General features: G+C 42.6%; 1 protein-coding gene and 1 long non-coding RNA gene across 3 annotated transcripts; one reads left to right on the top strand and one right to left on the bottom strand.

Annotated features, from left to right (window-relative positions):
• Window positions 1-2,178: 2,178 nt before the first annotated feature.
• On the top strand, window positions 2,179-41,623 carry AQP9 (aquaporin 9). Of its 2 annotated transcripts, XM_036903012.2 has the most exons (6): window positions 2,211-2,622; window positions 26,393-26,519; window positions 30,400-30,537; window positions 31,891-32,009; window positions 36,576-36,793; window positions 40,676-41,623. In XM_036903012.2, the coding sequence occupies exons 1-6, from the start codon at window positions 2,512-2,514 to the stop codon at window positions 40,848-40,850; spliced, it is 888 nt and encodes a 295-aa protein (XP_036758907.2). In that variant the 5' UTR covers window positions 2,211-2,511; the 3' UTR covers window positions 40,851-41,623. The 2 variants fall into 2 exon arrangements, with proteins under 2 accessions (XP_036758908.2, XP_036758907.2); XM_036903013.2 differs by lacking the exon at window positions 36,576-36,793 and having other exon boundaries at window positions 2,179-2,622.
• Window positions 21,766-26,506, bottom strand: LOC130679593 (uncharacterized). The gene is made up of 3 exons (XR_008992610.1): window positions 26,369-26,506; window positions 23,663-23,834; window positions 21,766-23,477 (listed from the first exon to the last, which is right to left on the bottom strand). It is a non-coding gene; the product is annotated as an uncharacterized LOC130679593 (long non-coding RNA).
• Window positions 41,624-72,089: the final 30,466 nt, after the last annotated feature.

A 72,089-nucleotide genomic window follows, 5' to 3' on the forward strand; every position in this document is an offset into this window, starting at 1 on the left:
GAGCCCCTGAGGCTCAACCTGCAATAGCAGAATTTATGGTCTTCACTGGTATCCTGTCCTGGGTCAGTGTTTCCTCTCCCAGTGCTTAGCACCTTCTTCCCCAGAAAGCCAGGAACCCAGCAATCAACCTTGATGAGTCCCCTTTCCTCATCTTCTATATCCGATCTGCCAAGTACTTACAATTTTAAGATATGGAGAACTCTTGAATCCTTCCATTTTTCTCCATTGTCAAAGCCACCACGCAGTCCTGAAAGTCTGTAATATCTCCCAGTGGGTCTACATATGCTTACTGCAGGCACCCTCCAATTCCCCCTCCACATCACAGCCAGGATGATCTTTTAAAAACTTGAATCTGATAGTGTTGTGTTCCTGCTTAAACCACCTCAGTGACTTGCTATTGCTTTTAGCCTTAAACATGATTTACAAGGCTCAGTATGGTCTGATCTTTGTGCATGGCTCCAGGTTCATTTTGCTTTGTGTTCCTGGGAGCCCTCCATAGTGGGTTTCTTTCATTTTTGGATAGGCGTCATACTGGTCCCTGCCTCCACCCCCAAGACCATTGTACATGCACTTCCTTCCCTACTTCATGTGGTCAATCTCTACCCTGACTTCTGAGCTCAGCTCAGCCATGATTTTCTTGGGAAGCCATCAGAGATCTCTCTGACAAGATGAAATCCTCCTCTTATATTCACTCATAGAAATATGTCCCCCATCTTTAGAACATACACCTCAGTTGTGATTCTGTATTTGTGTGTATATGATTATTGCACTTACGTCTGTTTCCTTCACTAAACTCTAAGCTCCGTAAAGGGCACAAGCCCTGTGTGCTTTACTAAGTGCTTGGCAAAGAATGAGTATGCCATAAATATTTGTGAGATGAGTGAGTGCAGAGACCAGAGAACACCCTTGTGTGGCATTGGTTGTAGCCACGGCAATCAAGTCCTGTTTCTCTGGTCCATCCACTGGAACAAGGGAATAGTATGGTCATAAGTAATTCTTTTAGACAGTAGCATCAATAACTTCACCAGGAGTTTAACCCAAATGCTGTATACTTGTCCTGGCTCTACAATGGTATATCCTTAGGCAGGATAATTTCTTTAGGACTGAACTCTGTATTTCACCCACAGATTAGGTGTCGCCTTCTGTTCTTAGACTCTTAACAGCTGTTTTCTCCAGACCTCTGTTCCCTCCCTTTCTGCCTGCCTCCTGAGCTGGAAATGACTGTGGGCCTCCTGCAAAGATAAGGGAGGGCCTGAAACATAGCCGGCTTCCCTGTGGGAGGGATGGGAGGAAGCACAAAGCGTGGGTACTAATTCCATGGGACCGCCTTAGTGTTCAGAAACAACTGCTGGATTCTATTTCTTCAGACAAACTGGTTTTGAAAAACAGTTTTGAAAAAACAGGGCTGGAGTATTTGACATGACAAGAAGCTAGTCCTAAACTTTGTTGCCTACAAGAGTGTTTACTCATCAAACTTAAATGATATAACCTAGGAGCCTTGTTTAGGTATATTTACATTTTTCCCGTTTCATTGGGATGGCATCTACTCAGACTCATCTCTTTCTGGCTCAGTGATCTCCAAGCAATATGGAGTTTCAAACTGCTATTATTTATTTTCTCTGTATTTTGCTTAAATATTTCATGGTAAATAAAGGCATGTAACTTGGTTTTCAAATTGGTTCCTTCTTCAGAAAAACTCAGTTTGTCTTCTCCATCTTTCTGGTTCTTGGATCCCAAGCTGTCCTCAGCAGATGAAGCCCAGCTATGGTAACTGGGGAGGAGATCCCATCCTGTCCTACAGACTTGCCGAAGGAAACATGCAGTGATCTGTTTGTTAACTTCTGCATCTCTGGAGTGGACTGGGGATTCTAACCACCCTCAAGGACATGTCATTAATCACTGAAATTATACTGCAAGAAAACAAGAGTGATTAATCTTGCAGAACAACACATGTCTAATTTCTTACATGAAAAGCTCCTTCAGAAAAGAATGTTTATACTGGATGTATGTATATACACCTGACTTGACAATCCCAAACTACGCCCCAACCACCCACTTATGAATAGGGAAAAAAAAATAAGAAGCCTGCAATTGTGTAATATGTAAATCTCTCCTGGACTGGAGCCCATCACTGTGGTTTAGCAACACAGTCTGCACAACATCTCTTTTCTCATCTTTTGGAGAAAAAAAAACCTAAGCCAACAGAAAAAAAAATACCTTGAGAATAAAAGGTAATGATTAATCTATCAGGCACAAGAAGGATCGTTTGTGGATTTCAAGTTCTAGCTCGCTAATTCAAATAAACAGCACTGAACAGGAGATGACAATTTCACCAGAAGTGGATTAAGTCACAGTCTCTAATTGGTACAGCATTTGTACCGTCAGAGAGTCTCACCAGACATCACCAGGAATCTGTGAGCATTTGTCAAAACTTCCATTTTCATTTGGGACTGAAGCAGGGACCAGAAGAAGCAGATATTGGTGGAGAGTGGTCCTTGGAGAAGCCCCAAGATGCATCCTGAGAAGGGACAAAAGAGGAGAAGCTTCAAGCAGAGACTGGTCTTGAAGAGCAGCTTAGCTAAAGAAACGCTCTCTGAGTTCTTGGGCACATTTATAATGCTTGTAAGTATTTCCTGATTTCCTGAATTCTGATCCAGTAATGCCTCCCTTTCTGCCTAGCTGCTGGTGAAGAGATTGCTTTTCGTTTGTTTTCTTTTAAGTTCGTCATTAGATCCATCTCCTCCAGGAAACAGCAAGTTACTTCCAGGCTGTTTGGCTACTTAGTGGCCACAATATTAGGTTTCCACTTATTCACTTCATTTACCCACATGAGTTGATGGGGGTGAAAGAGGAGGAGTGAACTACTTTCTTCATTTCAGAGATTTACTCAGACTCTGAGAACAGCTTTGGGATTAAAATTGGCCATTAAAAATTTTTCTCATTGATTAATTGATTTACAACCTGCTTGCTGAAGTGACTCAGTCATTTGAAATAAGGATTGATACAATCAATAAATGTAGATGGCAAGAAACAGCTTTATTACAAGTGCTTGGCAAAGATTGTGTTGTCAGATCACTTGACTTTTAATAAATTATAAAGTGCACTAGGTAGAAATAGTGTGCTGTGCAATCATCTGGCTTTGGTTTTGTATAATTTTTGCCTTATGTTTACCTAAACTAATCTCTAAATATCTTTAATGAGATAGTTACAAGACCTTCTATATATAAAGGAAGGACTGATTCTAAGAACCTCTCAAAGATTTTCCTTTCAAAGAACCTCTCAAAATCTTGGAGATTTGGACAGCTGTTAATAAAGGACTGGAAAATTTAGTTAAATGGGATGGACTCCAGGCTTTTATCTTGTTTCATGTTCCAGTACTGTCTAGATCCTGAGTTTTTAACTGGAGGCAGATCATTTGCGAATAGAAAATTAAATGCTTGACTATTCTCATGTGTAACAACTACTGATTTTAACTTCTCAATGATTCCCTACTTCAGGTATAAACAATTTGATATTTCTTAAGGTTATAGAGAATTATCCATAAACTCTGTACATTAAAAGGGCTTTTATAATGCACTGCATGGTAACTGCATTAATAATACTGTATTGCATATCTGAATGTTGCTAAGAGAATAGATCCTAAAAGTTTTCATCGGAAGAAAAATGTTTTCTAACTATATATGGTGATGGATGTTAACTAGACTTATTGTGGTGATCATTTTGCAACATATATAAATATCAAATAATTATGTTGTACAACTGAAACTAATGTTTTATGTCCAGTTATATATTTTTTAAAGTTCTTTGCTTCGCATAAATACATAATAATTTAGAAGAATAAGCCAAGATTGAGATATGACTGTGAACTCAAAAAACACACCTAATGTAAAGTGAGAAAGAGCCGTAAGTTTTCCCGTATCTGAAAACCTCTTTTTAACTGCTTCACTCAAGTATTTCCAAGGTATTGTGAACAAGTGTTTGCACTCCTTCTTGATCGTCCTCACCCACGGGGCCAGGCGGATGGCTGGGAGGGGCAGTTCAGAAAAAAGAGAAATAAAAGCCCATGATTCCTCCGATTACATTCACCGCTTACTGGAAAATTGCCCTCAGCAATATGAAAAACCCTTGGGTCATGTTACTTGACAGTTTGGTCCCAAAGAGGACAGTGGTTTTCACCACATACTGACTTCAGCTCTACAGTGACGTGTGGTACAGAGAAGTGAATAAAATTGAGTTGCAACTCTTAGTTCTCTGCAGAAAACACAAAGGAGGAAGTGAGCTAAACATCCCTTTTGCAACTGAAAAAGTTAAAACCCTCTTTATTTCTTAACAAGAAACTGTTTCATAATTCCATTCCTTCCGAGTTAAGTGAAAGTTGTTTTCATCCATTCATTATTCCACTCATGCAAGTAGTAGCATGTCTTCCCCTACTATTCAAAGTGGGAGCTAAAGAAATGTCTTAATAATGTATGTTGAAATGTTAAACTTTGTATCTTCTGGCTAACTCCAATCACTTCCTGAAAGGTTTCATTTCTATCTGCACTGTATATTTATTTTCTAAAGCAAATTCTGATGGAATCTATAATTGTAATTATAATCTTCAATTTTGCTGAGGCTTGTGGGGATGTTTAGGCAAGAAGTTTCTGCATAAACATAATTTTTAACCAGTAAATCCACATGGTTTTGCTCAAAGGTTATCCAAAGTAATTTTTTCTGCTTTACTAGAAAATGTACATTTCACCTTGCTTTCTCTAGTAAAAATTTTGCATGCTGATAAGGCATTGGGAGAAGGGACCACTTAAAAAGACGGCAGAAAACACGCAGGACTTCAGATTTGTGAAGTTGGTTTTCCCCCCAGACCCAACTGGGAGTCTGGTGCCATTATTTTCCCTCCTCTCAAAACCTGCTCTTAGGGAAAGCATCTCAAACTCATTCACACTGTAGTATAAATGACTTACAAGGCCTGCTAGTAGCATGAAAGGAAGAGAGGGTCCAGGAAAATTATTTGTGAACTACAACTAACAAAGTATAATTAGTTGATAAGCCAAAGAACTAGCTCAAATTTGGCCTGCACATGGGGATAGGCAGGCCTTTGCACATCAGCTAGTCTAAGGGGGGTTTGCAGTGCACCTCCCTGTCACAGAGAACTGGTTTAGAAGCCTTGAGCTGCAAAGGCAGGTGCATGTATTAAGTACTTATATATGTTAGCTTCTTTACGTACACTCTGTAGCCCTTACCATAGCTGCATTAGGAAGGCTTCATTATCACCCATGAGCAGTTGGAAAAATGAGGTCTGAAAAAGATGAAATAACTGGCCAAAACAGGAACTGGGATTCTCCCTAATTCTAGAGACTGCGCTTTCCACACGTGTCCCAAACATTGCTGGAATCCCTTCTGCAGTGTCCTTGACGGATAGTAAATCAGACTCCCTCTGCTTTAACATTTCCATAGATTGGAGCCATGAGTTAGCTCTCATTTACTTGCAGGCATGTGAGTTTAACTAGTGGGCATCTGATGAGACCAGACCATTAGTTGTGCCCCAAAACCAATGTCCTTACTTTTCTGAAGCAAAAAAAGACTGCTCAATGAGGGTGGACAGGTGTGAAGAGGCAGCAGAGGACGGCCGACTGCTCAGGCCCTTGGACGCGGGCTCGCGGCCTGGTGCTTTCAAACTGCACATTCAGTACACACTACACGGAAAGTTCCTGACATACAGAATGCTCCTTCAATGCCAGCTCCCTCCCCCCTCTCTGGGGGCTCCCCCTCTTCTACCTTAGAGCGCTTGGAACATTTACGTGATAGCAGCTACTTTGTCTCCTGGTCATCTTGCGGGCTCCTTTCCCCAACATGTGCCACAGAATTCTGCACATACTTAAATAGGCCCCCATAAATGTGCGTTGAATTAAAATCTATTTTGGGGGTTGAGCCTCCCAAGATTTCTAGTCATTTCTCATAATAGTTAGGTTCAGTCTTCACTACTCTGAATACCCTCTTCTTTCTTCAAGTGTTTCAAGATTTTTTGATACAGAGCTCATCCTATTGAAGGTGCTGGGGGAACGGCCCATCCAGCAGCCGTATTTCCTCCTGTGGTGGAAGGACCTTCTTTCAGGCCTGGACTCTGCTGAGTGGCTAGCATCTACTTGTGCACGGGGGAAGACCCTAAATTCTTGTCCCACCCTGTCAAGCTTTCACTGTAGAGATTTACCTTTTGGGATCTCCTAAGAATGGAAAAAGTAAATACTTCTGATAAAAATAATACCCTTGCTCTGTGCCCTAAAGGGGAACTAGAAAGGGTAGAGGCCTGGGACACAGGATATGGAGGGCTTAGGGAGTGGGCAGTGCAGGAGGGAGGGAGGGAGGAAGGGTGGATGGCACATGAGCTATTCTCTCCCCACAGTGTTTCTCACGTCTGCTCCGGCCTTCCTCCATGACTTTATGATCGAACATCGCTCCTTGCCAGAGTCACCAAGTTTGACATTCCATTCTGGAAGGATTTGCAGATATGCTGGCTGTAAACTTATTATTACAAAGTGTGCTCAGATTTTGCAGTAGGACTACTTCATATTAGAGAGGTTTTGGAACAAAAGAATATATGGTTAGCATTTAGTGTGAAATAGGACAGTTCTTAAGTCATTTCTGAAAGTAAGTCTGTTTTGCAGGACATAATTCAGGGCCGTTTTGGTCTATTACATTATTCAGAATTCCCAAGTACTGGCAGGACAACTCAGAGATAAGGGTGAAACAGGTATCGTTGGCTCTTCTTCTTGATGGGGAGGCTGAGGCACAGGCTGGTGGAATCCTGCACCCTCTGAATCAGCAGAGCCCAGGTGCCCTGCCTCATGCAGGCATGTGCCCTGGGTCTCCACTGTGCTTTTCCTCCAAGAGGCACAGAGTGCTTTCTCATCTTGATTCTTGTTTAGTTTTATATTTACATATTTCTTGGCAGGAGAAAGGGAGTGAGGGGGTATGAATATGAGGGGGGATGGGGGTGAGCGAGATGGCCAATTCCATCTTGCCAGATGAAGAAATGGGTATAATGTAATTAAGAGGTTCATCCAAGATCACCCAGCCCATGAAGGTGAGAGCTGGGCCTGATCTTGACTCCAGTCATTCCTAATGCACCATCATTTGATGAGAATTAACTCCTTTTATGTGAAAGTCCAAGAGCATTTTATTAATTTGAAAGCCTAAAATATATTAGGTAGTAGAGGTGTCAAAAGATGATTATATAGAACAGACATAATCCTGGCAGGGACATTTTATAAATCTATTAGCTTAGAGTTTATGTACCTCTTTACCACCTACAAACACATTCCAACCTTTTGTAAAACCAGGGAACCAGGGTGGGTCAGCCATGTCTTCCTGTCTCCACTGAGCATGTTGACCACGCGCTGCACTGTGCTTTCCCCTGTACGTCTATTTTCTGGATTCTCCTTGAGACCACCCTATGGCTCAGAGCAAAGAACCTGGGAAGTGAGTCTCAAGAGACCACATAACTCCCATCTCTGGCTTTCCAGCTCTTTTGCCTGCCCTTTCTCTGTTTCCTCTCTGCTTGGTTCTAGCTTACTGCTTTGCAGAGCCATGCCCCTCACCAAGCATGAGATGTCCAGGATGAGGGTCGCATAGAGCTAGAGCTGTCATTTTGCCAACAGATGATAGGCAAGAAGCCTCTGCTGGCCGCAGTGTCTGGCTGATTCTGGCCACAGATGGCTTGCCTGCCAGAGCCATGAAGGGATCCTCCATCCTCGGGCTGCTGCACACTGGCTTCAGAATGAGGTGGTATCTGGTGTTCAGCCCTTGCATCTTTCAAATGAGGGGACAGAGCCCTGCGTGATCACAGAGCTGTCAGATGTTGCTCCCACCATAGGAGGACATCAGACAGAACGTCCATGGTCAATACCACCTGCTTCTTCTTATTTACTTAGAATTTATGTCCAGTATTCAGCTTTTCATCAATTTGTACTTATGTGCTTAGGTGTTCTGTCACTTTAAGAAAGCCCAGGTCTCAAAATCAGAATTTAATTCTGTAAATTGCTTGTTCATTCCTTAATTCCTTGGCACATTTTTGTTTTTTGTTTTGTTTTGTTTTGTTGTTTTTTGTTTTTACTTTTTCTAACTTGTTATAGGATATTGGTATTTATTTAAAATCCAGACATTAAAGATATTTTCTGTTTTCTTATTATAGGTTGTGCTTTGCTTTTCACATTTGCTTTGGACTCCAGTCATTCCTGATGCACCTTCATTTGATGAGAATTAACTCCTTTTATGTGAAAGTCCAAGAGTTTAAGTCATAGTTGGTGTATGGCATAGAGTGAGTGCCTCTCACCTGGAGGGACAGGCCACTGTTTCAGCACCATTTCTGAGCAGCCCGTCCTCTCTGTGCTGATTGTGATGACATCTCTACCATATTCTAGTCCACATAGACATGTGGTTGTATGTCTAGACTGTATTTAGTTCCATTGATATTTCAGTCCAGACCCGCATCAGTGCCTTTTATTATTGTTATAATCACTTTCTAAATAATTTTTGTTATCTGGCATTTTTATTCCTTATTATTTTTTTCAATATAATCTTGGCTATTTTTTAGCTTTTTATTCTTCCACATGAATTTTAGAATCAGGTTATCATGTTCCATAAATACCTTGTAGAGATTTTGACTGGAATTGCATTGAATGTATATATTATTCTAGATAGAAGTGACATCTTTAAAATATTAAATCTTCTCATCTATGAACATGAACTAGCTCTTCATTCATAGATCTGCCTTTCATATTTCTTTCTGATGTTTTATAATTTACTTAGTCATATATATATATATCTTTTGTTTGATATATTTCTAGATATCTTAGAATTATTATTACTATTGTGAATGGTACATTTTAAAAATTATATTTTCTAATTGGTTCTTACTAGCGTTTGGGAACAATTTTGATTTTTTTGTATTGACCTTGTATTCAGCAAACTTGGTAATTCTCTTAGTTCAAGCAATGTAGATTATCTTATATATTCCATGCAGATCAGGGCTGTCAAATATGATAGCCACTGGTCACATGTGGCCACTTAAATTAAAATTAAACTTTAATAAATTAGTTTCTTAGTTTTACTAGTCTATTTCAAGTGCTCAAGAGCTATACATGTCTACTGGCTACACTGAGCAGCACATAAGTACAACTTTTCCCTCACTGCAAAATGCTCTATTGGACCATGCTGATACAGACAAGACATTTTTTTGAAAATATGAGAATGATTTCTTTCTTTCTAGATCTTAAATATTTAATTTCTTCTTGTCTTATTGTCATGACTAAAACCTCTTCTACAGTGTCATTAGAAGCTGTAATTATGGCATTTTGTTTTATTCCCAACTTTAAAGAACCTACTCATGTTTTTACTATTAAGTGTGATAGTTCCTGTAGACTTTTGGTAGACACACCTAAATTGAGTAAGGAAGTTCCTGTCTATTCCTCATTTCCTGAAACTTTCATTAAGAAAGAGTATTGAATCTTACAAAAATACCTTTTTCTATATCCTTTGAAAAGCATATGCATTTCTTTTTTATCTGTTAATGAAGAAAATCACCCTGATAAATATTTTTAACATTGACTCATCCTTACGTTACTGAGATTAATCCCCACATTATCATGCAGCATTTACTTTGTAATGCTTTGTTAAGGATTTGGATTATAATTTCTTTTTATTATGTTGTCCTTGTCTAGTTTTGTTACCAAGGTTACATTAGCCTCATAAAATGAATTGGAGTCCTTTTACTCTTATATTTTCTGGAACACTTTGTATAAAATGAGGATTATCTGTTCTTTAAAGATTTCTTAGCATGTACGCTGAAAGAGAGAGAGAGGTGTGTGAGAGAAGATATCTCTCAAATTTATGTCTAATTTGAATTTTCTATTCTTAATAACATTTTGAGGGTCTGTTTTCTAGGAAACTATACTTCATTTGTATTTTCAAGTGTAGTTTTTAAAATTATTAATACTCCGAAAATTCATACAGAGGAAGCAATGATTTGAAATGACTTTCCATAGTATTTGTTGATGGCTTTTAGCATCTCTCCTTTTACCTGTGGTGGTATCCTCTTTTGAATTTTTAATATGGTTTCTTTGTTTTCCACTCAGTAGTTTCTGCTTTGACTTTTTTATTTTATCCTCCCATTGAGTTGATCAGCTTTCTTTATTTCTGTTTTCTCCTCTGCTTATTCTTTCCATCCTTTAAGTCTTTACCCTTAACACTTTGGAAAAATTATATTCTTGAGTTATATTTCTCCCCACGTGGGATGTGCAACCATAAATGACTAAGAAATCCCATGCTTTCTCCAACTGAGGCTGACTCTCTCCAAGTCCTTAGACCCTGAGTCAGTATCAGCTAAAGGACTTCCTGCAGGCTTCCTTTTACCAGCAGTGAACATGAAGGGCCAGACTAGCCAGGGAAATTTCAGAGTTACAAAGGACCTGGGGAGAAAGGTTGTTTTGGGTCACTGATCTAAGGGTTGCAAACTCCTAAACCAAACTTTATTCTGCCAAATAGAGCTCTGATTTTGATCCCTAAGTTTTCATTTTGACCCAGAAAACTCCTATCCTCATTGATTTCAAAGAAGAACTATTTTTATTTTCTACTTCCCAGAGTGGATTTGGCTAGTTTTTCTTTAGTAACAAAGTCCATTGCAACATATTCTCACTACTTAACAAGAAAGGAGAACATCGGAATGAGAGCAGAAGTCGGCTCCTCTTTACTCATCAGTCTTGTGATGTAGATACCCCATAAAGTGAGGAAGCAAAGCCTCATGAAAGTGAGATAAGGAGTGGAACCGACCAATGCCAGACAGCCCAGCAGTGAAGGCTACTCCATACAGCTAGTGAGCAGCTTACTTCACGGCTGACACAGGACTGTTGAGTTCACAGAACCCACAAAGCAAAGCAAAGGCTTTAACAGAAAACATGCCAGCAAAATGTGTCTCCAGGCCACATCTCCATAAATTGGCTGATGATGCTAAGACACGGGCCTGGGATAGTCAGTCAACACCAACAAGGGGCCTAAGGGCTTAACTTAGTCCCTCTCAGCTTAGAATTAGCCTACATGCCTTAGTCTCTGCCTGAAAATTTAGACTTTCTTTGGAGGGAACCTTACCAAAAACCTATGCCTCTATCAACAGGTAAGTGGTTAAAGAAATTGGGGTGCATTCCTGCAATGCTTTTACATAGCCATTAAAGATAATGAGGCTGGTCTTCATATGCTGACATGGAAAGACTCTCTAAGCTACTAAATTGAAAAAGCAGGCAGATAGTGGTATGTTTAAAATATTCCCATTTGTATAAACACACATGCACACACACACATTTTTGACAGATTGTACCACAAAGTATTACTTTTAGTTACCTGTGAAGAATAAAATACAAAATCTGGAGTGGGAAAGAGATGAATTTCTTATACTTTATTGTATACTCTTTGTAATTTTGTACATGTTTACATACATTTTCTTCAAATCCCTGTTCCCTACAAAAGAGTTCATTCAGAAGAGTTTGTGTTTAAGGGAATTGTTCAAAATAATTTCTGAAGAATATTAGTTTGACAAAATGCAAGTAAGAATTAAGTGAAAGCAAATATCCTGTCCTTCCTAAATATGTATGGTAAATACTGGGTTAAACCAAGTTAAGAGCAGTTTTTGCAACTGCAGGAATTATCAGAGCCTATAATGTTCACTGTGAACTCAAGGAAGGTAATAGAATAGATAGCTGCCCCCTAATTACTTGACCACAAGTCCCTTTTCTTGACGAGCATCTCATGGAACTGATGAGCTGTGGAACATACTTTGGGAATTGCAGGGTCTAGACTGAATCTAAGAAACAAATCTACCCCCAGAATATCTCTGCTTTTGTAGATTTTCCAGATTAAGTGACCCAAGGTATACCGAACATTGTTGGGCCACTCTGAATAAAGGGAGAACTATCTTCAGTAACCCCCATCCACACCCAGCATAATCAGACCCATGGTCATCCTAATATGAACGTTCATGTCTTAATAAGCACACGCTTGATTAGTTACTTATTCCAGCGCTCGGTCATGATCCATTTCTTGTCCAAGCCAGCATTATTTGGGATGAGTTGAGGGATGTGGGTGCCTGGTGTAGGTCAGAAAAGGAGAGCTTTGTTCTTTTCGGCGTAGGAGAAAGAATGGAGTTCTTTAATTTCTCAGGCCCAGGTTTTTTCTTGGTACTCTTTTCTGCTCAGAGAGCCCTGAGGTTGGCCATCTGCCTGTTCACCTGGTTCTCCGAATCTCAGATTCCAGTCTTTTTATGAGCCTGCCCTACTATCACCTCTTTTCAAGTACAGCTGGTTCTTGAGGGATGATTGATCTCATCCTGATATTCTCTCAGGCTGCATGCCACCAAATACTTTATTTTTAACCAAAATATTTAGGTTTCAGTCTTGTTTTTTTGTGACTATTTTTGATATGGTCGAGAAAGTTTTATTTTCCAATTGGAAAACTAACTGACTGGAAAGCCATGCATAAGTATGCATTCTGTGCTAATAAAGGGAACATGTGGACCCACTGGGACAGTTTTCTTGAGGAGGAACAAAGAACTGGGAATCAGAAAACCTGGCTCTAGATTCATACTCTGCCACTTAGTAGCTATATGAACTTTTTCAGGTTGTTCAGTCTTCCACTTTTTAAATGAGGATTAAGTATTGGGAGGAATAATGGAAGTGATACATGTGAGAGTGCCTGACCCACGGTATGCATGCTGTAAATGTTCGCTCATTCACCCACCGAGTGCCCAGGATTATGTGCAACCAAACCTGGGTCCCATCGCTTACTACCTGTGAATGTGAGAAATTCTCTTGACCTCTGAACCCCTCTCAGCTTCATTTCCTTATTTGTAAAATGGAGGCATAAGAGGACCTGACTCACTGGGTCACTGCGAGAACTAATGGGTAAGGTATGGACGTTCTTAGCTCATGAAAAGCACTCAACAATTAGCTGCTGTTGTACCTATTGTCACTACATGTGGATATAATCACATAAACTGAATATGCATATCTAACAAGTGGAGTGGGATGTGGGACTTCCGGTCACATGTACAGTGCAGGCTGTGGATCCAAGGGTTCAGAGCATGTACTGACAGATCGGTGTTTGTTCTCCTTCCTCTCCAGTTACAAACACCCAAATGTTTACAGGAGGGGGCAAACCGCTGGCAAACCCCGAAGTGACTCCGTTCTTAAGAACGAGGACCATGGATTTTTTTGGTCTCCCTATCACCACCACTTTACTTAAAGTTTTGCCTGTACTCAGTCCTTCATTTGAAGGTAGCCACAGCTCAGTCCTCTAGGAAGCAGGAGGCTGTGCTGCATCTCAGCCCTGGTCTGTTATCATCACGGCAGCTATGAGGCCAGGAAATCACTGGCACCAAAAACTAAATGGGTTTCTCCTTCCAGGAGTTAAGACAAGTCAATAGATCCAAAGCTTATTGAGAACAGGCAGATGACCGATGTGAGTGAAGTGGGTATGGAGGGGTTAGGGAGGAAGTGGAGACTGTATGCCCTGTTTTAGGGGGCATCTGCCATCCACACCCTCTCACTGTGGCCAAGCAGTAATGGGTTAGGGTTTTATCAGATTTTCCAGCTTTTTAAGAATGGTCAGAAATCAAGACTTCTATGTGTCATTTTTCTATTTTTAAATACCGGCAACAATTTCTAAAATTAAAAAAAAAATCACCATGTGGGCCAAACAAAACACATCTTAGGAGTCAATCCTACTCATGTCTGCCTTTAGCCATGGACCACCAGTGTGGAACTCTGCTCTAAAGGTGTCCTTAATGACATTCTCCGGAAAGACAATGTTCTCACCAGAAAGGGCAAATGGAAAGATTGCGAGGGTCTCAGTCTTCTGTTCAATATCATCTGTTTACAAGAGACCTGACTATTGGAAATCGTATTCCTACTTACAGGATTTGGGGTTTTTTCTTTTCTTATACTACCACCTGGCAAAATTGATCGAGGCAATAATGTGAAAACAATTTTTATTTCAGGCAATATCAGAAGAGAAATCTTGATTTCATACAAACTTAGTCAAGTTTCTCATTAGGCCAATCTGTTATACACTCATGTGGTTATATCAGTGTATCTCAGTTTTAATGGTATGTCTGGTGATTTGATGATTTGGGATATTAATAAAATGATTCAAGGATTTAGGGGAACTTGAATGTCAAAATAGCCACTATCTAGTTAGGAAGGCTGAATTGCAAAACTGCAACTCCCCGCTTACCTTCCCTAGGCATAAATGCTTAAGCCACTCATTATTAACAAGCGTATAGCCCTGACTAACAGTGCCACACTTCATCCACACTTTTCTTAAGATTCTTATCAGTTCTCAGCTATATTACCTCTCTTTCTGGTCTGTGAGCTCTTAGAGGATGTGTGCCTGATTTTTTTTTGCATCCATGCTACCAGCAGGCACCAGGCATAGCACTGAGAATTTTCAAGTGTACATATATATATCCATGGAGGATGAATGAAGAAAGGAAGAAATGGCTGAGTGAATGCCAAATCTTAATTAGGGGCACTTGTAGATTTGGGGATCCTAATTTCCTACAATGTGATTTTTTGAAAGATGGACTTCTAAAGCACAAATATGAACAAACTACTTCTTTGACTCAGGTACAGCTGAGGGCAGTTTAGTGTAAGTGAAGGAAGATAAACTTTGGACACAAATGTTAATTTTGTGTTCAAAGCGATCTTTTCACTAGCTGTATGTCCCCAGGCAAATTACTTAATTTCTTTAACCCAAGATTTCTTTAGATGAAAACAGCAGTTTTCCTCCCCTTCAAGTTATTATGGGATGAAATAAAGTATTTATAACTTATGTGTGCGTGTGTGTGTGTATTCCTATCTGATACTCACACATAAATCAGTTTATTTAAAATACATGTATTGCCACAGACATGTTCTTTTAATACTGACTTCTGTTTTATGAAAGTTTGCATAATTTAATGACAAATTACTGAAGGGTATCTTTGTTCAAAATATAAAAGTTTATTTTATTTAAAATATATTCCTTACCTATTTCCAAGAGTGCCTGCAGGTAAACAGTCATATATGACTCACATTCTTGGGGCCCATTGTGCTGCCCACACGGCACAGAGCAAACAGGCACTCCTGGATTAGAGGATATTAACTCCCTATAAGAACAATAACGAATAAATAAATACCAGCCAGGTGAGCTTTGGAGATATCAGGGCATGTTAGAATAGCCCCTGGGTGGCCGTCTTTGACGCTGGCTCAGTAAAAGGTTCTAAAGGGGCAAGCAGGGGTGGGGGAATGGTTTGACTTCTTGCACCTCGGTGTTGAGAATAAATATGAATGCTAAGAAGTCTCCCAAATGCCGGTCAGTGCCACAAAAACCTATGTGGCTCGTACGTGGCGTTCCTCGCGGTGGACAAGACCTGCCCCATGGTTTCGCAGCCCACGCACTCCCAGTGTTAGGCAGATTTCGTCAGCATTAGCAGGACGCCGTGTGCTTTCTGCCGACGACCGCACACTTAGACCCTCTGAGGAAAGGAGGCAGTGAAAAGAACGAGAGAGGAAAGGGTTTAACTCTGCCTTCGGGTGTCAGTTCCCCTAGTGAGCCCTTGGTCATCTTGTAGAAGTTTTCTATATGAGGGGAGCCAGAAATCCAGCAAACAGAAATTTTAAAAAATAGGTTTTCTATAAACTGAAAAGCTGCACTTAATCGCCCATGTATCTCTTTAATTTCTGAAAAAAGAAGGGAAATGGGGCTGAAAACAATTTTTCTTTAGGTCATGGGACGCTTTGGTGAAAAAGCACAAATATTGGGATTTTTCTGAGCCAAGAGACCACCAGATTTGTTGTCAGCAGAAAAGTTAAGTGTCCTGGCACAAGGATCAAGAGGCACAAGGAGGCTGCCAGACTAGCTGCAGCCCCAGTCCTTTCTCCCTGGACTGACGCACCTGGTTATAGGGAGGCCTTCCACCCTGGGTAGGTGGGTAGCAGGTGGCTGCTGCCTGGGGTCTCCTAGTCCTTTGACATCCCAGGACAGCCCTTCACTTTCAGTATGCAGATAGGAAAACTGGACCCCTCTCCTATATCCTATGACCCCCAGTGTTCTCCCTGAATATTTCCATGAATTCTTGGGGAAATTGGTTGCTTCTGATGACCTCTTGCTCCATCTAATGTGTACCGGTTAAGAGCACAGGCCTCTGACTAACAGAGATCTGGGATCAAATCTTAGTTCTGTCTCATTTATTTATTTATTTATTTATTCATTCATTTATTTTTTTTTTTTTTTGAGAGGGCATCTCTCATATTTACTGATCAAATGGTTGTGAACAACAATAAAATTCTGTATAGGGGACTCAATGCACAATCATTAATCAACCCCAAGCCTAATTCTCAACAGTCTCCAATCTTCTGAAGCATAACGAACAAGTTCTTACAAGGTGAACAGTGCAAGGGCAGTCATATAACAGAAACTTTCGGTTTTGATCACACATCACGAACTATAAACAATCAAGTCAGATATGATTATTCGTTTGATTTTTATACTTGATTTATATGTGACTCCCTCATTTCTCCCTTATTATTATTATTATTAATAAAATGCTGAAGTGGTAGGTAGATGCAAGATAAAGGTAGAAAATATAATTTAGTGCTGTAAGAGGGCAAATGTAGATGATCAGGTCTGTGCCTATAGACTAAGTATTAATCCAAGCTAGACAAGGGCAACAAAACATCCATGGATGCAGAAGATTTCTCTCAAAACAGGGGGGGTGAGGTTCTAAGCCTCACCTCTGTTGATTCCCAATTTCTCACCTGATGGCCCCCCTGAGACAGTGCCTGTCATAGGTTGTTCCTCCCTTGAGGAATCTTACCCGTCTCTGGCTAACCAGTCATCTTCCGGGGCCATACAGGGAAATGTAAAGTTGGTAAGTGAGAGAGAAGCAATATTCTTTGAAAAGGTTAGCTTCTTAGTTCTTTGCAGATTTATGCCCTGTGGCTTCTATGCCCAGCATTTGCCTTGAGGTATCTTTACCACTTGGAAGAATTATGATACTCGGTAATTTTCTATATGAGGCACGAATTCTACTAAAGGGTTGTTATTAGGAAGGAAGAAGAAAAGCTATAGAAGTAGCAGACAGAAGAAAACATGGGAAGATTGATTATTTCTTTGACATATCTTCTTGTAGAGTAACATAAGCATGGATAGGTTTTAACAAACTACTAATTAAATTGCATACACACATTAACATAATAGGAATACAGCTACATAACAAAAGCAGACCTACAATTACCAGCCATATCAAGTGATACCAAGAAAACCAGTTAGGTACTCTAGGCATTTGTGAAAACTTATCAATGATATGATGGATATTGTCTAACTGAATTTTAATAGTTTGAGAAAAATCAGACAAATTAAAACAACACATTCCTGGGAACTATTCACATCCCATATGTTCTTTTAACAGTAGATAGTCTATAGTCGCACGATTTTGAAGCACTGCAACTTGCACTTCTCCTAATTCTTGGTTGAGTTCCAACAGTATAGATCCAGTCAAAGTTGTTTTACTGTATGCACAGGCCAGCTTAGATTTCTCCTTCTTCATTCCAATGGCAAGTCCAGGAACCGGTGGGATGAATGCAGCTACAACTGCAACAGCGCCAGGATATTTGTTGAAGTTTTTTGATGATCATCTTCTGGAATGACTCTTCCAGAGGATGTTGATGTTGGAAGTTCTTCTTCATATCATATCTTAATTCGTTTTCTGGGTAGCCAAATTAGGCTTTGATCCTCTGTATAAACACAAACAAACCCTTTGCCCACACTTTGATATGACCTTTATACCACTGTGAAGAACCTATTGGAGATCACCACACAGGAACTTCTTTATTTTTAAGAGAAAGGAATATTATCAGAAAAATGTACTTCCATAGCTGATCATCTGACACCCTTTAAAAGATCAAAATTAAGGATATGTAAAGCATGCATTAATCGTTGATTTGCAGTTAGTTTTATCCTATCAGTGAGTAATCCCCCTTTTATTTCTCTTTTTTTTTGTTATCATTAATCTACAATTACATGAAGAATATTATGTTTACGAGGCTCTCCCCTACACCAAGTCGCCCCCACAAACCCCATTACAGTCACTGTCCATCAGCATAGCAAAATGTTGTAGAATCACTACTTGTCTTCTCTGTGTTGCACAGCCCTCCCCTTTCTCCCACCCCCCACATTATGCATGCTAAGCATAGAACCCCCTTTCTTCTTCCCCCACTTATCCCTCCCTACCCACCCATCCTCCCCAGTCCCTTTCCCTTTGGTACCTGTTAGTCCATTCTTGGGTTCTGTGATTCTGCTGCTGTTTTGTTCCTTCAGTTTTTCCTTTGTTCTTGTACTCTACAGATGAGTGAAATCATTTGGTATTTGTCTTTCTCTGCTTGGCTTATTTCACTGAGCATAATACCCTCTAGCTCCATCCATGTTGTTGCAAATGGTAGGATTTCTTTTCTTCTTATGGCTGAATAATATTCCATTGTGTATATGTACCACATCTTCTTTATCCATTCATCTACTGATGAACACTTAGGTTGCTTCCAATTCTTGGCTATTGTAAATAGTGCTGCGATAAACAAAGGGGTGCATCTGTCTTTTTCAAACTGAAGTGCTTCATTCTTAGGGTAAATGCCTAGGAGTGGAATTCCTGGGTCAAATGGTAAGTCTATTTTGAGCATTTTGAGGAACCTCCATACTGCTTTCCACAATGGTTGAACTAATTTACATTCCCACCAGCAGTGTAGGAGGGTTCCCCTTTCTCCACAACCTCACCAACATTTGTTGTTGTTTGTCTTTTGGATGGTAGCCATCCTTACTGGTGTGAGGTGATATCTCATTGTGGTTTTAATTTGCATTTCTCTGATAATTAGCGATGTGGAGCATCTTTTCATGTGTCTGTTGGCCAACTGAATTTCTTTTTTGGAGAACTGTCTATTCAGTTCCTCTGCCCAGTTTTTAATTGGATTATTTGTTTTTTGTTTGTTGAGGTGGGTAAGCTCTTTATATATTTTGGATGTCAAGCCTTTATCGGATCTGTCATTTACGAATATATTCTCCCATTTACAAATGTATACTTCCATCACAATACCTTTTTGTTCTACTGATGGTGTCCTTTGCTGTACAGAAGCTTTTCAGCTTGATATAGTCCCACTTGTTCATTTTTGCTTTTGTTTTCCTTGCCTGGGGAGATATGTTCAAGAAGAGGTCACTCATGTTTATGTCTAAGAGATTTTTGCCTATGTTTTTTTCTAAAAGTTTTATGGTTTCATGACTTACATTCAGGTCTTTGATCCATTTCGAATTTACTTTTGTGTATGGGGTTAGACATGGTCCAGTTTCATTCTCTTACATGTAGCTGTCCAGTATTGCCAGCACCATCTGTTGAAGAGACTGTCATTTCCCCTTTGTATGCCTATGGCTCCTTTATCAAATATTAATTGGCCATATATGTTTGGGTTAATGTCTGGAGTCTCTATTCTGTTCCACTGGTCTGTGGCTCTGCTCTTGTGCCAGTACCAAATTGTCTTGATTACTATGGCTTTGTAGTAGAGCTTGAAGTTGGGGAGTGAGATTCCCCCCACTTTATTCTTCCTTCTCAGGATTGCTTTGGCTATTCGGGGTCTTTGGTGTTTCCATATGAATTTTTGAACTATTTGTTCCAGTTCATTGAAGAATGTTGCTGGTAATTTGATAGGGATTGCATCAAATCTGTATATTGCTTTGGGCAGGATGGCTATTTTGATGATATTAATTCTTCCTTGCCAAGAGCATGGGATGAGTTTCCATTTGTTAGTGTCCCCTTTAATTTCTCTTAAGAGTGTCTTGTAGTTTTCAGGGTATAGGTCTTTCACTATGTCTCCTTTATTTTTATTATGTAACAGTGGTTGAATTGCTTGGCCTCTCTCAGCCTCAGTTTCCTCATCCATAAAGTGGAGATAATGACACTTCCCTCCCAGGATGGTCATAAGTTAATAATGGGATACTGATGAAGTAATACAAGTAAGGCATTTAGCATGGAACCTGGCGTGAAGAACACACCAAATAGATGGTAGCTGGTATTTGTATTCTTTTATCCACACTACTCTAAATAGATGAATACAGGTAGCAAACATTTCATACAGCCTTTATTCCCAAGTCCATGACAGTGTTTTTCCATGATGGTGTTCTCCTAAGGTGCCCCTTTTAGCTGCAAAAATGTTTAAGAGCTCCAAGATAGAAACTGTTCTTTTAGTATCCATTAATGCTGAAAATACTGGACCACAAAAGGTAGATACAAAACATGTTATTTTTCCCTTCTTTGGACAGTGTTTGATGCACAGGAAGAATCATAGACCCCTTGAAATAATTGCAAGGCTCCCCAGTGATCCCTGGCCCCAGGTTGCACACATTAGCAAACATTTTACTAAGGAATTCCTAACCTTTATTAACTACTGCTGTTCTGAAAAGGCTCAGTTTTTACATATCCACTGAAAATATTTATTGGGTGTCCATTATGTACTGCTAGAAACATCTCATTTACATTTTAAAGGAGGTGATAAATACACAAGAGATTTGAGAAGGGTCAAATGAAATAAAATCTGTGAGTTTATTATTCTCTATCCCCATTCTCAGCATTTCAGTTTGTGGTAATCACGTCATTGTGTTGTGCTTTACACTGTGTCCAGTAACCAGGTAGGGGTCCTGGCTCATCTGGGAACTTTCCAGTAGTTCCAATGTATATTTCTTAGATATCACATTTCCCACTTTTCACATATACCCCCAAACTAACTTTTTCTTTTGAAAAGACATTTACACAGTGTTTTTTCTGCTTATAGACATGTTAATATCTTCCATCAAACATTATATAAGCATGGAACATAAAGAAACATGAGCTGCCATGTTGGACCTTATATTATAGTTTTGGTGGGGAAACACCGACAAGGTGAATACAGTGAAATGACATTGCAAGGACGTGGCAGGTGAAGCAGCAGAGGCCTCTCAGGGCTTCAGTTGTCAGGTCCCCGCAGGAAAAGGAGAATTTTGGCTCAGTGTTAAGAATAGGTTGGATTTGGTTGGGGAAGGTGCAGGGAAAGGATGTTCTTTTGGGAGGCATAGCATCAGCAGGTGTGCACAGGTGGAAACGAGTGTCATGAGCTCAAAGGACTCAAGGTGGCTAGGATACCAGCCAGACTGATACAAAAGATCTATGCCGAAGATCCTGGGCAGAAAGTGTCTGGGGATCACGAGGAAAGGCACAGGAGAGCCCTGAGTAATTCGTGGGAGGGTTCGTGTTGGCATTTCCTGAGCAATGAGGGACAGTGTATTTGTGGCGCTTCACCTGGCATGGTCACTGAGTGGGGAGACGCTGGAGCTGGGGGTGCCGGTTGGAGGCTGCAGAAGAAGGCTTAGAAGGTTTTGGAATGACTGGTGCTGGGTGGCCAATAGAGAGAAGAGGAAGGATTACCAGATGTTTCCAGAATGTTTGCTCTAGGTGATTGGGGATGACTAGGGGTACCTCCTGGAAGCACAGATAAGGGAGGAATGTGTCCATTTCTGGGCTCTGTGTTTCATTAGGGATGCTGACAACCTAGAGCTTATCCAGGTGAGACTCACTGGGAATCCAAGGAGATCCAGATATCAAAGATGAAGTGACAGGCATCCAGGAGAGGAGAACTAGGGAGGACCATATGCTCTCTCCACTGCTGGCATGGTCCCAGGAGTAGGCCTGGAGCTAACAGAAATGGTAGGAAAGAGGACTTTAACTTCATATAAGAAAGGACTCCCCAGCAACTGGAACAACAAGCATTATACAGAAGAAGCTGCCTGATGTAATAAACTCCCTACGCCTAACGGTAGTCCAGCAAGGACCAGGTGAACATCGGTTCAGGATGCTGTAGAGAGAGTGCTTATATATCAGATCCAGTTTCTGTGCCATTGAGTCAGAACGAGCATAGTGCCTAGGCTGAGAGAGAGGGTGGTGCAGGGTGTAAGAACACAGGCTATGGAGCCTACATGGTGCTCATCCTTGGTGCCTAACCACCATGTTGTGAAGAAGCCAAGCCACATGGCGAGGCCATTTGCAGGCGTTTGGGCCGACACCCCAGCTAAGGCATCAGCTGGCCACCAACGTCAACCACTAGACACATGATTGTGTGAGACCTCAGGTAATTCCAATTCTCCAACTTTGAGCCATCACATTTGACACCAGATGGAGTGGAGATGAGACGCCCTGGCAAACATCACCCAGATTGCAGATTCATAAGCGAAATAAATCATAGCATTTAGGGCACTAGGTTTGGAGGTAGTTAGTTACTCAGCACTGAGAAACTGGCACACAATGTGCATGTGATATTCCAAATTGCCATTGATCTTTAAGGCCTCTTATAGGTGCTGAGTCAAGTAGTAGGTAATGGTATTTGCAGAAAGGGACTTGGGTGGATTAAGCAGCTGACAGAAGGGAAGGCTTGGTGAAGCTATTGGGAGACTACAAATGAGAAGTGAATGAGATTTGAGTGGACAGTGAAGGACACAATGAAAACCAAATATATGGCTTTATAATATCCCCCCTGCATGGTTTTGTGATTTTTCCAGTTCTTCTGGAGAAAGCAGCTAGATGGAGCAGATGCTAAATCCTGACAAGAAGGTGGGAGACCTTGAGGGCCTATAGATGTCCTGCACCAGAGTGAGGATGGACTTGGGAAACATGATACCCAAGGAAGCAAAACAAAACAGAACAAACTGGCCTATTAAGGGCTGTTGGCATGGGGAAAGAATCTTATAGATGGTTCCTAGATAAGGAAATCAAGATCAGGCCCTTGGAAAACAACCAAGTAGTAATTACATAGTATGGGTAGCATGCGGGAATTTCAGAGAAGAAAGGTTAGGTTTGATGAGAATAGGGATGGATGACTGGTGTGTCCAAAAAATCTTTCCAAATAGGGGGCCCAGCAAATTGAGACAGGATGGATAGGGTCTCTTTATGTCTAGGAATGGGAGTGGTGTGGCAGTACTCGATGGTTAGGGCAGAGAATCATGTTGTAATATATCTCAGTTATACCACAAAAGACAGTTCTCTCATTTTTGAAGGGAAAAAGGTACACTGGGCACACAGATGAGGGAAACCGGAGTGGGTGGCCAAGTCCCCAGCCATCAACCATGATTCATTAGAATATCCAAGATCTGCTTCCCTGGTGCTGTGAATGCAGGTGGGGAAGGCAGACAAGGGAAGACACCAATAGGCAGTTACCTGATTTCCTCATTGCTTTTTCACCCTCTAATACATTTATTTTAAAATTAAGAAGCAATGATGTGAATCTGGGCTGCAGTCTTCTGAGTGGCAATTTCTGAGGAGGGTAATTAAAGTCCCTACATTGCTAATTTCTCTTGCTTGCCCTCCCTGCAGTTCATAGCCTCGATTATCCTCCCTAGGAAAGAAAAAAAAAAAAAAGCAATTTCAGCATCTGGGGTGTAAGAGGAGAGTCTTAATCATAATGAAATTTCACAGGGCAGAGGCCTCCCTGGGTCCACTTGGCCATTTAAAGCTTCTTTGCCCCCTCCAGACTCGCACAAGCGCATGCGCATCAGGCCATAAAAGAGAGAAGACGCTTACCCAGAAAGCAGTAATATCTGAGGATGAGTCGGGGGTCTGGATGTGTTTCTTCTTGTCTCAGTGGTCTAAGTTGGGTCCTCCCAGTTGTCAGTAATATTTTGTTCCTCTTTTCAGAAGATGCTACCAAAATGCCAGCTAGCTTGGAAGTTGCACCCAGGGCATTTAATTAGCTCTAAATTAAAAAGAAAGACACCAATGTGGTCTAACTCTGACAGTTATTATAGTAGATGGGAATTCTAGAAAAAAATCATGTCAAGTGAGGGTAAAATTGGTAGGCTATGAAATGGACTCGGGATTTTTTTTGGAAGGGGTAAAGGGCACATATTCTTGCTGTAACTTTATTCAGCATTCAGTGGAGGGTCTGGAGCCAGGCCTGTGATTAAATCTGAGATTGCCATGTGCGTGCGTGTAGCATGATCCCTCGAGATGTCAAGCCTGCCTGCTTCTCCCTACTACCCAGCAGTTAACTAAGGCAAAGCAATATATCTTAGAACTGGGGACTGGAGGGGATGTTAAAGGATCATCTAGGTAATTTCTCTGCCTGCAGGGAAGAGTAAACCAGAATCATGGTGTATGTATTAAATGTCCTTTGTTTGTAAATTGTATTTCTCTAAAGGAACTCACAAATGCACCCCAGAGGGGCTATTTAGAATTAATTCATCACGATGAGGAAATCGTTTATGCGCAGCCTCTCACATTTCAGCTCCCGACTTCCCTTCTCATCTCTTTGAGAAGAGACACAATAGCTGATCCTCTTTCCCTGATAAGAAGCCTTCACCCTCTTAATGTCTTTTTCTTTTAATATATTTGTTTCTGAAACCTTCCCTCACATGCCCTTAAATAATATTCATTACTTGATGCTGAGCCCTCTCTGAGGTTTGTTGTTCTTTAGTAATGAAATCCAAACTGGGCTCTGTATTCTAGAAAGCTTGACCAGTTGGACGTGCAAAGCGCACTGATGTAATGATCCTCCAGTCCCCGATGTATTTTTCCAGGACCACACTAGTTCTTGAAATCACAGCATGAGGATGACTGAGGGTCACTTGTCTTGTTGTTTTCCTACCAAAATTATGTGCGGCTGTTCAGCCTTGCCTCATAACCCTCCCCCACCAAGTGGTTCTTCAATGGACCAGGATTAAATGGTTTCAACTGGTTGTCCAATGAATATATAGGACCCATTTTTTTAAAATTAGGAATTATGTGGTTGCTACAGCCTGAATGTTTGTGTCCTCTACCCAAAATTCATTTGTTGAAGACCTAACTCCCACGGTGATACTATTAGGAGGTGATTAGGTCACGAGGGCAGAGCACTCATAAAGGAGATCAGTGCCCCTATACAAGCCGTGACCGGGAGTTCCCTCTCACCCCTTCCGCCCTGTGGGGACAGAGAAGTTTGCACCCCAGAAGAGAGCTTCACCAGACCATGCTGGCACCCTGATCTTGGACTTCCAGAGCCCAAAACTGTAAGAAATACATTTCTGTTATTGACAAGCCACCCAGCCTGTGGAATTTGTTATAGCAGCATGGTCAGACTAAGACACATGGTTTTTTAAAAAACAGATACACAATGAAAAGTTTTCTTCTAACACCTGTCCCAGCCATCTAGTTCCCTACCTCCTACCCCATTTTCTTCTCTTTGTGTTCTCATGTTGACAGCTCATACATATAGAAAGAAATACATATAATGTGTTTTAATACAATTGGCAATGTGCTTTCATACTGCTCTGCATATTTAAAAAAATTTAATAATAAACCTCGGGCTCTTTCCACTGTGGTACACATAGATCTCCCTCATTCTATTTTATAGCTTCATAGTACTCTGCTGAGTGGCTGTATCACAATATGTTTATTCCAAACCTTTCTGAATACTGATCCCCATCTCCAAAATATCCTCTACCAGCTGTAGACTGTGGGAGACTCACTGTCATACTTCACTTTTGCTGCACAGCTGCTTGCAGAGTGTGCTTGGTGTCGCAGGGACTACCGGGAACAGTAAGTTTGGCAGCCTCTGCTCTCTAGGGAACTGCAGTCTCTTCAGGGAGAAGACATACAGGGATTAGAAAGGCCTGATTGCCAATTCTATCCCCCCACCATTTTCCTTTGTTTTCATGCACATCGGACATGTGCATGAAACATGGTGCAAATGACCTTTCCATTTGTCAGATGTGCATATTATTGTGAGCCTGATCTGGCTTATAGGGGGAGCTTCTAGAGCAGAGATCGCCAACTATAACACCTACAGGGGTCGGGAAGGAGGCCTACATGAGTGAAGTGAGCCAATTGGGAGAGCGCTAACTGTTTAAAGGGAGTGGCCAACTGCCACTCTGCTTCATCTGATTGATGAAAAGGAGCCAATGAGTAAAAGGTACATGAGATCTTTCTGTGTAATTTCTTACAACCTCTTGTGAATCTACATTTATCTCAAAATAAAAAGGTTAATTTAAAATAAAAGCCAGAAATCTGGAACGTTGAATGAACTTACCCAATGTGTAGACGTAGGCAAAATTTTAACACTGTGCAGACCCAAAAAAACCTCACCTGTAAGCCATATTTGGCCTTGGGACCAGCATTTTGTTGTCTGTGCATAGCTAACTCATTGTAATTTGATTTGCATGAACCCTGAGGCAGCCCTTTCTACAAGTTTGCTTAAAGAATACTTGTTGCTGTGACTTTCTGTTATCTTTGACAGTGTCCATATCCACTTACCTGTTGAGTTTCCTTTCTTTCCAGGTCCTTGGATGTGGCTCTGTTGCCCAAGCTATCCTTAGTCGAGGAAAGTTTGGAGGAATTGTCACTATCAATGTTGGCTTTGCGATGGCTGTCACGGTGGCCATTTACGTGACTGGAGGTGTCTCTGGTGAGTGATGAAATGATAATAATCAAGTCTGCCATTCCAGTGTGCCGACACAATGCCAGGTGCTGTATATACCTCAGTTTATTTAGATCTCAACAATCCTGCAATAATGTGTATTTGATATCTACAGATGATAAAATTAAAATAACCAGAAAATGGTGACTTGTGTGCAAAGGCAGCATTTAGCAAGAGACAGAGATGTGGTTTGACCTCAGAAGTGGGTGATTCATAAATCTGGCCACTACATTACATTCTTCATCTGTAAAAATGATCTTTTACTTGCTCTATCCCATACTTGGAAGCCATTTCCCACATACCCCATGCTTAGTCCAGTAAAGACCACTCCAACAGAGGCAAGTTCCCAGACCTCTATCTATAGCAATCAGGGAGTATCTCAGCCACTTGCAACCTGGCTATTACTTTCAGGAAAGTGCAGGTCTGATTCAGAAGGTCTTGGTCTAATTCTGCCTGGAGAGATGCGCTGATTAAGAAGTCATTCTCAAGCTTCTGAAAAGCAAAATAAAACTATATTTAATGCAGCCTGGGAACTTATGAAGGGACTGTGGAAATGATCGAGTTCTCAAAGGCACTCAGAGTCCATTCAGAACGCTCAGGCAAGACCGCTGGTGTAAGGAAAGAAAGGGAGCCACTGCGGGCTGGGCACTGTCCCAGGCACTGTACATACTTCTCTCCTTCTGCTCCATAGCAGCCCTCGGAGGCAGGTATTATTGTCTCCAATAACATTCTGCGAGATAGCTGGAGCTCCAAGGGATTAAGTAAATTGCTGGAAATCCGCAGCTGATAAAAAGGCAGGGCAAAGATGGACCCAGGACTCCATGATAACAAAGTTCATGTCCTCATTATTACACAGTACTTCCAATGGTCTCCTATGGGAAAGGCATTACCAGCAGGGCCTATAAGCCGAAGAGCCCTACTAGAGGCTCTTGCAGTCAAGCCTTCTGGCCTGGTGACAAATGTTACTAAAGAAAAATTGCTTAGACTCCTTGGGAGTTTCCTCGGGCTGGGCTCCTGCAACAGTCATTTGCTGGCTGGCACCCTTTCCACATTACAATCAGACTCAGGTCCTGGGGAAGTCCAGCTTACAGATTCCTATATATGTGATTTATGTGGCATGAGCAATGTTTATGTTCAAACTCTTGTTGAGCCTTTTGGTGATCACAGCACTGTATCGCCCCCTAAAGGCACAGGAATAACCAGGGGACCCCCCCTGACTGTGCCAAGGCTTTAGCACAGTGCAGGCCTTGACAGCAGACACAGAACACACTCCTGGCTTAAAACAAGCATGCAGGATGTTCCACTACAGGCCCCCACTATGTTCACACAAATGTGGTTTCCATAAATTGTGCAATGTAAGTGTGGGCATATTCTCAGGTGTTTTTTAGGTAGGAATGTGGTTTTGGAGTATTTTGCTTGCATAACACCCTGAGTTGAGCATCATCAAATATTTGCTTAGGACAAATTGATCCCAGACCCTACCAGTGGAGCTAACAGGCTTCCCCACAACCACTGTCCATGTATGTTTGCATCCACTGATATACTTGCGGATTTCAGCAGTCACCATAGGAGGGAAAAAGGTAGGAAGGAGACCAGTAGGAAGGAGAGAAGGTAGCGAAGGACAGTATGAAGCCTTCCCTTCTGGCCCTGACACTGGGGTTAAGTCCCTGGTCTCAGCGGGTTGAGGGCCAGAACTAATGAGACTATTTTCATTAGGTGTTGGTTCTAGGTGAGGGTCAGGATCTGACCAAATTATTTGTGAGAGACTTTGAGACCCCAAAATACAAGTAGAGCCGTTTCTGAGCCTGTCTGATAAAAGATAGCATTGAGTTGCAAAAGGGAGCTTGTCTCCCCATCTCTGGAACCCAGCGCTGTCCAGGCCCCTTGAGGACCAGTGGCTTCGGGAACATGCAGAGACAATACACCGGCCCACACGTGACTTCCACGCCAGTATCAGCATTGCCTATAGTAGCTACAGAAACAGGAGGGAGGAAAACTGAGTGTAGGAGGTGACCTTCTCATGGTGGCTGCAGCTGCCGCTCCTGCAGGCACATGTGAGGCTTTCTTTGAAAATAACCAGTGTAAATGGAGCATAAAAAGAACCAGCATACACCAGGTAGGAACATAAATGAGACCCATTTTGTGGTCACAGACTGATAAGGTCAGTTGACATCTGCTTTTGAAATATAAAACATCATTTTACTGTAAAAAAGTCACCACACCTTGCTCCCTTGTGAACATGCCAGTGGTCCGCCCATCAGAGCTCCCAGCGTCCTAATTAGGCAGCAGCCCCCAAAAAGTGTTGATGCTGCCTGCTTGTACGTAGACTGTGGTGGTTGTTTTTCATGCAGCATTTTATTTTATAAGTAATATAAATTCATTGAAGAGGGAAAATTGCTTTGCTCAACAGCAAATAAAATATTAGGCTTATCTCTATCACAGAAGAGTCTGTGGGTGGTGGGGAGGAGGGGACTTGTCTAGACCAGAACCTTGAAAGGGTTCAGCCTGCTCACTTAAGACTTTCATCTCTGGCCTTGTGGGCCCCTGCTGCACCCCTGGGCTCTTTATATGAGTAATCTGATCACCACAACACCCTAGGCAGAGCCAAGGTTTGAGTGCAGCACTCTCTAACTCTGGAGCTCATGTTCTTTCCACTACACTGCTCTGCCTTATCCTCGGGGGGAGCCAGGGGTACCACTCATCTCTGCAGGGAGAAAATTTCCTCTTTGCTTTGCAAGCACCATCCCAGACACTCCCAAGCAACTCCCGAGCAACTTTCCCTCTCTGTAAATCTTTGTAGTCTGAGCTACCTGAATAAAGACCTCTACTATATATTTTTGAAGTTCTTTTCCTTTTCTGTACACAAAGGCAGGGAAGGTTTTATAAACATAGGGAAGAAGTTCAGATAAACCTGGATTTGAATCCTAATTCTACCACTTACTAACCATGGGGCCTAAGAAAGTTACTTTACTTTCATGCCCCCGGTTTCCTCACCAGTTAATTGGAGTAGTATCCATCCTGCTGGGTTCTTGCAGGGATCAAATGCAGGCAATACCCCGATAGTAGTGGTTCTGGCAAGTGTCCGATAAATATTGTTACTAGCAAATCCAGCTGGGGGTATCAATGACTGACTACAGAGCAAACCCTCTCTCTGATCTTGTGGATAGATGAGAATCAAGGAAGATGATTTCTTTTGCCATAGTTCAGGTTGCAGTGACGGAAGTGTTACTACATTTCTGTGTGTCAAGAAATACATTGTTTATACAGAAGAACTGAGAAGGATACACTCTAAGATTGCAATGACCTCAAAATAAACTGTGCCCCTTATTACCTCAGTGAGAGGCACAGCCCACCAGCCAAGGGTCATTTCCCCTCAAAGAGACATGTCTTTTCAGTCCTAAGTTTGTTTTTATATACTCTGGACATGACCTGAAGAATTGCTAGATATAGATTTAAACCTTGTAACTATATTGTATAAGTACATAGGCTTAAAAATATTGAAATGAAGAGTTTACATTAATCTCTTTGTGGTTATTGTTTTATAGATAGGTAAAACCTGTAGACAGATGATAGATGATAGGAAAAAGGTAAATAGAAAATGAGCCATTTGAAGACAAGTTTCTTTCAATCTGATCCCCTTTTCAGGAAGCTAAACTTCTTAAATGGTGTCTAATGATGCCATGATAATTATCAGCCCTTCCTTCCTCCCTATAAACACACACACACATACACACAAGCCTCTGTCTCCTCTCACAAATATTCTCTACCTAGAAGACTAAGTTTTTACCAATTTCTCTAAAGGTTTTCCTTGTAATAATTGTCTCTGGCCTGCCCTCTGATATCCATAATCATCTCATCTTCCTTGCAGGCGGTCACATCAACCCAGCTGTGTCTTTCGCGATGTGTCTCTTTGGACGGATGAAATGGTTCAAATTTCCATTTTACGTCGGAGCCCAGTTCTTGGGAGCTTTTGTAGGGGCTGCAACCCTCTTTGGCATTTACTATGGTGAGTAGGGCCCCTGAGTCCAAAGGTTAGGGAGAGCTGGGCATGATATGAAAGTCAGAATTATTTGGTGGGAAGAGGTGAGGTACGGCAAGAACAGGAAGCATTCTACAATTGACAGATAGTTCTAAGAGTTCTCAGTTCTAAATAACGAGGCGAACATTATCAATAGGGCAAATTCATGAAGTCTCTTAGTGAAAGTGGGGGAGACAGAACTTAAAGGAAGTCTATTTATCCGGTGTTCCAACTAGCACTACAGTACAAACATGCACAAAATTAGCAGTAGGCCAGTGGCTTCCCCATAGCTTTGTCTGATTTGGCTGGAATAGGAGGTGTTGACTGGCAGCAAAGGATATGATGAGTAAGTATTTAGAAAAGTAATTTGGAACAAAGTCTTTGAAGGAAGGAGCACAGCAGAGAAATGGGCTGGGTGGGGAACCTCTTCCCCCTTCTATCCAACAGCCAGAGCTTCTGTTTTGCAACAATACTGGTGGAAAAATACAGTACTGATGATATAAGACGTAGGCTTTAGTTTTGTGCTGTATTAGTAAGTAGCTGTGTGACTTAGAATAAGTCATCTGACCTTGTTGGTTCCAGCTTCCTCCTCTGGAAAAGGAGGGACTTAAACTAGATGACTTCCAAGGCCCTTCAAACTAAGACATCTTTAGCTTCCATGAAATCAACTACTAAAGTAGTTTCTTCTGTCTAACCCAAGGCAAATATTAAAACATTATGACCTCTTCTCAAGGTAGAGCCCTTAAGAACTAGAATTTATGAGCCATACCTTACAGAAATACATTGTGGAAAGTGCCCTCTTCCCAAAGAGGGTCTTTCTGAGAATTAGAGTCTAAGAGGACTAAAGGAGAATTCAAGACCGGATCAGAAACTCACAGAGCTGCTGCCATATTGGCTCTGGCTGTCTTGGGACTGCTCCATATCTTGCTTTAAGGATATCTTCACCGTACCATGATAATTTCAAATTCTGGACTGGTATTAGCAGTTACTGAAATCCCTCCAGGAATTATGAATTCTGCCTAGAGTAGGTCTAACCTCTACTTTGGCTTTTAATCAATCTCGAAAATTCCGAGAATTTACCAGAAGAAGATTTGTTCCCAGGATCTACTAGCTAAGGATTGACTCAAGTTTGGAATGAACCATTGAAGGTTTCTAACTTTGACCTGGAATTTCTCTGAGCATCTCTAAAACTACCCTATTATGAAATGAAGAGAGGCAAATGACATGTATCTGCCAAGCTAAGCCTGAGTGTTTAACTGCAGTGTTTGGCACGAGACCTGGTGCAGACTCCCTCACCCTTGCCCAGAGAACACCAGTGTAACAGAGTTCTGTCTTCCGTAGATGGACTTATGACCTTCGCTGATGGAAAATTGCTCATCGTGGGAGAAAATGCTACAGCATTAATTTTTGCAACATACCCAGCTCCGTATCTGTCTTTGGTGAACGCATTTGCAGACCAGGTAAGTGTGCTTTCAACAAAGACCTAACTTTGGTGACAAGATCTAATAAGGCGAATGCATAGGAGCATGATAGGTAAGGAATGGCTGTATTTCCTAAGGCAGAGGTCACTGGGCATACCCAAGCTTTCTTGACAGATTTTTGCCTTTGCCAAAGTTGATACCATTAAAAGAGTTTTCTGCTTCCTTTTTAATACATACACTTGTTTTTACATCAGTTGAGATCTAGACAAAAAAATAGATGACTGGATATTTCAACACTCAGTAGGGGCAAATGGGGCTTGCTTCATTATTACTGTCTCATTTATGCTCAGAATCTAAATGTGGAGTCCATAAGAAGAAACATTTGATCTCAATTCAAGGACTGTGAAGTATGGCAGTTGAGCCTAGAGTATCACAGATCCCTATCTCCCCATGCGCATAGGTTTATCAAAACTCTCAAGGTAGCTGAAAGTGTCTCTATCCTATTGACACTTAATGAGCTGCATCCAGGCATCTGTGGTGTAGCCAATAAGCATAACTATTCTGGTCAGTTTGTAATAGGAACAACATTATCAACCTAATAGATTTTCCCTTCTTTAATGCATCTCAGGAAGGCTGCTGTACCGCATGGTCAGGGCAGCGGAAGGAAGGAAGGAAGGGAACAAGGACGGAAGGATATTTCTCCAGCAGCTCTAAATTCTTCTCTTGTGATCAGGACTTATACAAGGGGACAGGTTAGAGTGGGCATGTGTATAAAATGGCTCTTCCAGTTTGCCAACTCTGCCCACCTGCATTCAGTGGGTGGATGAAAAAACTATGTCCTCATGTCCTCACTTTTTTCCTCTCTACTTTGATCAGTAAACCAGACAGAGAACAAGTTTTTATTGGGCGTTCACTAAGTGCTCAGCCCTGTGTCTGGTTGTGAGGGACTGACAAGTAAACACGAGCTGTAAACATCTAGGTACCTGAATTAAAGTAACAGTTCTGCCAGTCACAGGATCTGTGAGCACAGTAAATATTACAATTTTAAAACATTAAATTTGGGGATGGTAGTTATTATTAATAAGACAGCAAGCCCCAAATCAAGTCACTTATGCTAAGCTAGACATTGCCCAAAAAATAAATAAATAAATACCAATTCTGCTCTGCTACAGTTTGATCCAACTCCCTGTGTAACCTCAGCATATTACTGAACTTTTTGGTATCAGGGTTTTCATTTGTAAGATGGGGATAATATTAGCACCTACCAGCTCATTTATAAGATAGAGTGAATAATATGAGGAAAATACATTGTAAACAGTCTCTGCCCAGGAATTCAGAATCCAGATGAAAGACAAAATAATCACATAAGAACAAAAGGAACAATGCAAAAATGGTTATAATTCGATAGGAAATTAGTCACATTAGTCATTTGGCACAGAAAGTCTAGATGAGTTAGAATGATAGGATAAATTTAGTGGAAAAGATACAGAGGTATGTTAATGTCAGCAAAAGGAATATTGTCATAAGCTGCTTTAATAGAAGCACAGTATTCAAATGAAGTAGTTGAGGGTCTTACTCTATACCAGGAGTGTTAGACTCATTTCCAAATTCCGCACTTCAAGGAGGCATGCTTCTGAAGCAGAAGAAGCAAAAAGGGGAGGATATCACATAGCAATGAGTGGAGAATGGGGACGTTTGGTCTAGAGAAGGTGTGTGCGTAGGTAGGTGGTGGGGATTGATGATAGCTTTCAACAATTTGAAGGACTGTCAAGAGCAAAACAGATTAGAGTTAGGGTTTATAATCCCCCCCACGGTGAAGATTTGGTGGAAGTACAATGCCTGGTATAAAATAGGTGCTCAATAAACATTTACTAATAAATTAAATATATTAATTATATAATATTATATACTAATTATAAAATATTTAGCCCATAAAAGAATGAAATTATGAGAAGAAAGTTACATTCAATAAAAGACTTTTTTCTAGCAATTAATGCTGGACTAGACTGTGTTGCCCCAGGACAACAGTGACTAGAGGTGTTGGAGGCTTGCCTGGGTAACCTCCGGGGCTGCAAAGTGGAGATGGGGATATTCTCCAGCAGATTCAAACACCAGAGGGTGGAGAGTGTCGGGTATGTCATCTTTAAAATCCTTCCTAGCTTGGAGGCTAGATTAACCAGTTGGGAACTAGGGGAAACTGGTGCCATGTGAAGGAAGGGGACAGAAGGGTTGTTGTTTCATAAACTTGGGACAGAAACACAGAAAAAGATATGAAGAAGGAAGGAGAGATGGAGGGGGAAGAAATTGCTGAAGGCAGGGTGGTAGGGATTCCTTACCTTTCTGGGCACTAGTCTCTGTTTAGAAAGAGAGCTTGACCAGGTGATCGTTTCCAGGTTCAAAGTGCCAGGAGCCTGTTCTCCTAGGCAGGTCAGGAAGGACAGGGAGGGTGGGGACTGGTAGGCCTAAATGCACAGGTTGACTGGAGCAATTAGCTGCGTATTTACTGAGGAAGGAGGGCCCCAGGGGATGGCTCAGCTTGGACTAAAGGAATGAGTAAGACATAAAGGGCTTCTCAGAGATCCTATTTTCCATTCAATTCAAGCCTAATTTATCTTATGATGAAGATGAGACCAGAGTCAAGAGCTGTCAAGGGCCTCTAGAAATTTCTCATGTGAATACAGGTCCTTTGCATTGAACATAAGAGAGAAAGAACACTCATTTTCTTTCTCACACCTTGGCTTTTCTTTGTTTCTTGTGATTTGGACCCACAGCCACCTCCCTGTACTCTCAGCTGCTCTGAGAATGTGAGGTACAGAGGGAAGCCCCAGGCTGAATACTAACCCCCCTACCCTGAGGCAGCCCCTCTCCACCGAGTCCTGCAACGATGCTCGCCTCCTCCCTTCTCCTCCCGAGAGTTAGCTGGGCCCAGGACACCCCTGACACAGGGCCACTCCAAGGCAGGAGAATGACACAAGCCTCCCTCGAGAATCCGCAGTGCCCCAGGAGACATGTGCCAGCCCTGCCCCTTCCTATGCATTTGCCCTTGCATGAGTTACTCAGGACCTTCGGAAGCCTCAGTTTAGACTTCTGATAAACTCCATCAGTGATACCTGACTAATAGACCATGACAATGAAATTCCTGACACATTGAGGGCAATCAACAAAGCAGCCCTTTTTCTACCCTCGGCCAGCCTTCTCCTTCCCTCTCTTCCCCCCTCTCTCTTCCACTCAACTTTGTTCTTCTAATGGAATCTTGTAGAATTTTACGTGTTCTTCCAATTCCTCTCTCCAAGACATTTCACCAAGTGTCTTGGTGACAAAGAAATTGCACGGCTACTGGGGAGTGGAGTCCACTGAGGGTTAGCCAGACCTTGCCTGAGGTTTATCCACGTATCATCTCAGAGTGAGTCGCCAGGTTCTCTAAGGACCACGGTTTTAGCAGACATACAGCTAAGTCAAGGGAATGGATATTAGAAAACCCTTGCGCTCCAACCATTAGCAATCCCTGAAGGTCCGGCATTCCTTATCCTTTGAGGGGGGTTCTAGAAAATGAAGAACCTGGCATGCGGTAAGTGTTCAGTAAATAGTAGCTATTGTTTAGCTGTGAAAGTAAAATAATAGTTTAAAAAGTTTAGAAAATCAACAGTGGGGAAAATACCAGCCATGACCCACCATTTCAGAATTCCTATTATCACTGTTTGTATATTCTCTTACAATTTTTCTTTCATGTGTGTTTTTAAGTGTGAAATATAATGCACTTACAATTTTTTTACTTAATATCATAAACATTTTCAAATGTTACCATGTAGCCTTTATATTTATTGTTTTTAATGGCACTGCAGTGGACTATACCATGAACTATAGCCCTTCCCTATTGATGTGTGCCTAGGTGACTTCCAGCTTTTCAATAGTATAAATAACTCTTAAGTGAGCACATTTGTTTTGTGATTTTTTTTCCATATTTTATTTTTTTTCAATGGTGTGGTTCTAAAATATCCAATCAGGTCAAATGGAAAAAATAATTTTATGGGTTTTTTAAATGCCTATTACTAAATCACTGCTGAATTTCCTTTTGACAGTGATATGTGTTTAGTCCTACTAGAAAAGCCTGAGAGAACTGGAATCGCTTCCCTAACATTTGGCATTGTTTGCATTTTTTTCATTACAAAGCAGCTTTTCCCACTTACGTGTTTCATGATTCTGTTTTTCCCTTATGAAATTCCTGCTCATCTCCTTCACCTGAGTATGTATCAGTGCCTCACCTTGCCTCTTGCCAGCTCGAATGACCCCTTCTTCCATCTTCCCTGTCTGCACCTTGCCCTTCTGTTGGGCTGGGTAGTGGCCAGTGGGCGAGGGTGGTAAAGGCAGCAGTCTCTACAGCCAGGTTCCCTGGGCCCGCACCTGCCCGCCACTGAGCCCGCCTGCGGCTGGGGGTGATGTTAGTGTCCCCATCTAGGCTGGCTTCAGTCAGAAGAGCCTGGCACGGCGTGCTCACCCAGTGCGTGTTAGTTATTACTGGCTTGTTTTGAACGAGACGGGGTGAATTTTGAGGTGGGCAAGTGGGCAGAACACCAGCTAATGCCCGCACCTTCTCTCCCTGCCCAGGTAGTGGCCTCCATGTTCCTCATCATGGTAGTCTTTGCCATTTTTGACTCCAGAAACTTGGGGGTCCCCAGAGGCCTAGAGCCAGTCGTCGTCGGCCTCCTGATCATCGCCATCGCGTCCTCCCTGGGGTTGAATAGTGGCTGTGCCATGAACCCAGCACGAGACCTGAGTCCCAGAGTTTTCACTGCTTTGGCAGGATGGGGCTTTGAGGTCTTCACGTAAGTAGCGTGGTGGAGGGCGGCGAGGCAGAGAGGCCACTCTGCGGCTTACCGGGGAGCACTGTGCTTCCACTTGGGTCAGGAGAGTCCCAGTGGGGGCTGGGGGGCTCGTGCATGCTCTGGTCACAAGTGTGAAGCATTTCAGTGGTGATTTGTGATACAAGGTGTGTGTGTGAGAGAGAGAGAGAGAGAATGAGAGGGTGGAAGAAACACAGAGAGACAAAAAACAGAGGCTCCAGGTAAATTGAAAAGAGATAGGCCTGTCCTATCTAGTGATGATAATTCCTCAATTGGGATGTGGTTTTATATGAATATTTTGGTTGTATGACTGTCTACAGGTTCACTTTGCTACAAAGATGGGACTAGAATGAATACCTCTAGTACTACTGCGGGGCTCTTTCTAGTGAACCATATGCTATGCTTCATTCATTCCTTCATACAACAGACCTTCACCGAACACTGTCTATGTTGTGTTCACCGTGTTAGGTAAGGACATTACAAAATCAGCTAAGACAGTAGCCTTGAGCAATGAGTGTGCTCAAGCCCTAAAACCAAGTGCTGAGGTAACCCAGGTGGGGGTGGGAGTGACTAACTCTGCCTGAGGAGGTTGGCAGAGGCGTGGCCGAAGAAACGAGAGCTGAGTGGCATCTTGACGTATGAGTAAGAAATTCCTGGCAGAGCAGACATTAAGAGCCTGTACACAGGAAACGGCAAGACCCATGCTCTCTGCCTCAGAATATGCTAAGGAAATATGCCAACTGTTGGTACCAATCTCCAGGACAAACTTTGCCCATTTACTCCTTCCCACTTTCTCCTCATGCAGCCTCAGTGGTCTGTCCCATCCACTTACTTCTTTGTTGGACAGGAACCCACTTTGGTTCATCAGGAAACAGGGCTCTAACATGGAAACAGAGAAGTAGAAAAAAAACACATGTGAGCACATTTTAGCTGAATGTGTGCTGTGAGAACAAAATCCTTGAGTGTCCCCGGATGCTGACCTGCAATGTAGTCATATGCATGTGATGACTGTTTAAGCAAGAGTTTGGGTTGCCTTGACCAGTGTGAAAAATAAGCAGTTAAAATAACTGGCATCATTCAGATCACCACAGGCAGGGCTGAGAGCCACTGGAGTGTAACCATCACGACAGGGGACCTTGACAGCTTTTCACTGCTGTGTCCAAGGTGACTAGAATAGGGCCTGGTGCACAGAATGTCTGAACTAAAGTTACTGAATAAAAGAACGGATAAATGCTAGGTGCCAGTATGCCTAGGAGATGAGGGCTTCAGAGAGAATCATGCAACATTCTCTATGTTTAAGAAACTAACGATACAATTTTCTAGAGCAGTGGTTCTCAACTAGGGGTGATTTTGCCCCCAGGGACATTTAGCAATGCCTGGAGCCATTCTGGGTTGTCACAGCTGGGGAGGATGGGGACGGAAGTTGGTACTGGCATCTAGTGGGTCAAGGCCAAGGGTACTGGTAAGCACTCTACAATACCCAGGATGGATCTCAACAAGGCATTATTCAGCCAAAAACTGTTAAGAGCGCCACGGTTGAGGAGCTCTGTTCCAGAATGATCACCACTAGAAGATGAAAAGGTGGAACCAAGTGTCCCCAGCTGGGGAGGACCCTTTATGCTCTTCCAATGGAGAGTCAAAAACAGGACTGAAACATTTCCTTATCCCCAGATTCCAGAATCAGCCTGTGAGTTTCCTTTAATCCCACCTTCCTGAGCCTCACTCTAGGAGACCACGATCCCCACCCACACGTCACCTCTGTTAGCGTCACACCGATGCGTGGAACAAAGATGCCATGAGGTGACCTGGCCTCCCTTTGAGGCTGCTTGGTGACTCGCCAGAAGCTCTAACAGTCATGATGGCTCTAAACCAGGTAGAATTAGGCTGTCCAGTAATCCTCAACCAAAAAGTCCCGAAGAAAACCTTGAAGGGATACGTAAGGGCATTCCTTAAACCAAACGATCCCTGGAGTGTCCCATCCCTTCAGGGTTCTTTGTCTAAAGTAAGCATCTCAAGTGGATATCCTGGCTTGACTCCACACCCAAGATCTCAGGTAAAATCAAGACTGATTCATTCTTAGATCCTCACTTGCCCCTGAAGGGTAAGCAGATGACCAGGCGAGTGGGACACCAGAGGGTCTGACAAGGACAAGAGTCATCAGACCCTGGATTACTCTTGCTTTTCCCTTAAATATGAGAATGTTTCCCATCCAGATTCTCTAGCCTAATTCACAGTAAGGTATTAATGACTTAATGGATGAAGGATCTCAGGGATATTGTTAATTTTTTTAATTTTTTACCCAAAGTAATGAATCTCTGATAATGGTACCTTAATCAATTAACTCATTTTCCTGACATTCCGAAAATCATAGCATGCAAATGACACTGTGTACGTGTAAGGTTGGGCCAGGCAGGAAACCACATCTGAGCCATCCATCTATGACCTGTGACCCTGGCACAACACGCTCAGCCACCATAAAAGGCAGAGTCCAGTCAGAAGAAGGAGGGCATGTGTCCGGGCAGATCTCTTGTACCCTAAACCTGTTGAAAGACAGAGATTTGCCACAAAATAGTGAAGAAGGAAGGAAATGATGGCCCAAATAAGGTGGCTTCTACTTTGTTCATGTGCTTTCCCGAAGAGAAGGCTCCTCCTTCTTTAAAGCCCAGGAGTAGTAACATCCACCTGGAGTTGGGCTTGGGAAAGGGTGCTGAACAGCAGTGCGGCCTCCTCTCTCCTGTGCAATGAGAGTGACATCTGGTGGCTGCTGAGCTCAGTCTCCGTGCTCTTCCCCTGATCTAAGACTTTTGAGCACTCCAGGATGACCCAGGCACAAACTCAAGGGTAGGGCTCTTGTCTCCTTAATTTCTTTATTATCTTTTCGAATCAAAATTTGAGTCAAACAAAGGCCACGTGGAACAATGAATAGTTATTAAGCATAATGATAAAAAAAGCAGCCATGGATTCTTCCCCCGACTAGAACACTGTGACTTCCTTTTACGTATCTCTGTGCCCCTCCAGTTTCCTCTGCCTCCTCTGCATTATCCCAACTTTTTGCATTTATCATTCCCCTGCTTTTAAAAAGTCTTATCTGAAAAGAATATTTCCTTAAACAATATATTTAATAGTTTTGCTTTCTTCCGAGCATACTGTTCCTCTCTACAGAGTCATTTAAATCTATTTCCTGTCTCCAGAAAAGATGGTGTCAATTCACAAAGACACCTGCTTCCTCCCAGAACTATACATTCAGTGTAACGTACTAACATTGAGGATTTCTGGAAGGGACAGTGAATCATGGCACAAAAGCCTTATCAGAGAGTAAACTTTAAGCTGTGACCTGAAAAAATAAGCATGGAATTAAATTATACTTAATAGGCAATTCATATATCCACCTTTGTTGTTTTAAAAATTCATCCATTCATTGACAATTTCCTGATGGTTTATGTTGTGATTGCCCTCACAAACCCATGATATTCAGGAATCTCCCACAACTCCTTTCCAGTGATAATACCCAGGAATCATTATTTGAGGGTGAAGGAAAAATAATTCCTAAATAATCTATCTGAACTTTCCTTAGATGTCCTCAATTTAACAATGGGTTCAGGGTCTATATTTTCTGAAAGGAAAATAAATGGGACAAATTCTCCTACATGTACTAATACAACAATGGAATAGATGATCTGAAATCCAGAATTCTGGAAAATCTAGGGGGATAGCCGCCAAGCCACACTGAGTGCCCTTATACTTAGCTCTTGCTGAGTTAAAAGGGAGCCACGAGATGAGACAGACTAGCTGGTTAGTGAATAACTAGACATACTACCAGGAGGAGGCCTAGCGGTGTAGCACTAATCTCTTGTTTGGTTTCAGAGCTGGAAATCACTTCTGGTGGATTCCTGTAGTTGGGCCTATGGTTGGTGCCTTCGTGGGAGGCCTCATCTATGTTTTTGTCATCGAAATCCACCACCCAAGCCCTGACCCTGACTTCGAGGCCGAAGAATCTGAGGACAAACCAGAGAAATATGAACTTAAAGTGATAATGTAGTCGTGTGCTCAGTTCCGGGTTTGCTATTGGTTGAGCCGGTGTTCTCAGCAAAGACAGAAACCAGATGTCTGTGTTTTCACAACTATGGTGGAATCCACCCAGTTTTCTCTGCTAGCCATGTGGGACACCTAATTGTAAAAGCATCTGAGTGACGGTTTGCAAACACTCTTTTCTACCAATTTCCCCCAGACAGCACCGACTGTCCCCTGAAATAGCCTTCTCTGCCTGTTTATTTCATCCTTAGATGGGAATCCTTATTACAGGGTGAGCATTCATCACCTGGAACCTTGACCATGGACTTATTTGGATAGTCTCAGTTTACCTGTATAAAATAGTATCCCCAAAGCCTTGTTTTTGATATCTACAAAGGTTACATTCTGAGTATCAACCACAACTAAATTGAAAGACAAAACAGAGATTTCAGTTAATGTGTCCATAAATTAGGGAGCCAATGGGTTCACTCTCTAGTTATGCGGTGCCACTGTATTTGTAATAAATACTGACACTCTCTCAACCTAGGGATGTAGGAAGCAGTAGAACACAGCTGGACCGCACAGGGAAAGGATGCTGTGGCATTCAGGAGCCTCAGGAGACAAGATAACTTTGGGAAACCAAATGGATTTTTTTAAATGGAAAGCATGTATCAGATTAATCCCTTGCTCTTTGCATTATAGAAGGCACAAAAGAACTCGCTGGCTTTTAGTATATAATAACCTGAAATACATTTTTAACCTTGGTCATGAAAAATACATCACTCTGTATTTTTAACTCAAGTGTATTTTCCTAACTGCCTGCCTGAGGACAGACATTTGATGAGTTAAGTCAATGTTTATACTTATCCATTTTTCTGCATATTTCCTAGAAGCCAAAATTGAAAGCTGTTGGGTCCTGGTCTAGTAGAGTCTTCAGGATAGAAGGTCCCTGTAAAGATAGTGTCACCTTATTAGGCTCAACAATTCACAAAACACCTTTGCACAGGTTAGCTAATTTAATCCTGATACTGACTGACATAAATGCCATGCTGCCCGTTTTTCAGATAAGGAATCAAATTTTAGGGAAGTTAAGCCAGTTGCCAAAGGCCCCGTGGCAAGCTGAACCTAATGTAGCTGACACCTTTCAGAAGATCAGGAGAATCCTAACCAGCCCTTCCTGGCTGGCCAGATTACATGGGATTAGCAGCTACCAGAACACATGCACCTTCTGGACCTATTTCTCTAGGATCCTAAGATATAAAGTCCTTCATTGTCTGGTTTTATTCCCATGGTTACTGAAACACTAACAAAGAAAAAATGTGGCAATTCAGTTATTTTTCATGCACTGAGAAACATGAGCAGGAAGCCTCCCTTCCTAGCCCACCCTTGGTCTCTCTAAGTCTTGATCTTCCTTCCCTGCCAATTACAAATGTTATTCTGGGAATTTCCACGTGGGAAGGCTCATCCCTGTGAAGTTCTGTAACGGATGTCACTGTGGTCAAAAGTCTCTGTGAGTTACAAGCATCACATACATTGTTCTATATGTCAAGCAGGGAACCTTCAGTCAGCCTGTTACAAAACCCAGCATCCTCAGATGTGTCCAGTGTTGCACCTGCTTTGCGAGGTGACAGAACAAAACGCAAATGTGAAATGTCTCCCACTAACATGGAAATGTTTTCTTGCCCTGAAACTACCTGTATATTTCCTACTTAAAATAAAATAGGTGGATTTTTTTGAGTTTTTATAAGTAGTAAGACTGCTAAATATATGTATTTCAGAGGTTGTCTATCTTGTCTATAAATTGAGATCTCCTGGGGAGCTTTTAAAAACTACCAGTGCCCAGTTGGTCGTCTGTAAATATCTCAGTAATTCTAATGGGCAGCCAGGGTGGAGAACATCGACTTGGTTAAATTACACGGGTCTAAGGTTTATTTGAGAACCATGTCTAGTGGTAGCCAGGTAATGCCTGGTATAATTCTCAGTCTTCAGATCCTATAGATTCACAAGCACTGGTTCTCCATAGGGGGCTCTCTGCTCCCTTCCCACTTCTACGCACCACTCCTGCAAGGGGGACATTTGGCACTGTTTAGAGACATTTTTAGTCATCACCACTGGGGGAGGGGAGGACAGGAGAGTGTTACTGACATCTTCTGGGGAGGAGTCAGGGATGCTGTTAAACATCCTACTATGGGCAGCTGCCTCCCCACAATAAAGAATTACTCAGCTGAAAATGTCAGTAATGTAGAGCTTGAAAGACCGTGGATTCGAGAAAAGGTGAGGAGAGGTATAGAAGATGTAGCAACCCTGTGCCCTATTTCAAGTTCTGCAAAAAGAGGGACACCAAACAAGTCAGGAATAGCCCCTGAGGGTGGATTATAATTATTAGAGGAAGAGGCAACCCAAAATTTGAGTTTTAAGGTTGGACTGTGGAATCTACGATCCATGCAGGTGCTCATTCAACTGCGTGGTGACTAATGACTAGTATTATGAAAAGGAAATGTATGTATGTGGAAATCAACTCCAGGAAGGTTTTTTAAAATGGAAAAAAAGTCCTCTGGTTCCAAGTGCTCACACACAAATCAAATCCTCCTCCTCCCTCAGTTTGCAAGTGGGTTTGCCAGTGGCCAGTATTTATCCAAGAGAGTATCTGTGAGGTTAAATGGTCTGTATCAGAAGTCAATTCGATAAACCAAATAACCTACTTTTAAAATAGATGCTTTAGGAGCTAGAATTGCAACATCCCCCCTCCTCTCTTCCTTGTCATTCACAAAACTTAATACAAGCACTTATTTTCATGTCAAAAAATGGGAGTTTCTCTATGATTTTCTAAGCAGTTGAGATCTCAGAGCATGTCAAAGGTTGTAGCAGCCAGAGTTAATATTTAGCTGTTGAACAGGATAAGCAGAGTAAAAACGTCGCACTTAAAAATCCAGTCCTTAAGATGTAAATCATTCTTTCCCTTAAATTGCTTTCACACACACGGACATACTTGTTTTTTTTAAAAGGTATGTGCTCACAAATATCCTGAAAAAAGAATTACAGTTTTCAGTTGTAGAGAATGGTTTACAAGTTTTATTTAGCCTCAAGACCTATTGTTAAAATAAAATCTCATTTGGTGAAAGGAAGGGAGCGACACACAGCAGCAATTCACCAGAGAATTCTGCTTTATTAGGGAAAGGTGCTGGGTTATATAGGAAGGGGCATGGGGTGATTGTGGTGTCACTTCTACGGGGCTGGTGGCTATTGGCTAGGTGCTGGGATTAGGGGGGCAAGGGGTGATTGGGCTTCAGGTGGCGCCGGCGGGAACCGAGGACCCGGAAGAGAAGCAGGAGGTTCGCCATCTTATGGGTGGGGGCCCTTCATTCCCCCCCTTCTCCTCTATGGGGTTGTGGACGTTGCTTTCTCTCTGACTGCTTCCTGCTGAACGGGGGCAGAGAAGGGAGTGAGGGCTTGAGGACTGGGAGGAAAGGGTTGATAGGACTCCCCACAGTAAGGACGAGTAGATGTGGACTTCTTCAGGTTGGAAATCAATGAAGGTTCCCTGTAACCATAGGTCGAGGACTTGTTGATTCTAATGGTGCCAAGAGGGTACGGGTGCCAGAAGCCAGGCGTCTGCGGCCATTGTTCCCAGGAACAGTTTCCAGCGGAGAGAGGGGTCCGTCTCAGCGTGTGGTGAGGAGGTTACGTGAGGGTGAGGGATCTTCTGTGGCCAGAAGTTGATAGTTCCTGAGTAAAAGCTGGTTGAAAGTTTGATTAGAGATTTCTCCGACTTGGGATTTGATAAACTTTACAAGGCAAAAAGAGACAGGCGAGGAGAATGATTATTATAGGGCCTGCAATGGGCCACAGCCAGGTAAGGAAGGAGTATTGAAGAGAATGGGTTGGAGGAGTAATACTGTGGGTACCGGGAGTCACCCATGTAGTGAATGGTGCAAGACCAGTAGGGACATCCCTGTAGGTGTCTGGCCATCGCCAGCAATAGGCTTGTTTTTGGTCATAGAGGAAGCAGAGGTAGGGAGAATAAAGGTAGCCGCTAGTGAACACTTCGGTGGAGGGAGGAAAGTGGAGGTATAAAGGCTCGGAGCAGCCTTTCAGAGGGCAGTCTGATGTGGCAATGAGGGCAGTAATTTTTGTTTGATGCTGTGTGTAAGTCTGTCGACTTTGAATCGCCATACAAAGGAGGCTGGGGTGGCGGGGAAGACAATAGGAATGAAGAAAAAAAGCGAGAGGGAGCGAGGGAGCAGTAAAGGAGGAAAAAGTCATGATTCGGGTATGGATGGCAAAGGGGGTGAACGGGATTTTTGAGGAAAGAGGACAGTAAGGTCAGGAGTCTGGAGGGAGGGAGAGTCTGTAAAGTTTTGTAGGTTAAGAGATCCTTTAGGTGATGTGGGGACAGAATGGTAAGGGGCGCCCCGAATGTCAGTTTATGAGCTTCCCTCTGCAAGAGCTGTCCAGCAGCTAATGCCCGTAGGCAGGGGGCCCATCCCCGAACTGTGGGGTCTAATTGCTTGGAAAGATAAGCTACTGGGGCAAAGGATGCGCCATAATGTTGGCCTAGGACTCCTAGAGCTTGACTGGACCTCTCATGAATGTATAATGAGAAGGGCTTCGACAAATCAGGAAGATGGAGAGCTGGGGCTTCCACAAGGGCTCCATGGAGCTTAATGAAGGAGTGTCGGGGTGAGGAGGATAATGGTTCTTCAGGGGGGCCCTTGCTGTGGTCGTATAGGGGTCTTGCCAACAGGGAGAAGTTAGGGATCCACGCTCTAAAATACTCAGCCAGGCCTAGAAAGGAAAGGATTTCTGTCTTGGTTTTGGGAACGGGCAGGTCAGAGAGGAGCCGTTTTCTGTCTAAGGTAATGGACTTTCTTTGTTGAGATAGAAGAAATCGGAGGTAAGTAACAGAAGGGGAAGATATTTGAGCTTTGACAGGGGATACCCGGTAACCTCTGGAAGCTAGAAGGTTAAGTAGGGAGGCAGTGTCAAGTTGAGACTGTTCCCACGAGGAACTGCAGAGTAGAAGATCGTCCACGTATCGTAATAAGGTGGACTCAGAGTGATCATGATGAAACTGTTTGAGGTCCTGAGCTAGGACCTGTCCAAAAATATGGGTACTATCTCGGAAGCCTTGTGGCAAAACTGTCCAAGTGAGTTGTTCAGAATGTCTTGTGTATGGGTCCGTCCAGGTGAAGGCGAAAAAATCTTGGGAGGAGGGGTCCAGAGGGATAGAAAAAGATGCGTCCTTGAGATCTAGGACTGAGAAGTGGGAGGCCGAGGCAGGGATCTGCGATAAAAGGGTGTATGGATTTGGGACTAAGGGATGGATAGGGACGATGGCCATGTTGATGAGGCGAAGGTCTTGGACGAGGCGGAAAGATCCGTTGGTTTTTTAACAGCTAATATGGGGGTATTAAATGAGGAGTGAGTGGGTCTGAGGTAATTTTTGTTTAAAAGATCTTGAATGATGGGTTGGAGGCCTATGAGGGCTGAAGTGGTTAGGGGGTATTGGGCCTGACAGATATACTGAGAGGGGTCACGTAATTTGATAGAGGCAGAGGACATAGAGCCACGGAGGGGCTTGTAATGTCCCAAACTTTGGGATTTACAGGGTGTATGAGGGCGGAACTGGGGCTTTCATTGGGTAGAGGGGGGTCGTCGGCTATGAGGGCCATTAGAAAGGGAGTACTGGGGGCTGTGGGAGTGGATATAGTTATGGAAACATGGAGGAGAGAAAGGATGTCCCGTCCTAGTAAGGGGATGGGACACTGGGGCATAACCAGGAAGGAGTGGGAGAAAGGTATGGGATTGTCTTGGATTGTGCATAAAAGGGGGGGGTTAATGGGAAAATCTGTTTACCTCCTACCCCGACTATAGGAGTAATGGCAGGCGTGGTAGGGCCCTGGTATTCCCGCAAGACTGAGAAGGTGGCTCCCGTATCTAGGAGGAAGGAGACGGGGCGACCGTCTACTATTAAAGTAACCCTGGGCTCCTGTTTGGTGATGGAAATGGTCGGGCGAGAAGCCCCCGGGCCCCGTCAATCTTCTTCTGCCAGCCCCACTACGGCGGGCTTAGGATGGGGGTTGTTCGTCCAGCCTCCCCTTGGGGTGGCTGGGCAATCAGACCCCCAGTGGCCCTTTTTGTGGCATCTGGGGCATGGGGTGGTAGGAGATCTGGGGGAGGGGCACGCCCTTGACCAATGTCCTTCTTGTCTGCACTTGAAACAAGCTCCTGTGGGGGGTTTGTTTGTAGAAGGGCGCCCAGGTTGTGGTTTTTATCAGCTGGGCCAGCATTTGGAAATTGGCCTGATCGGCCTTTTGTTTACGGCGTTCTTTCACCTCTTCCCGGTTATGGAGACTTTAAAGGCCACTGTTAGGATCTCAGTCTGTGGGGTGGCAGGGCCCTGTTATAACTTTTTGAATTTAGCTTTAATGTCGGGGTAGCTTTGAACTAGGAAGTATGTCATAAGGACATGTCTCCCGTCAGGCGTTTCTGGGTCCAGGCTGGTAACTGTAATAGGGCTTGAGGGAGTCTGTCTAAGAACTCGGAGGGAGCTTTTGAAAATTGACTACTTTACAAGCTGCCTTTTTCAGACCTGCTATTAAGCAGCAGGTGAAGATATCTTGAGAGCGGAGGCCCACGGCGGTGGGGGACTGAAGGGTTCTGGCTCAGTCTGTGGGGGAGAAACAGGCGATGGGGGCAAAGACGGAGGAGGCTCCTGGGACTTAGAGGGGGGCTGAAAGGCTCAGGCTTGTTCTGCAGGGGGGTGAGGTGGGGGAGGAGATGGTGGTGGAGGAAGGGGGAGGGGCTGTTGTAGGAGGAGGGGAAAGGGAGTGAACGGGAGGCTTCTGCGGGGGAGACGGCTTGCAGGCTGGGAGAACTTGGGGGGAGGCGGGGGGGCGGAGGCGGAAAGCTTCGTTATAGGGAATCTCCTTCCATTTTTTCAGGCGCTGGCAGTAGTTAAGGAGATCGCGAGTGATGTCAGGATCAAGAGCTCCCCCTGCCGGCCATTGGTTGTGATTGTCTAGGGGGCATGTCGGCCAATCTCGGGAGCAGTGTTTACGGAGAAGTTTTGGTTTTATATCAGGCGTCAGGGAGAGGGTGGCTAGATGCTTGAGCAGGCATTCAAGAGGTGAGCTTCCAGGGAGGGGTGAGGAGGCTCCCATGGCTAAAGGACAGAGAAGGAGACAAACAGGGGAAGACGAACGGAGACCCTTGGACTGGGAGCAGACGGCAAGGAGACAAAGGGCGTCCCTGATGATCCTTGGGGGTCTGCGGAAACTCGTATACGAGTCGGTTTCTTAGGAAGTGTGGGTCGTCACCCAGGCTTCTCTAGGAAGGCAGATGCCGGAGTCCGAGGTACCTGGTACTAGGAGTTTTCGGCAGAAGGAATTTTCGGCGGAAGGTACGGAAGGAAGAGGGGGGTGGGGGGGAGGGAGCGTTCTCATCCGCAAAGGAGTCACCTCGTTTATGGCTGTTGGAGGAGGGGGCTGAGGGTCCGCCGCAGCCATGAAGGCCTGAGGTGGGGAGAGTTCCCTCCTCGTCGGGGAAGAGCGGCCCACTCCGGGGGAAGACTTACCCAAAGGCCAGAGAGGAGTGGTGAGTGTGAGGAGCCAGCGCCGGAAAAAGAGGACGAGGGCAAGCTGCTGCTGGTGTCGGGGGAAGACGGGGGCCCAGTTGGGGTGTCCCATCTCCCGGGTTTTGGCACCAGTGAAAGGAAAGGAGCGACACACAGCAGCAATTCACCGGAGAATTCCGCTTTATTGGGGAAAGGTGCTGGGTTATATAGGAAGGGGCATGGGGTGATTGTGGTGTTACTTCTACGGGGCAGGTGGCTATTGGCTAGGTGCTGGGATTAGGGGGGCGAGGGGTGATTGGGGTTCAGGTGGTGCCGGCGGGAACCGAGGACCCAGAAGAGAAGCAGGAAGTTCGCCATCTTATGGGTGGGGGCCCTTCATTTGGTACCCACAGTAAACCAGAGATGCTATAAATAGAAAGAAGGTGAGGTAAGGGGACCGGAATTTCATCCTGCCTGTGGTACCTTCTTTTACTCCCCTCCCAGGTCAGCCACTGAGAGGTCTCTGAAGAGAAGCTCTGGGTGTGTGCATGTTAGGGGATCTTCAGAACATAGTTTAAAAACCATTGAAAAGGATTTGAGACAAAGGACTTGAGACAAACATTTTTATAAAAGTTTCAGAGGTAGAGCCTACCAAAGGCCATGTTAGTTCAATGTCAGGTAATTTTTCACAAAGACTTCTTAATAAATGAATTAGATAGGTTCAACAGAATTAGTAGCGCACCAATCATCATCCACAAAGAGATGTGCATCAGTTCTCAAAGTGGGAATTTAAGTTCTCTGAGATAACAAGTTTACTATTCACAGCACACAGAGAAAAGCAACGGTAGTCCTGGTCAGGCTTACTGTGTTGATTCTCTAAGTCTCTACAAAAAGAAATAGATAGTTGATGATAGAGAGACCATAGATAGAATGATCCACCAAGCCTAAACCTTTCTTGCTGCTGGAAATGGAGAAGCTTTTACCCAAAAGAAGCTCTTCTGGATCAATGAAAGAATGGTCCCCATATAAACTGAGCATGAACATGAGTACATGAACTGAATTAGCTGAGAGAATCCATGGAACTGTGTTGGGGTGGAGATGCCGCCCAGGCACAGTTTGATCCTATCCCCTCCAAGAGTTATCTCTTCTATGAGTGTTAGGCCCTTTTGCCTTTGTGGGCCTTTTCCCTCTCACACACAAAAAAATGTGTGTCTCATAATCGTACTGGCAGCAAGCTAGATTACACATTTTTTTCATACGATTGTTGATGCCTCCTAGCAATCATAAGGAAACTGTATATAACCTAGTTAGCCACCAGTATATATAGTCACAGGTGTAGAGCTAGGTGTAGACCTTGACCTAGAAATAAATTTAATCAAGGTGGTGACCTGTATATTGAAAACTATAAGACTTTAATGAAAGAAAATGAAGAAGACACACATAAATGGGAAGATATTCCATGCCCATGGATTAGAAGAATCAGTATTGTTAAAATGCCCATACTGCCCAAAGCAGTTTACAGATTCAGTGCAATCCTTATCAAAATTCCAATGGTATTTTTCAAAGAAATAGAAAAAATAATCCTAAAATTTATATGGAACCACAAATAAATCCTGAATAGTCAGAGTAATCTTTTGAAAGAAAAAAGCTGGAAGCATCACACTCCCCGGCTTCAAACTATATTATGAAACTATAGTAACTAAAACAGTATGATATTGGCATAAAAATAAATACATACATATATCAATGGAACATAATATAAAACCCAGAAATAAATCCATTCATATATGGTCAAGTAACTTATGCCAAAGGAGCCAAGCATATACAGTGGGGAAAGGACAGTCTCGACAATCTCTTCAATAAGCAGTGTTGTGAAAACTGGACAGTTACATGCAAAAGAATAAAACTCCACTATCTTATACCATACAAAAAAGTTAATTCAAAGTGGGTTAAAGACTTAAATGTAAGATTTGGAACCATAAAGCTTCTAGGAACAAACATAGCTGGTAAGCTCCTTGACATAGGTCTCAGCAATGATTTTTTTTAACCTGACACCAAAAGCAAAAGAAATGAGAACAAAAAGAAACAATCTCTGTTAAAATTTTAGAGTGTATTTGAGCTAGTTTTGCTTTGCTTTACATGGGGGACTACAGCACACTAAAAAGTTTCTGCACAGCAAAGAAGCCACCAACAAAATGAAAAGGCAACCTACTGAGTGGGAGAAATATTTGCAAATTCTGTATCTGATAAGGGACTGATGCCCCCCAAAAATAAAGAACTCATACAACTCCAGAAAAAGCAATCTAAAGAACAGGTGAAAATACTTGTAAATCATATATCTGATAAGGAACTTGTATCCATAATATATATAAAGAAGTATTGCAATTCAATAATAAAAGGAAAAAAACCTAGTTTAAAAATAGGCAAAGGATTTGAATAGACATTTCTCCAAAGAAGATATATTAATGGCCAATAAGCACATAGAAAGATGCTCAAAATAATTAGTCATTAGGAGATATAAACCAAAGCCACAATGAAACACTACTTCCCATGTACTTGGATAACTATAATAAAAAATGTGCAGAAATTGGAACCTTCATATACTGTTCATTGAAATATAACACAATGCAGTTGCTTTTGAAAACAGTCCACAATAATTAAGCCAGTTACTCTATGATCCAGCAATTCCACTCCTAGGTTTATGTGCAAGAGAATTGAAAATATATGTCCACACAAAAGCTTGTACATGAATTGTCACAAAAGCATCATTTATAATAGCCAAAAAGCAGCCCAAATGCCCTTCAGCTGATAATTGGCTAAATAAAATGTGGGATCTCCATACAGTAGAATATTATTCAGTCTTAAAATGGAGTGACATACTGATACATGTTACAACATGGATGAACCCTGAAAACAATTTGCTAAATGAGAGAAACCAGACACAAAAGGCCATGTGTAGTATGATTGCATTTACATGAAATGTCCAGAATAGGCAAATCTATAGTGAGAAAGTATATTTTCAGTCCCTGCTTGCCAGGGAGGGCCTGGGAGAAAAGAAATGGGGAAGGACTGCCAAGTTATCAGGTTTTTTTTTTAGAGGTGCTGAAAATGTTCTGGAATTAGATGCACAACTCTGAATAACCTAAAAACCATGGAATCATATACCTTAAAAGAGTGAATTTTAGGGCGTGCAAGAATGTTACGACCATTTGAAGAATAATCTCGAAGCACTTAGTGATACTAAATAGGTGTATCCCTATGACTCAGCAACTCACTCCTGTCTATATACTTCTATAGTGAGATCCTTAGCCATGTGCATGGAGATGTTTACTGTGTAGTTTTTGACAGCAGGATGTTAGAAATAATCTAAAACCCATTGCTTTGGAAATAGATCAATGAAATATTGTAGATACATACTATCAAACACCAAGCAGCAGTTAACAGCCATGAGCCAGACTGATATCCTGCACTATAAACAGATCACAGAAACAGTGTTGAGTTAAAAAATAACAAACAGGACAAGACCTATAGCAAGTACCATTTATGTAAATTGAGAATGCATAAATATATATTCTTCAATGACACATGCAGATGCAAGAACATAGCATCTCAGAATGGCTACCAGTGGTAGGAGAGAGTTTTAAGAATAGAGTCTCGGCATGGAGGAGGGAAATAATAAAATAAAATAGAAACAAAGCCAAGGACATACAAATGTAGATAGGGTGCCATGACTGAGAAGTCTAAATGACTCAACTCTGCCCTTGTACGTCTAAAGAGAGAAAGAGAAGGAAGGCAAGAAGAAGGGGAGGAGAGGAGAGCAAAGAGAAACTAGCTCAAATACACTCTAAAATTTTAACACAGATTGTCTCCAGGAGGTGGTTTTGAGGTGGGGTTTATTTTTCCATCTCAAGAAAATTTTTTTCATAATTTTTAGTTTTGAAAAGTTAAGAAACGGCAAAAGTCTTAGATGACTTTTGAGTGACACTCGAGGGCATTTGGATGCTACAGACAGCCAGAGAATTATAACCAGTACCATTCCCTTAGGTCATTAAAGTGGATTAAAAATGACTGCCCTGCAAAGTGTAAGCGATCATTGCCTCTCTCCATTCTTATCAGATCTGTTTAACCTACAATTGATATTTTGAGGACTCAGAGAGTTACCAGTGGTCTGGATCCCATTCAGATGTAGTCAAATATTGCCATCCTGATGAAAGAAAGGCGTCTGATAAGTTTCCATCCGGTCTTACGGTGAGGCCAACTCTCAAGAAACTCAGAAATCAGTAAGAGAAGGGCTCTCCAGGGTTGAATTCCGGACCATCTAGAAGAGCTAGTTGGGATGAACAAGTGTCAGGAATCTTGGAAATTCTCTTGGAGAACACCTTCGGACCTTCCTGGGCTCTCCGCTGGAGCCGCTCAGAAATCCCACCACTGGGATTACCAAACACTTCGTAGAGATTCAACTCAGACCCAAGATCTGGCACCACCAATTTTAGAGGGGCTTGTAAGGAACCCTGAATTTGGTACTTTCTGGTCTCTCACTACATTAGCCGTCTGCCTGGTTCTGTGATGTGGTCACCATGTCCTTGCTACTATAATTCTACTTCATTTCTTTTCCTGGTGCCCTGGTTCCCCCCTGACTAGGGTGCTCTCCTGCTTTTCCAAACCCTACCCCCTAGCCCTAGGTCCCATGACTTCTTAATGTTAACTGGTTCTCTACCCCATCCTTGCAGAGCTAAAAAACTTCTAAGTCTGACCCACCCCACTCGTGGTGATGACAGAGCTATGCAAAATTGGCAGAAACAAAAGAGTGGCCCAGTGAGTCTCTCTGATAGTAGGTGGAGCCCCAGATGAGCTGAACCATGTGGAGCATGCTGGGCCAGAAAAGGTGCAAGTTGGGGGGGGGGCACATTTTAATCACTCTTGTGAGCAAGAAAAACAAGACTAAAGAAAAGGAATAGTTCCACAGCTTTGGGCAGATGGTTAATGTTGTAACAGATGGCAGATCAGAAAGCACTATTTTTACTTTGCTATATTCTTCAACACAGTGCCGTAAGTCCAGGGATAGGCATGTGTTATTCAAATTCTCGGAAAAATAAAAAGAAACTACAGATTGGGTAACAACTTATCATCACAATAAGAAAACAGTAACAATAATTAAACCCAAAATGTATTGAGTTGCTACATGCTGAGCATGGTGCAAAATGCTTTCCATACATGTCTCATTTTAACTGTCCCATCAAACCCATGTAGAGTATCATTTTTCTCATTTTACAGATGAGGAAACTAAGGCTCTGTGAAATTGAGGAGCTTGCCTTAGTTCACAGTAAAAATAGGTAGGATTTCAAACCAAGTGTGTTTGACTGCCAAACCTATACTCTTCAAATTCTAGAACTAATTGCTCATGATTGTATAAGAAATAAAGTGGTGCTTATTAAGAGCCTACAGGGGATGATTAATAGCTAGTCACGTCAGACTAAATCTAAACCACTTTATTGAAGTGTTTTACCCACAAAGTTCAGGGAAAAATGAGAAACCAAATATCCCTTGACTTCAGCAAGGCAAGATATTCTCTGCAGTATCATTGTGAATCAAAAGCAGAAAAGCAACTTGGTGGACAACAGATTAGACTGACTCATAGCGGGAATGATCATTTCTTAAAAGTGTTGCTCAATCAGTGAACAAATTACTCATTAGGAGGTCTTCATTGCCTTACCAAAGGGCTCTGAATTTGCCTGGCTGTTCAACAGTTTTATTAATGATTTGAATAAAATTTGTGTGGCCTGTTTGCCAAACTGCAGAGGACACAAGGGATAATTATTATATCAGATGAAAGAACAAAAAAATTTCTTCTAAAAATATCATGAAGCTGGAATGATGAGTCACAATAGACAAGCAGAAAATTATCAAGGAAAAAAATATAAAATCCCTTTATTTAGCTCCATAACACCTTTTAAGAAGACATTGAAGAGTGGTAGCCCAAAGCCATCCTGTGACAAATGTAGGGCTTTATAGTTGCTGCACATTTAATGCAATGATATGATTACAAGTGTAAAATAAATCCAGGATAGTGTTAATGGGATCAGAACAAACAGACACTATTCCTTTCATCCTCAGCATTAGACAGACCCATCTGGGTTATGGGAATATTTTTTGAGTGGGTTTGTTCAGGTATCTAAGGCTATACAACAAACCACTCAAACTTAGTGGCTTAAACATCTTTTTTCTTTCACGATTCACTGTGCTGACTGGGTTTGATGGTGTGGTTCTCTCGGTTTTTGCTTGGAATCTCTCTTGCAGTTCTGCTCAGTGGGCAGCTGGGGCTGGAGTATTCTGGAGACCCAAGGGCAGGAGCATCCAAGATGGGCCTTTGCACCCGCAGAGCAGACCTCTGGGTTCTCCCCCATGGGACACCTCATTCCCTGGGGCCTTTCCTCTCCAGCTTAGTCGCTTAACTTCTCACATGGTGGCTGGCCCCCCAGAGTGTAGGACCACAACTGGCGCAGTCACTTCTGCCCATTCTATGGAGATCAGAGGATGGGAGGGGCTACACAAGGAAACAAACTCTAGTTCATCGGAGGCCATCGCTGGAGTTCATTGGAGGAAGATAGCAGGGTTATCATGAATCTTATTCTAAAATTCATGTATGACTTGAAAGACTTTAATACATTTGGGGATTTTAGCACAGACATGATGTTTCACAGGTTCACCAGAGTTGTTTTCAAATTCTTGGAGGGCTGTAGAGAGAGGAGGACTGAAATATATCCTGAATAGCTCCCGGGGAACAAAACTAGGACTAGAGATAGGCTTGAGTTGAAATTGTCAGAGATATGGAGAGAAGTTTCTGTCTGAACAGGAAGTCATACTAGGTAGCCTCAAAGGCCCCTTTCAACTCTCAAAATCTAAGCTTAGAATTATATGCTTCCTCCTGCTAATTATGTCTTGGTAATATTACTTCTTTCTCCTCAACCAGATTTTAAATTGGAGAAGCTGGATGAAGGAATAAAAAGATTCTGGACTAGCTTCTAGTCTTAGCTCTGCCTATTGACAGCAGCTGTATGATGTTGGGTAAATCACTAAATGTCCCTTAGCATCAATTTCTTCATCTGGTAAAGGAAGGAATTGGATTCTAACTTCCCTCCCAGGGCAAAGCGAGGATAATAAACAGCAACTTTGATAGGGTTATTTTAAGGATGAAATGGAAATGAAAGTGGATAATGTGCCTTAGAGAGTGCCTGGCCTATTGTCTGTGCTTAATAGATATTAGCTCGCATTACTTCCATGTTTTTGTTATTATATTATTTTCTGATTTTATGATTTCCATGCATACAATAGAATCTTGAGTTACTTTAGACCTACACTGTTTCTGCTCTGCTCAGTGTTGATCAGAAAGTGACTCATAATCATTTCTAGACTAAGTCTCCTCACCAGGTAATCAGGAGCCCCCCAGGACCTTGGACCTTGTATAGGACAAGCCTTCCATAAACGGTTGGATTAAATCTGAAATGGTTTGGGCAACAAATGAGTTCTCCTCAATGCCCAGCAGAGGGAGCCAAAGCAAAGCGACAAATCTTTTCTCAGCTGAGGTACAAGAGAAGCCAGCGGCTTTAAGTGTCTCCTCACCCTCATTTTATAGATTGTGAAACTGAGGCAATGAGAGGAAAGAGTTTTTCCAAAGGCTACCAACTAATAAATGGTAAGGTCCTCAGAAAAACAACCATGTGCTCTCAATCCCAATTACTGGGTCTTTGATCTCTACTCCTTTTTAAACTACCATGTTGCTTTTTTGCTCTTCAAGGAAATTAGCAGCAGATACTGCATCTCAGCATTCTCTTTTGCCTTGGTTATCTGCTAGCTAGCGTAGTCTCTGGGTTTGACCCCTGGCTCTGCTCCTGACTAACCATGTGACCACGGGCAAGTCACACAGCCTCTCCAAGAGTCAGAATACCTACCATCTTTGAAGTGGTTATGATAACTACAATTATCTCAAAGGGTTGCTGGGAGGAGCAAATAAAAAAAATGCAATGTAAAATCACTTATATGTTATGTCTTGAATGCACAAGGTGCCATAATAGATATAAATATCTATTTTTATCAAAAGAAATTATTTTATCTAAATGAATTGAAACTGGATAATGTAGATCTCAAACTCAGATGCTTCGAGGAGCCAGCCAGTTAAAGAGAGCTGTCTGGATATATGGAATACTGCAACAGGGACTTCTAGAAACTGTGACAAACCACAGAAGATCATCAGTCTTCACCAGGAGGAAAAAGGCCCAGTGTTGTCAACCCTTCCAATATGTCAAGAAGTTAGAAATATGGGGTTTTATGTGCAAATTACTAATTTTTAAAAATACTATACAGACCAAATAAAATCCAGGCCAGCAGCTTGTTATGCCTGTTTTTAAAGCTAATTTTAGGGCTCCATATGTAGACACACAACATACTAGACTAGAGAAACTCAGTCCAATAAATTCAGGAGAAGAAATTATGTCTCTCATTTGGAGATACTGTGCGAACAGTATAAACCCACAGGATTATCTTTCCAAGGGCCTTTCTCAGCAAACGCATTGAACCCTTGGGGATTATTTTGCCATCTCTAGAATATCCTCCAACTTTCTTTGGTGACTTCAGCTTGTCTGCCCTCCCCAGGCCTGATGCCGTTTAGGTTGCCACTGTCTTCCTGCCTGACTATAAATTATACATTCTATACTGATAGATTTTTTTCTTTACGAGGTAGAAAATAACATTTCACAATTTTATATATAACATTCATTTTTATTTAACAGCTACCTTCATTAGATATTCATTGAAAAGAGATTCATTGTAAGCAACAACTAGGTAGGGGAAAAGGGGTTGAGTGTCTTAAATTTTTTATAGCCCACTTCCAATACACATTAAGAACCAAAATCATTTTGTTCCAGTCAACAAAAAAACATAAGCTGTGAGCACATCAGAATAGGAAAGAGAAAATGAAGAAAGCGGGGGGTGGGGGGAAGATGTCAACCAGCAGAAGAGTTCAACCCAAACTTACTGAATAAAGATCCTTGAGTTGTTCCCACCTCTCTACCTTGGCAGACTTAAACCGTGGTTTATGCTCGATTTCCAGAGCATATCTCCACCACTACCTCCCTTCCTGTGGGGGAAAAAGGACTGATTGGGAAACATGTTTATTTTTCATTATTTCACTACCTTGTAAAATGTTCTTGGGCAAACTCAGCCTTGTGGTTTATTTATAGGTTGGTGTATTTCAGGTTACTTTTCTGGAGCTTGTGGGAACATACTGCCCTGAGTATAGCCTTTTGTTTACAACTGAGGTTTCCAATTAGTATGGCCAAGATATGGTTGTGTTAACTTGGTTATGATTGATTTGTTTCAATACTGCAAAGATGCTTTTTGAAAATCAGCCCCAAAATATTAAGAAACATGCTGCAGCCAGGTCAGTGAGAGTGGCCCCAAGTTAATGAAACAAGCAAACAGTGAAGGCTTGGTCATTGAGACAGGGGCTGAGAGGCTCCACCGGAGACCTCCTGGGAGCCCTGGGTCCCAGATGCTTGGCTCCCGTGAGAAGAGCAAACCGCAGCCTCGGGGACAGAGATGGGACCGACGTTGAGGCATTGTGTGTGCCCTGCCCTCCTCGAGTCGTTTGGATATGAAGAAGTCGGTGCAATGCTAAAAAAGATTAGAAAGAATTTGACATGAGAGGTTAATTTTCATAAGACAGCAGAGTAGTGGGAATAACCCAGAGGGCGCGCTCTCTTGCTCACTGACTGTGGCTGTGGGCAAGCTGCTTTACCTCCTTAGGCTTTAATTTTGCAATTTACACAATGAAAGATTTAGAAGATTAAAATCCAAGTACTTTTCAAGGTCTTCTGTCATATAACCAGGCATTTTCCCCCAACATTTTTTTGAAAAATTTTAACTTTGGAGGAAAAAGAATTGAACTAATATAATATACATACACTCTTTACCTGGACTCATCAATTGTTAACATTTTGCTGCATTTGCTTAATTTATCTGTCATTTTCTATCTATCTATCTATCTACCCATCCATCTGTCCATCTACAGGTGAAATACAGGAGGAAAAATACATATGATTATTATTTTTTGTTAAATCTCTTAAGTTACAGACATTTATGGATTTCATCACTGAATACTTCACCATGTATCTTCTAGGAATAAGGACATTCTTCTACATTATCACATATAATCACATCTAAGAAGAAGAAAAACAGTAATTCCATAAATCTAACATCCAGTTTGCATTTCTATTTCTACAATTGTACCAAATTCTTGCACTCCATTGCTAGTTTTTAGCCTTTAACATTTTAAGATATTGAACAGTGCTCCTCTTTTTCTTTCTCCTTCTATTTTAAAAATGTATTTAACATCAACTTTTTGAGGAGTCTAGTTATTTTATAGAATGTTTTACACATTCTGGATAAGGTTGGCTGATTCCTCAAGGTGAAATTTAATGTGTCCTTACACGCTGAAGGTTAAGTCTGCTGACTTGATCAGATTCAGGTTAAACATCCCCTGCAAGAATGCTTCATAGACAATCTATATTCATGTTGCATCATAGCAGGAGCCACATTAGGTCAAGCTGCCCCAGTATTTGTAATGTTTAGTTTGATCCCTCGGTTAAGGTGGGGAAAGCCAGATCTCTCCAGAGTAAAGGTACATGTTCATCTTCTTTGTTAATAGTAATCTGTGGGATAATACTTTGATCTCGATGAATAAACCTATCATCCGCCTGTTTAGCATCCATCAAAGATCCTTACCTGCATCCATCATTATGTTGGGCTTACAAGGACTGCCTCATTTTATCCTTCCTTCTATATTTATATATTCTGTAAAAAAAGAGCTTTCTGTTTATTCTCTTTCCTCTCTCTGTCTCCCCCAACCTCCTTTCCTTCTTCCCTTCCTTCATATTACTACAGTCTCATGAATTTCCTTTATGTTTAATGTGATATAATCAGTTACTTTATTCTCTTTGATGTCCAAATGGTCCCAGATTTGGTTAGAGGGAGCCCCTTTTAAGATGGATCCCGTATCCTTTTTTATAAGAACACATTGGTTTGTGAGTCCCTCCTTCTGTCTAGCAATATAAAATATTTCTGATTCACTTCTTATTTGCCTTGCCCAATTCTAGATTCAGCCATTCTCCAAGGAATCCTGTTTCTTTTTAATGGAAAATGATAGTCATATCGAGATCTGGCGTGTAAGTGTGTTCTTTGTAAATAAGTGTCATTACTTGTAAATTTTTTTAATTGGGAAAAGCTGGGAAATATAAATATAAATGTATATATATAACATGTTCATATTATATATTCATCTATTCAAATTTAATATAAAAGACTTTAAAACTTATTTTCTATTTTCATTTATTTTATAGTAAAGTCTTAATTCCTAATAATATTACCATATACTTATTTGCTTTTTCCTACAATATTTATATATAGTTTCACAATTATAATACTAACAGTACTAATAACCAGTGTAATAAACACACTAAAGCTTTAGATGCTATTGACTTGTTTTTGTTCTCAGACTATATCCCACTAAAGGATGGTCAGCCAGAGTCCCAGTATCAAAACTGACTTGAATCAGTTCTCTTCTCTCTGTGGCTATTTTATCAATGCAGTATAGAGCTAGATTCATTTGCTTTTGATTACATTCCAATGTAAAGTTTGCCTCTTCCCATCTCCTTAGTTTAATTTAATTTTCCAAGTATACAAGACAATGACATTCCCATAGCCATTCCCTCCACCCCAGGCCTACCCCTCCCTTTTGTAAGTTTTATTAATTTCTGGTTTGTCCTTCCTGTGTTTCTTTTTGCAACACACACACACACACACACACACACACACACACACATTTTCCCTTCTTTCTGGGCAAAGGATATCCTACTATACCTGGGGTTTGTACCTCCCTTGTTTCACTTAACAATATATCCTAAAAGTTACTCAAATTCACTCGTAAACATTTTCCTTTTTCTTTCTCATGTGTCACCAGGTGTTTTCAAAGGCATATTTAGGAAATTAGACTTCAGGAAACAAGCACGAATAAATACCTGATACCGTAATGAAAGATTTTAAAGTTGGAAATAGTTTTAAAGACCAAGTGAGCCAATTTCTCTATAGTTGTGGAAACTGAGGCTTGGAGGAGTGAAATGACTCACCCCATGCAGCAGATGCTGTGCTGTGCTGACCAGACGCCCCTCCAGGACTAAAGAGCCAATCGCAGCTGCTAAGAAGGCTGCTGGCTGAGAGCCCGCTGCGGGCACTCCCTGCCAGGATTGCCTTGGGCTGCAAAGAGCTGCCCCAACAAAGACCCCTCTCCTCTCTGAGATGAGCCTGCCCCCAAAGGCAGACTGATATGCAGGGTGTAAAGTGCAGTCCCCTTGTCTCAACTCAGGACGACTCTGCAGGGCCACGTCAGCTCCACAGCTCCCATGCGGCAGGCTGAGCCCTGGCTGTGACTGCATCCCAGCCCAATTTCTCCCTCTGCTTTGTCTTGATCTCAAGGGCATGCCCTAGTTAACCTCCTACATATTGATCTCCATTTCAGGGTCTGCCTTCTGAGGAGCCCCACCTGAGACACCCAAAGCCATCCAGTTGTGAGTAGGGTCAAAACTAGACACCAAGTCTTCTGACAACAAATCTACTATGTTGCACTATTACCATATGGCCTTTCAGTTCCTTACCAATTTACTTAACTACTAAGAACACTAATGCCAGTAGTGAAAACTTCTGGGGCAAAAAATTCTCTTATCTTTAGAGTTACTTGCCATCAAAGACAATACTTTATTTTCATTTGATTTCTAACACAATGTAACCCAGATACCAGCTAAGATCTCTCAAACCCTATGCAGTATGGTTAAGATGGGCTTGAAGCCCCATTCCATGCTCTGTGGGATTCCAAAGTTTTCCACAAGATTTCTGAAAATGCTTAGATCTCTGGCATGGCTCCTGCTTCTAAAAGGGCTGTCTGGCACATAATAGGTGCTCAATAAATATTTGTTTGTTAGCCAAGCACCTCTCCCTTCTGGGAATAATGCCTCCTTCATTTGGGGGAACAATTTCTTGCCCCCATCCCTTTTTACATTATAACATGTGATCCAAATCAGAGTGGCTATCTTTTTACATTTAGATATTTTAGTTGCAATGATTGGCCCAGGGTTGAACATAGGACCCAATCCAAGCCAATTAGAGTCCCTTCCAGGGACTGTAAAAATTAGAACTGAGGGAGAAAAGCCTTTTCCTCTCTGGTGGCAAAGCTCTGAGGATAAGGACCTAGAAGCTGCTGATAGCAACACCCCCGTTGAGTGGAGAAAGTTTACCTGTACCAGGAAGACATAAAGCCGACACCATGATCAACACAGGGCTCTGATGGCGGCCGAGTCCCTTATCATGCCTCTGAGGACAGCTTACCTTCACCTCGTCCACAGTGTGAACTGAAAAATGACAGCTTTGTCAGTTGTGCAAGCTAAATTACTCCCTAAAAGATGGAGACGTTGGTAAGTGACATTAATCATAGTACAAAAGGAATGTAGGATTAGCAAACAGCATTATAAGAACAAGTTGAATGCTGCACAACAGGCAAAGAGGGAGTGTCAGATTAAGAATTTCTACTACATTCCACAGCTCATCTGTAGGTCATTAAAAGTGAAGCCAGGAGCCACAGAATACTTCCTCCTTCCCAACACACCCTTCCCTTTACTCACCAGCAACACATGTGACTCCAAGAAGGGCCATGGTCTCCCCTTCAGAAGGGCTACCCACAGAAAGGAATTTACTACTTTCCACTATCGAAACTCCCAACCCTACTCCCTTTGGTCGATATTTATGAAGAAGGTTTCTGTTATTTATGCCTTACAGAACAGTGACCTTTAAGTTAGCAGAATAGCCTTAAATTGGTTGTCTATATATCATTAATTTATCAAACAACCCCAAATCTCCCATTGCCTGCTTAGCGCTTTGGAAAGTGGAGGTTTTATGTTTTACAACTGTTGGTACTGCTTTCTTTTTATTTTACTGGAAGGGAAAGAAAGGTTTAACCCAGTCTTAATAACAGAGAAAGAAGTTCTTTGTTTCAGTAGAATTAATTTGCAAAACTATTGCTTCTTTTGTATTCTAGGCAGGATAATTTGCAGAAATGATGAGCATGACATATGACTGTTCCTCTAACATAACCTTCTAATCCCTCCCTTGCCTCCCCACCATTCAGCCTCCCAGTGGTGCTGTTCTAAAAGGTCCTACCCTAAGCCCCACGTACTGGGACTTACATTGTTCTTACAGATGAAAGGTCTTCTGGTTTTCACACCTAGCGTAACTCCAAGTGAGCAAATGACTGCTGGGGTCTTGAACATGCACATTTTCCCAGCGATCAGAAACGTCCCTCCAGGATTTGAGATGAAATGTTGACTCTGCTGCTTGCAGGGAGATCATACAGAAATGAAAAAAACACCACTTTAAAACACTACATGCTATATTAAAATACTAATTTTCAAAACTTAAATTCCATGAGCTTCAATTTCTGTATCTATAAAGTGAAGAAAGAGAAAGCCTGCCCACACAGGTGTTTTGCTCAGAGAATACTGACTGAGGGAGTGAATCACCGAAGCGAGTAATGTGCTGACTAAATGCGTCGAACTCCTTGGTTGCAAGCAATAGAAAGTCAATGTGATTAACTTAACAGAAAGCTACCAGGAAGCTCAGAGAAGTGGCCAGAAGCAGAAGAGCCAGCCCAGGAGCGTGGGCTGGAACCTAGGCAGCAGGAAGGCAGCCAAATCTTGCCACAGAAATAATCCCTTAGGATGTGGCTGCCTGCCAGACGCATCCCCCTGCTGCTGGGCCCTCAACACCGCTGCCAGCCCTCTCACCTAGTGAGTGCAGCGATTCTGTTATAAAAACTAGAAACTGGTCCCCTTCTGGGTCTCCTAGCTTCACCACGCAGTGCTTAAAAAGTGTCTGAACTTGACTATGTGGAGAAATTACTGCAGTTTTGAAAGGGCCACGTTTTCTACAGCCCAAGGAATTAGCTCGTTTGGTCTGTACCTGCATATCCACTTTTGCCAGGGACTCAGGTCCTTTTACAGAATAAAACACAGCCCCCCCCCCACACCAAAAAATGGAGAGATGGATGGACAGACAAATAGTCTAATTTTTAAAAACAGCTGAAGGAAAGTATGTGTCAAGTACTTGACCTGAGCAGGTGAGGACATTTGAACAATGACTGGCTTTAAGCTCTCTGGCATCTGAGACTTGGAGGAAAAGGTACTGGATTATATAGTTCTCGTTTTCCATTTCAAGCCAGAATTTTATCTATAAAGACAAAAATGTTTTCTGGCAATAATTTCATGTGAAAGACTTTGATTTGGGTTTATATGAAAGGTGTTACATGAGATAGTTGACAGTCTCACCAGTTATGGTTTCAAACACAGAAAAGCTTTTTAAATGAAGAAACCTCATATGAAATCTTTTCTGAAGGCAAATTGTTATCTCAGAAATGTTCTGCCAGCCCCACTGGAGACGGGGCCTAGGTGCTCTGGCCTTCCTGTCATCCCACCCGAGAGGCAGCCTGCAGGCTCTGGACATACAGACAGTGGTACCTCCAGTGGGCCTTCCCCTCTAACGTCAGACATGTTAAAGTGAGGTTTGGGCATGGACTGTGCCTCCATGAATGGATGAACCAATCTCCCAACACATCCCCTGGGAGCTGCAGGGCCTCCATAGCTCCTTAGTCTTCAGACTCCAGACAGGAGGGAGCAGGCTGGCATTTTTTTCTGGAAGGTTCACAGCCTGATGCGGGCTCTTGCTCAGGAAGCAGCCTGGGCCTCAGCAGCAGGAGGAGTATCAGTACATGCCACCTTCTTTTTTTTTTTTTCTTTTTCTGGAAGAACTCAGGAGCTGCTCCCACTCCAATAGGGTAATACAGCCTCTATCACCTGGGGGGCAGGTTTTCCAGCAAAGCTAGTGCTCAGTAGAAACTGCATCACCAAGGGTGGGAATGACATTAGAAGCCAAGAGGTAAATCCTAAATTGTTGACGTTACACAGAAAGGAGTAAGGGAGTTGGGGGAGGCATTAGAGGCCCCAACAGCAGTGAGTTGAAGGCTTATAAAAATGACCAAAATGTTGGAAACCTCAACTTCATTCCAAAAGAAGATTTGAGATGTTTTCTTTTTTTCCATTTTAGGAAGAAATCAAGATGAAGACAAAAATTAACACTAGATTTGTAAGATTAAGTGTGGCATCAAAGTGGTGTTTCAGAGATGCATGCCACATGATCCTACACGACTTGGATGAGCTCTGCAAGAAACACAAGCCAGCCCTCTGTGCATGTGTGTGGAGAAGGGCAGGTTAGAGAAGGTGAGGTGTGAGAAGGGGCCCTAGCCCAGCTCAGGAGAAGGCGTGGCGGAGGCCTGGACGGACAGGACAGCATTTGCCTTTCTTGTGAGGACCATGATTCTCACACTCCATTTTCCACTGATGGAGCTCTACTTCCTCAGGCCGGGTGTACTGCCCCCTCTGACACTCAGCCACTCCTCCCGGGGCCCTCCGGGTTCCCAGAACCCGTCTCACACCTTTCATTCAGGGGAGTTAGAGGCTTTGCCTCTTACTGAAGGAACAGCAATCAGGCAAGCTTGGAAGACATGATAAAGTGTGGATGGCCCCAACTTCTTTTTTTCGGTGAGATAAGCAGGGCAAGGAGATATAAGATTCTCCTCCCCCTGGAGTAAGGTTTGTCAGTCCCCTCCCTGTCTCTGTCCCCCAGATAAGGGAGGAGACGCGATGAGATATCGAAGATCTGGAAGGGCCAGCCAGGTGATTCAAGGCGTAACAGTGCAAGAGTAATGCCGGAAAGGCACTCCTCATATTTATTGAGCAAATGAACCCAAACATCCAAAGAATTCTGAGTAGGGGGTTCAACACATGATCAACACACAATCATTATCTGACCCTGAGTCCAGCCCTAGGGTGTGATGCTCCTAAAGGACACGGAAACCATGTGAGGGCGGTCAGGAGTTGTAGGAACTGTTTTGTCTTTACTCATTCTGTTATTGATCATGCATCAGGAGTTGTAGGAGAAACAATCGGGTCATATGTATTTGTACATCTGATTCCTATATTACTTGATTTATGTATTAATCCCATTAATCCCACACAAGTTGTTCCTAAAATGACCTGAAGATGTTACTATTTTATTTATATAGGAGGACCTGGGTGGTAGTGGGATTCGTCTCCCCACCCCTGCACTACCCCCATTTCCTGCAACTCTACCTGTCCCCTCTGTGGCAACATCTAGGTCCCCATCCACCTTCACGGGGGCCCTTTCCATGCCACAGAACTGCAGGCCAGGCTTGGCCTGCTGCCCCTTCTCTGGCACAAGCAACTGTCATCTACTGCGGGGGCCAGGAGGAGGGTGGGGAGAGGCCGGGGGTGTGGGCTTGGGAGAGGTCTTGGCAGGGAGGAGAACCAGCAGGCTGAGAAGGAATTAGAATTCCTGGATATATTCCAGGGAAACTCTGTCCTGGGATCTAAATAGAGGGCAGAAGGCAGCTAGGGGCTAGGAAGTCAGATCTGTAAACTTTGTCTTCAATTGGCAAGTGATAGTGCCAAGACTAGCATTTGAATAAGAGAGCAGATGCGCACACACCCACACATGTATTTGACTCTTACACCAACCTGATGACATTCGTAACTGTTATCTAAATTGTACAGACCCAGAAGCCCAGCCCTAGCAAAGTGAAATGACGTCCCCCAAAGAAGAAGCGAAATGCACAGGTGAGGTTTGAGCCTTTTCTGTTCTCATGAAGTATGTTCATGATAAAAACAACTCATGAACTTCAGCAATTATTTCAGTGCTGAAGAATTAATAAACTGAAGAGAAAAAAGAATACAAAGACAAAAAAAGATCTACCTGTGTGAAAGCATCTTGATGAAGTCCCCTGATGACAGCTAACAACTGTGGAACTCTGTGATAACTCAGGATATGATGAACCATATCTGATTAATAAATTTGTTACGAGTTTTATTTGATTATTAGAATCTAGTAAGATTCATACACTTATGATATTTTCACAAGTTATGCACTTCACAGTGTCTGCTTACAATATTCTTATATTTTTCTAGGCAATCAAGGTAATTATTTTATAAGGCTTCATGGGCTCACAGGGTGAGGTGTAAAGCAGTTATAAAGACATAGTCTTTGCTCCATATTGACCCTGCATTCCAAGTAAGGATGACAGCATCGTATGAGACAAACTGGTATCTTTATAACTGGGTTTTACAGATTCAGGTCCCCAAACGGAGCCTCCCAGCTCGCACGGGAAATGGGGAGGTGGGTGGTGGTCAGGACATAACTTCCATGCACTACCACCAGGTGGAGGCAGAGTGCCATGGGTTGGGCAGTCTGAAAGGTCGAGGATCTGCCAAGTCACAGACTAGGGTTCTAGGTTCAAACTCTACAGATGTGCAATCACCAATTTTTCTATTTACTATTTATTAGGAACATTTACTGAAACAGCAAAATGCAAGCGAGCTATAAACAAACATTTTAAATAGCGCTTTAAAGATTTTACAAATGAAAAGTAGAGTTTGATTTTCCCTTTAATTTCCTAAGTCTCTTTTTCTCACAAATATCTTCAAAAACTTACTGGCTCCTCCTTGTGCTTTAATGTGAAACCCCTAAAATCTCTGGACTGTGTTTGGTAAGAATTTCCAAAGACCGGTTTTGGGCTATGAGCTCTCCCAGCTCCCCCTGTCTGCTAGAAGGAGTGGTGAAGGGGTTTTAAGGAACGGTGATGGGGAGGCGACGAGGGTGACCAGCTGTCCTGGTTTGCCCAAGACTGTCCCAGTTTTAGCTATGAAGTCCCACATCCGGGCAAACCCCTCAGTCCCAAGAAAACTAGAAGAAAAATATAACTTCCCATTTCAGACTCTGCCGCAAGACCTAATTTCTTTCCATTTGGGAAAAACAAGGCAAAGCGCCCCAGCATTTCGCGAACCACAGACCTCATGTGCAGAAGCTGTCCTTTAGCACGAGTCTGTGTGTGCTGGTGAAACGGCAGTGCAGAGCAGGTGGGCCAGCCACGCCAGGTACTAGACAAGGCCTTTAAGAAGTCTCTGTATCCATCACGCCAGCCTCTGACGCTGACCCTAGAGGCTTCTGAGGCTGCCCTGCCAGCTGGGAGGGAAGCGGGAAGGAAATCAGCCCCAGCTGACAGAGGATGCTGATCTGGAGCGAGGACTGGAGGCTCCTCGAAGGGATATATTTAGTCCAGCTCTGTTCAGAGCTGACCCGCTTGGGTCTCCTCACGAATGTAGCAGGGAGAGTTCTTGACAGGGACTCAGGAATGAAATAACACAGGCAAGTTTATAACTTGAAAAGAATAATATCTTCTGGGAAATGACCTAGAAAAGGACAGCTCTCTGGGGATTAGATGAAAATGTTAATGTTATCTTGTGAATTGCTTTCCTGAGCAGTTTATATTCATTATGCTCATTTCCTGTGTTCCTTCAGGTGATTGGCTCAATCATAAAACAGCTTTTCTTTAGGACAAGTGCTCTTTGTCAAGTTTGTATTTTCAGGCACATAGTACCGAAAAATCCTGCTCTGTACACCTGTCACCTGCCAGCACCTATTAAGGAGGAAACCAAGCGGATGTGGTAATGTTCTTAAAAATTGAAATCTTGGAAGAATTACCTCCAGGCCCTCCAAAGACACTGGAGATGCTGCCCCTGGTGGCCATGTCACAGTCGGGCGGCAGGGCCATCTCACCCTGAGGTCCCTGAGCGGGTGCAGGCAATGAACAAAGGCCACACAATGGTATGAATGCTATTAGAAAAATACGTTTATTTGTTGAATCTGAGGCTGGGCAACTGAAGACAGCTGAGAAATATGGTTGCATTCCTAACTTGACAATGAATAAACAGGCTCTAATTTACAATTGCACGGGTGTGAGACTGCCATAAGTTATGTAAAGGGCTGTCGGTCCCTTTAAGAAAAGAAATAGTGTGAAGACAAAGGCCCTTTGAGCCAACCACTGAGGCCTACCTTGATCTGCTGAGAAGAAAAGAAAGGCCACTGGACAGAGTTGCCAGATAAAATACAGGAAGGCCAGTTATGTTGAAATAGCAGATAAACAATGAAAATATTTTGATATAACTATGTCCCAAATATTGCATAGGATATACTTAATACTAAAAATACTATGCATCGTTTCTCTGAGGTACAAATTTAAGTGGATGCTGTATTTTTACTTGCTGAATCTGGTAATCCTACACCTGGGCACAAAGAGGAAAGAACTGTGACACTGAAGAGGAGTGCTGTCACTAAGGCAAAGAACAGGAAGTTGGACAAGTGTCAGCATCATCCCGGAGAGGAGGGCAAGCTGGCACAGACAGAGCCCACCCCGGGCGGAGAGGAAATGCTGGACCCCACAGCAGGCACTCCCAGGAAGCCCTCCAAAATTCAGTTTTTCAGCTCACCTTGTTTCTGCTGGAGGAAACCATCAGGCACTGGAAACTGTTTCATTGGCTATGCTGGGCATATAATGTTCCCTTTTAAATGGTGAAGGTCAGCCTTTCAAAAGAGATGCACAAAATTCTTCTGATTAAAAACCCCTTCAAATGAAAGCAAAGGGGAGTGGGAGTGAGGGGAAAGGAGTTACAAGCCTGAAGGATGGAAGAACAGAAGAGACACAGGAAATTGACTGCAGCTGATTTCTGGAAGGTAGAGAGCAGACAGGTTGGAGGAGAGGTACCAGCTCTCCACAGGAAGCCCACAGAGCCTGCAGGAGCTTAACTTCAGAGAGGCCAGGCATGCCAGAGGACAGGGAGTGGGGTTTGTCATTGAAGAATGTAAGCCGACTGCTTCCACCCCGTCACCAGCAGCTGGCAGGGTGTCCCTGGGCAAAGAGATCAGAGCATGGTTCTCGGTAGAAACTGAAAGAGAGAGGCATCCATCTTAGAAATTCCAGGTTAAGCAGAGGACAAAAGTGAGTCATTTGGGCTGAAAAACAAGTAATTGAAAGTTGCAAATGGGTGACTGGAACCCAAGCACCCTCCTCTGCCCTGGACACAGACTGAAGGCCCAGCTCCAACCCCAGGCAGGGGAGACATGTCTGCCTCCAGGGAGAGGGAATGGCTTCAGAGGAATGACTCCCACCCGCCAACCCCTCCTCCCCACCCCAGTATGCAAACATAGCTCACAGAGCTTATTTATGCCATAATCTTAAATATAAACAACCAAGGATCGTCAACCATTGAAGAAAACCTCCCACCATTCTCCCCTAAAGAGACCAAATCAAACAGCAAAAGTAAAAGAAACTACATGAATGACTAATAATGTCAAATACAGGGGGAAAACCTTAAAACTTCTAATTAGTGTCCTTAAGTATATGAGAAAACATTATGCACACTTCCTCCCCAAAACGAACGGAATGCAATTAAAAGGAACCAAGTGCAGAACAAAATAATCTTGGAAACTTAAAGCATGCTACCAAAATAAAAACTTCATAGAAGACTTAGAATATAAAGAAGGGGGTACCTCTCAAAGGTAGAACAAGATGATAAAGATATGGAAAATATGTCAGAAAACATAAAAGCCGTGTAAAATCAATTCAGGAAGTTCAATAGTCACATAATATATGCTTTAGGAAACAGGGAACTGAGAAAACAGGGAAGGAAACTCAAAAAATGATATGCTGAATAATCCACAGAACCAAATACTTATAGCTACCATTTATTGGGTGTTTACTATGTATTTTATAAGTTATTACTCATATAATCCTCCCAGCAATCCCTGTGAGGTAGAACTATTATTATCCCCAGTTTACAGCTGAGGACAGTAAAGCACGGGGAGGTTACATAACTTGCCCGAGGCCCTGTGGGCAGCAGGGCCAGGACCAGATTCACACCCCGAGTCCAGGCCCCAAGCCCCGGATCTGGAGCGCACTGTGTCTCAGGCTGGGTTCCCTATGAAACTGAGCCCAAGGCACATGTTACTCGCTAGCCTTTCATCAGCGGTGCAGTCGCAGGAAAGCAGGACTGAGGGGAAAGACGAGGAAGGCAGGAAAGGAGAGAGAGCAGATGGAAGAGAGGGTGTTCTCAGGCTGACATGGAGCTGTAACAAGTGCAGCTGGTTGCTTTTCAGCCTCTCAGCGATCCTACTGTGAGGAGGAAAGAGAATCCATCTCCTGGCTCCCATTTCTGTGAATCAGACTTGCTCATGGGATTTAAACCCTCCTTTCTCCACACTTGTTGCTCCACCTGGCCCTTCCAGAGGCCACCGAGGAAGCCAGATCCCAGGGCAGCAGAAGCACAGCCTCCAGGCACTGGCCGTGAGCCAGAGACACTCCCCTGCCGCTGCCTGTCTGCCCGCAGTGCCTTGGGCCCTGCTCGAGGAGCCCACAGGCACGCGTGGGTGCGAGTGGACCCAGAGTCTCCTGCCTCACTGGGAACAGGGAATGCCTAGGGCTGGAGGGAAAGACAGGTGACACGAGGAATGAGAGGCGTCCTGCCGAAGCATGCCTGCCAGTGACAGGAAGGGCTGGAGCAGCTGCTGCTGAGGGCCCGCTCAGCCAGACAGGTGGTGGCAGAGGCAGAGCTCAGCGATAATTAAAGCCCCCCTTCTGTGGCCCTGAAGATTTTTAGTTTGTGTCAGGTGCTCTTCCTAAAGGGCCATCTGTTACCGGCAGCCAGACCAACTGGGGCAGACACATAATTGGGCAAGGCACCCTTTCCTAGGCTGAGTCCACAGACGTGCATGCTGATGACTCCATCACTGCAGCAAAAGCTTGTACTGAGTTGCCACCCTGTGCTGGACACTACTCTAAATGCTGCATTTATGTCATTTATTTTAATCCTCACAGCAATGTCATGAGGTTCCTCACGATTTTACAAAGATACTGGCAGAGAGAGGGTTAGTAGCTTCACTGTGCCGTAGCTGGTAAGTGGGGGGCCACGTTTTGAATCTGCACCATCTGACCTTTTGTCAAAACACTTAACTATCGAAAGCTCACGAGAATGATAAGCAAACAAATGAAAAAGACCTTTTAAAATGTGAACTTTGGGAACATTGGGAATAAAAATTTGATTCCAAAAGCTTCTCGGGAAACAAATCACATGAGGATCAGAATGGTGCTATTCTTAACAGCAATATTGGTAAGTAAGTAATCAATGAAGCGATTACTTCAAAATTTTAAAGAAAATAAAATTTCACCCTAGAATTTTATACCCAGTCAAACTGCCAATCAAGTATAAAAACAGAACAGAGACATTTTCAGACATGTTTAGACTCAGAAAGCTGAGTTTCCTTTCTTAGATAGGCACCAGCAAGACAAAAAAGTAAACCACAAAAGAAGAAGATGTGGCCTCCCAGAGACAGTAAGTCCAGTCTAGCAAAGCTGTTCAGAGGACTAGACAGCCACAGATCCACAGCAAAACAGCAAGAGAAAGGGCTTCATAAAGGTGTGTCCAGGAAAAAAATTGGACACAACAGAAAAGGTGATATGATAGAGAAGATGATGGAGCATCTGGAAAGAAAATGCAATTAGGCAATTGTTAATTCAAGGGATGACAAAGGGCTATATAAGAAAAGACATACAATCACAGTATTCTAATAGGTTCTCAGCAAATAATATTTACATGATATGAACACCGATATTGATATAATTAAAAACAAGATAAACTTTGGGGGAGAGGACGA

This window comes from Manis pentadactyla, chromosome 11 (assembly GCF_030020395.1).
Source record: "Manis pentadactyla isolate mManPen7 chromosome 11, mManPen7.hap1, whole genome shotgun sequence".
NCBI classification, from domain to species: Eukaryota; Metazoa; Chordata; class Mammalia; order Pholidota; family Manidae; genus Manis; species Manis pentadactyla.

Bases quoted from the DNA above. Each gene is read 5' to 3' on its own strand.
- AQP9 (XM_036903012.2), top strand. From the start codon at position 2,512: ATGCATCCTGAGAAGGGACAAAAGAGGAGAAGCTTCAAGCAGAGACTG. The intron at 26,520-30,399 runs GTGAGTGATGAA...TCTTCCTTGCAG, and splicing joins CGTGACTGGAGGTGTCTCTG to GCGGTCACATCAACCCAGCT. The intron at 30,538-31,890 runs GTGAGTAGGGCC...TGTCTTCCGTAG, and splicing joins CCTCTTTGGCATTTACTATG to ATGGACTTATGACCTTCGCT.